The 65,227-nt window shown below is 41.3% G+C and overlaps 2 protein-coding genes across 2 annotated transcripts; both read right to left on the reverse strand.

The window, feature by feature from the left end:
• Positions 1-66: 66 nt before the first annotated feature.
• On the reverse strand, positions 67-3,469 carry LOC311231645 (tetraspanin-1-like; the record flags this gene model as incomplete). The annotated part of the gene is made up of 7 exons (XM_084318273.1): positions 67-132; positions 897-989; positions 1,378-1,518; positions 1,793-1,900; positions 2,070-2,144; positions 2,542-2,757; positions 3,413-3,469. The coding sequence occupies 7 exons, from the start codon at positions 3,467-3,469 to the stop codon at positions 67-69; spliced, it is 756 nt and encodes a 251-aa protein (XP_084174399.1).
• Positions 3,470-16,589: 13,120 nt separating this feature from the next.
• rab3da (RAB3D, member RAS oncogene family, a) lies at positions 16,590-51,319 on the reverse strand. Its single transcript, XM_084319416.1, has 5 exons — positions 51,181-51,319; positions 47,744-47,986; positions 21,699-21,817; positions 18,712-18,836; positions 16,590-18,521 (listed from the first exon to the last, which is right to left on the reverse strand). Exons 2-5 carry the CDS (start codon positions 47,984-47,986, stop codon positions 18,331-18,333), a joined length of 678 nt encoding a protein of 225 aa, XP_084175542.1. The 5' UTR covers positions 51,181-51,319; the 3' UTR covers positions 16,590-18,330.
• Between the last annotated feature and the right edge of the window lie 13,908 nt (positions 51,320-65,227).

Raw genomic sequence — 65,227 nt, forward strand, 5'->3', positions numbered from 1 at the left:
CACAATCTGTTAGGCACTTTATTGTGATGTTTACTTGTCTCTTGTTAAACATAACACCATGACACTTCACGCATGGCGCCTTTTGTTACCGATCCGCTTGTAGAGGGTCATCGAAACCACCATGGCTGCAACCTGTAAGGGAAATGTGTCATGTAAACATTATGGTGGATTCTACACAACACTTTTCACTACAGACTACATGGTGCAACATTAAAGCAACAAGTTGAGTTGTCTGTTCTCATTTATCTACTAAGGAATTGTGCATTAAAGGGAAATTCCACCACAAATTTTGAGGAACTACAATGGGCAAGTAATTATAATTTCCTTATAGTATATACCTTGATTGTCTCTCTCCATCAGCTCTTTCTCACCATGTAACGGATAACCAGAAGTTAAAAAAGAAAAAGAAAAAAAAACTCAGCCCCTCCCCTTCTTATGTGTGTTTTGGTAGGAATGACAACCTTTGATTGTTGTTGTCTGACTCCTGCTCTTTTTCACCTCAGTGTAGTCCTTTGTAAAGCCGGAAGCTGGAGCATGCACAGTAGTTTAGCACTATAGCTCTGACCTGAACATAATGTAGGCTGAAAAATACTGTGTTTATGAAACTATGACTCTGGAACCAAAATGTATCACCGGCCTTTCTCTGTTGGTCTCCATGTGACAAGAGTTATGTTTTAACTCTATGAGGTGTGAGGTATTATTTTTTTTTGTTTCCTCAGAATTTTATTTTGTAATTCAAGATCTCTACAGGTTTCAATGACCAGCAGTCATAGTTACACCGTTATTAAAATGCTGAGTTCTCAAAATTGTAATCATACACCTCAAAATGGAATAAGAGTCCCAGGGTGATACTATTTATTCAGTTTGAACAGTCAGACTGTCATCTGTCTGCTTACCTCAATCGCAGCGATACCCAGTGCAGCCGCTCCAATGAGCAGAGCATTGTCCTCTATCAGCTGAAGCAGCTTGTAAGAACAGCCTTCAATGTTCTGGAAGAGAAACCGCAGGATTAGGCTCATTATTGATAAACTATATGAAAAGTCATGGCTCTGTTGTTAAGATGCATACTGTATAGTCAACTTGTTCAAGGAAATCCCACCACAAAGCAACATTAAACTCATTCATCAGATTGAGGCACAACTGATTAGTGTCAATGTGATTTTCACACACACACACACACACACACACACACACACACACACACACACACACACACACACACACACACACACACACACACACACACACACACACACACACACACACACACACACACACACACACACACACACACACACACACACACACACACACACACACACACACACACACACACACACACACACACACACACACACAACTCTAAGATGGTCTTACTGATGATTCTGCGTCCTCACGATTGCAGGTTGAAACGATGATGGTTGAGTTGCAACAAGGGGTTGGGAAACTACCACTGTTGTCAATAAAGAATTTGGAGTTTTCAAAGTCAGTGTAGTTCATGAATCCGCAGCACTGGAACTGGAAGGGAAACGCAAAAATACAAAGTGTTACCACTTACCAGCATCCTTTGGTAAGAATTAAGAAAATTAAGAATTAATAAGACATGTGTAGGGCCTGTAACATCAGGCATTGTCCCTGTAAATATTTAAAGCGGCCCAGGTCTTTCTGAAAGCTTTACCTCCAAACCCCCTGAGTTCATTGGGTGCAAACAATCTCAGGTATTTATGAGGTCATACAGAAGAGTGTAGCTATGGTATACAAGCTTCACTGTCTGGGACATGCAGTACAGTACCTCCTCCATGGTAGCGTTCCACAGTGAGGTCACACTTTCACTCTCCCCAAAGTCCTTTCTTATGCTCTTTCTAACTTGACTTTCCATGCCTTGAAGAAATTCTGCAGCCTGAGAAGGACAAGGCAGAAGTTAGTGCTACAATAATAGTCTCTGTTGTTGTAATTACATTTTCAGTGGAGTCTCTTTCTATCTTTTCAAGTTAGGTCAATTAGAACACTGACAGTTACAGTTACGGACACAGAAAATATATTTGTTTTTGTTTTAGAGAACAACATACCAATGGCTCGAATACAAGTATCACCACCGCCACAGTAACCTCTGCGATGAAGATGATCAGTATGATGATGAAGAACTGGAGGAGATAAGGTAAGCACACAGTAGACCAAATCGTTGCATGGGTAATATAGTGAGCTATAACTTGGTGGACGTCAAAAACTACAAAACGTTAATGTATCAAGAACATGCCCTTATTCACAGTGATCACCCCAAATAAATACGGAAGTGTACTTAGCTGACTGGTATGATAAAAGCTAAAAAGATATATATAGAAAGACTATTGAATCAAAGCTAAATTTGCATGCCGTTGTATAATAAATAATAATAATAATTAAAATGTCTGGGGACCCTGTTTACATACCAAAGGGCCCTATACAGGGTCCTCCTGACCCCAAGACTTGTGTCGAATCTGCTCAACGCTCTGCATCTCAAAGCTTGATAAACTTTGAACTTGAGTTTTGAACATGACTCACCGTAAGCAGCATGCATCTGCTCTCCTTCACTGCCCCGCAGCAGCCCAGGAAGCCCATGATCAGGAGCACAGCGCCCACACCAATCAGCAGGTAGGCCACGTTGGCCAGCTGGGCTAGTCCTGCTGGGGCGTCCTCAATGCTGTCCAGCACTCCCAGCAAAGAGCCACTATCCACCTTCACCCACACACCCACTCCCAGGATAACTGCACCTGCCACCTGGATCATACAAACATAGGGTATAGGGAAAGGAACAGAAGAGAGAGAGAGAGAGAGAGAGAGAGAGAGAGAGAGAGAGAGAGAGAGAGAGAGAGAGAGAGAGAATACATCAGAGTTAGTTTATGTTTATTAGTGATGTTAGAAATACTTGTTATTGGGTGAGAATTACCTCTTATCAGTAGAATGGTGCCACATTATGACCTTGAGATTAATTTAAGAGGTAATTTAACACAAGCAGGCAGACAAACACGTGCACAGAGTCCAAGGACGGCTTGCGCTCCAGCCTCTTTACCTTGTAACACACAAAGTTCCCTCCGCTGTGTTCATTATTGTCATTTTCTATTCACTAAAAACAGGGCAGGCCGGGTATACATTTTACATAACATTTAGACATTTTAGCTGACGCTTTTATCCAAAGCAACTTTTGATGAAAAACAGCAGTTTATATGTCTCTGGATGTGGAGAAAGTATAGCTGTACTGAATACTGTATTTGATACTGTACTGACTGTACTGCATACTGTATTTAATACTGTACTGACTGTAGCTAATACTGTACTGACTGTAGCTAACTGCATACACTACATATGGTGGATTCTTGATAATTCTACAAAAAGATTGACAGATGAGAGTCCTTGATAAAACACATTTACTTACAAAAATGCAGCCATTGAAGATGAACATCATCATTTTGAGCAAGCCAGAACAACACATGTTGGCTGTTTGTGGTGGTTTCACTCTGTAAGAATAATAAAATAAATAAATATAAATACATACATGTAATGAAAATAATAATTTTCTAAGTAATATTTTGTCACTGAACTTGGTGTTCAACTGGTATGAACATGGATATGGCTTTAATGTTTATGTTTTGTCGTTTTGGAAAATAATTCTGTAAAATGCTTGTACAACTTGTGATCAAAGGAGATGCATTTGGTATAGATAGTGACTGTCAACCATCCCGTTTTTCCCGGGATTGTACTGTATTTCAACCTTCCTTCCCGCCGTCATCCCGTGCGGGGCGAAATATCCCGTTTTTTCAAATCCCAATAGTCTCATTACATTAAGCAATACGGGCACAGGTAAAATGGCATTTGTAAATTAATAACAAATAAACCAAAGTGATTGAGGAAGAGGAATGAGATGCAAAAGTAGGAAACAGTAACACAAGTTAACCTTATGATGTTCATTAATTTGGATATTTGGTAAGATAATTAACTACCTCCCTGAATTGAATTGTGTGTCTTCCTTAAAACCCTGTAAGGCCCTCAGTTGCAAGATGACAACATCACTTTTAGCTAGTTAAAAATGTGTTTAATACATTTACATAGTCAATGGGGACTGTTGTTCAGCCTCACAATGCTATTGGATAGTAAATCAGTTTATAGGTCCCACCCTCTAGCCTCCAAAGTCACACAACTGCCAACTATTCCTGCAAGCAACACCTCTTTGTTTTATTGGACTGGATTTGTCAGATGCAAGTAAGTAAAATGCCTTAAATATTTTTTTTGGGATTATTACAATGTCTAGAACATGTATATATTTTGTTATTGTGGAATACAGTCATCACATTTGATTTTGAGCTTGTCTTTGTTGCAATTCAACAACCTTGGGAGAGTGTGAGTCAAAATTACATGTGCACCTTACACATTACATTGGGGGACATTGCACTTATCATATAATAATAATAATAATAATAATAATAATAATAATAATAATAATAATAATAATAATAATAATAATAATAATAATAATAATAATAATAATAATAATAATAATAATAATAATAATAATAATAATAATAATAATAATAATAATAATAATAATAATAATAATAATAATAATAATAATTTTTATTTGGAGGCGCCTTTCAAAACACCCAAGGTCACCTTAGGCTATGTGTCCACTAAAAGCCTTTTTTTCAAGGCGGACCGCTTTGAAAAAAGAAAAAAAAGCTCAGAACGTTTTTCTGAGTCTCGCGCCAGCCGCGGCTCCGCCCCTTCCTCGATGAGTTACATTGATGAGCGCGCTCCTTTCCAAAAGTTGAACTAGCTTCAACTTTATGAGCTGGGAGCGCTCCGACCAAAAACGCTGCCGCCGAGAGCTCATAAAACGCGAGGCGCGGCGCTGGGAAGAGGAGCGCGCCTGTCTTTTCTCCAGCATATAAATGATACAGGGGTGTAAAAAGTACCCAGAAATTATACTTAAGTGAAAGTATGGGTACCGTCTCAAAATCGTACTCAAGTAAAAGTCAAGAGTATCTGGCTAAAAACGCACTTGAGTAAAAGTCAAAAAGTTTCTACTTTTAAATGTACTTAAGTACTAAAAAGTAAAAGTAAAAACTTTTTTTCTGATTGTCTATTCTTCTGATAGCAGGTGTTTAATCAAAGAACCCCACTTTCTAGTCTTGCACAAGGACCAATCAGCATGGGTATGGGCGGGTTAATTTTCGATTGATTGGCTGTTTTTAAATAAAGTGCGGCCGCAGGATTAATGACGTTAACGTTAGTTCGACCAGAGAAACAAATATACTAATTAAAATAGTTGGACCTGCGAGATTTGTACTTTGTAGGTCTGCATTTTAAATGTAAGGAGTAAAAAGTATGTTTTTTTTTCTCTGAAATGTAATTGAGTAAAAATACAAGTATACAGACCTAATAATACTTGAGTAAAGTACAAATCCCCCAAAACAGTACTTAAGTATTGTAACGAAGTACAATTACTCAAGTACTTTACACTCCTGGAAATGAATGACAGAAAGGAGCTGACAACTCATAAAACGTCCCTGGTGGACACAAGCCCTTACAGGGCATAAAAACAAGACAGTCAAAATTACAGACAATGGTCTTGGCAAAAGTGTCAGTGGAGTTAAAAACAAAACAAACATTGTTTAAGTATGAAATATAAAACAGTGGCACACAGAGTACAGTTATAGTGAGTATACCCAGTGTGCAAGGCAGTTAAAAGTCAAGGTTAAAAAATAAATAAAACAACAAGAAGTATAAGGAACAGTGAAGTTAAAATAACAGACAAACAAACAGCAGGGCGTATAGGACAGTGACGGAGGGTAGTAGTGAATATGCGAGTTTGAATAGATGGGTTTTCAATTGTGATCGGAATGATGAGAGTGAGTCAGACTGTCGGATAAGTGGGGGCAGGGAGTTCCAGAGTCTGGGAGCCGAGCAGCTGAACGCTCGGGCACCCATGGTGCTGAGGCGTGAGCTGGGGATGGATAAGAGTCCAGTAGAGGATGAGCGGAGGGTGCAGGAGGGGGCGTAATCCTGGAGGAGGTCAGTGATGTAGATGGGGGCTAGATTGTGGAGGGCTTTGAAACGATCCGGTAGTGCACAGGGAGCCAGTGTAGTTGAATGAGGACGGGGGTGATGTGGTCAGATGAGTTTGTGCGGGTGATGATCCTGGCAGCAGAGTTTTGGATGATTTGGAGTCTTTTGATGAGTTTGGTGGGAAGGCCGGTGAGTAATCGATCCGGGATGTGACAAATGAGTGGACCAGGGTTTCCGTATTTGATTGGGACAGGGATGGGCGGAGTCTGGAGATATTACGGAGGTGAAAGAAGGCAGACCGGTGGTGTATTTGATGTGTGGTGCAAAGGAGAGGGAACCGTCCAGGATGACACAGAGGCTTTTAACTTGGGGGGAGAAGGGTACAGGGAAGTCGTTGATGGTGATGTTTGGAACTGGGGTGTTTTGTGATTTGGTGAGGGTGGATTTGGAGCCGATGAGCTCCATGTGTTGTTGTGTGATATGTTCACATATGGGAACAAAGAAATATTAATAGAAATAAAATGTCTTTGATAATTCAATATAGCCAAGTTCTAATGTGTTTTCTCTGTTAAGATCTTGAGTTAAGGCCAGAATTTAATAAATTAAGACTGTACATTATTTCTGGTAGCATTATTTGAAACTCTATCTATAGCAAACGGTATCTATATCGTATGAGTTTAAAAAGAAATACATTTAACATGCTCTGGTTCTGGCAGAAACATGTTTTGAATGTTCAGGAATGTTGGTGAATAGTGAATGCATGTATTCCTTTTAGTATGATAATTTGTGTAAAGAGATGTAAATGTGTAAATTGGATGTGGATTCTTGTTGCATTGGGGCACCTGGGTGTGGGTGAATGGGGCATGCATTATTTTGTGGTGTAAATAGGTGTACATGTATAATGTGTAAATAGCATTTGGATGCTTGCTGCAAAGCCAGACATTGTGTGGCTGGAATATACATCAGTTTCCTACTAGTACTAGTAGTATAGTTATTTCTACTGCTGCAATATAATAAGCATGTGTATTATTTATATCTATCTATCTATCTATCTATCTATCTATCTATCTATCTATCTATCTATTTCTACAGCAAGGAGAGGTCCTCAATACAGTGTGCAGGATGTGATTGCTGCCATCCAAAATGGAGAGTGATTTTGAGATGGAATCAGACACTGATGCAAGTGATGAAGAAGCAGATGAAGATGCCTGTGGAAAAGTGGACAAAGAAAACCAATAACCCACTGACTGCCCAGCCGATGATTATGTGGACATCGAGCCACAACCAAAGAAACACACCGTGCCCCATGACGGGATCGCTGGCTGAAAAAAAGATTTCATCAGTCCCAATACTGATTTCTCTGGTCTGGATATTACACCACTGGAGTACTTCCAGAAATTTGTGTCAGAAGACATGATTCAGGCTCTGACACAAAACACCTGGGAACGGCCAGGCAGGTACGCCTACCCAACTGTAACCTTGAAGACGACAAGAGCTTGAAGAAAAAGGGGAGAGAAAGCTTTGATAACAGAGTGGAGGGGAAACACAACATCTGTGCTGTCCCACTGCTGTCACACTGCTGTCATCCTTTTCTGGACCAGAACCTGTGCAGAAGATTCAACGCTGGGACAAAGCCAACAAAACCTACATTGAGGTTGAGAGGCCTTACATTGTTGGTGCCTACAACCAATACATGGGAGGTGTGGATTTGTTGGACTGGTTTACAGCCAAATACAAGTTCCCCATGAAATCCCGCCGCTGGTACATGTACATCTTCTGGCACACCACCATCCTCGCTGTGATCAATGCCTGGCTCCTCTACAAGCGGGACTGCAAAGCTCTCAAGATATCTAGGTAAGAGATACTGAACAGGAGACTGTTTCAGGCACAGCTAACATCCTCTCTCATCCTGGTGAGAAAGCATTTCTGCTACCGGTATTTACCTTTTGCAATATGTTTAAATATTTCACTGTTTGTAATATTTTTTACTTGTATCTTAATGTATTTCTGACATTTATCCCAATTGATTCTGTTCTAATCAGGTGAACACAACTCTCCAACCAACCAAACCAACGAGAGGACGACCACCTTCAGGCAATGGGAGCCCAATAACAAGGAGCCCTTTGACTGCTCAGAAGAGACCATCCTCGGGTGATGGGAGTCCACCAAATGCGGGCCCATCCGAGAGACCACCCCCCACTGGATGTACACAAGGACCTAATGGCACATTTCCCAGTGAAGACAACGAGAGGACGCTGGAGACACTGCAGTAAATGATACACCAACACGCAGTGCAGCAAGTGTGATGTTCGTCTTTGCTTTTCAGAGGACAAGAACTGTTTTTGGGACTATCATTGGAAATGAACAGAACAAGAATAAAAAGAATGAGGCTAGTAGGCTAGAACATGGCTGGACACGGAGTAAGACAAAATTCTGTTTTGTAAATACAATCTTATCCTGTTTTTTTATAATTATTACTTTTTAATTTTTTATAAATGTCTATTCATAAAAATATATGACTGATGTGTGATTATTATTCATGTAATATACTGTTATGGGGCTAAGTAAGCAATCAACCCTGCAAAATAACCTTTAGTTGTTCTGTATATTTGTTCAGACAATGTGAGTACAAATACAGACATTCTGCTGTCAGCTAGGACCAATGTTGCCATGTTACAACATTTCCCTAAAGACTTACGAAAATGTAAATGTTTTGAAAACCCTTTCATTTCTGCATCAGAGGCCTCCTACAACAACATATGTAAGGTAAAATAAAAGTGCTAATGTTTTTCTATATTTGGGCTCTACAGGGTTTTAACTTCCTCATTTTACGTATGACTCCGGGTAATACAAAGGAGAAAAACTGCAGAAATTGTACTAGAGGACTTTTGCCTGTGGCTACACTGCAAGTACAATCAACTTGAATATGTCACATTAACAGTGATACCCTAAAATATCACGATAACCCCAATAGGGTGAACAACATTGGGTTGAAGGTTGTTTGTCCAGTAGTATAACTTTCAGAGCACTTTGATCAATGCTTTGAATTAGTGGTAGACAGATCTACGGTATATTGATAAGAAAATGTATAAAAGGTACAGCTTAACAAAAAGATAAATGTTACAGAGCAATATGGGGCAACTTACTCATTGGATCAAACCCGAAGTTACAAGTCTTGGTGTTATAATAGACTCAGACCAAAGCTTTAAATCACACATCAACAAGGTGACAAAAACATCATTTTTCCACCTTAGAAACATAGCTAAGGTACGGCCATTTATAAATCAACTGAACTGAAAAACGGATCCATGCCTTTATCTCAAGCCGACTTGACTACTGTAATGCACTCCTCACTGGCCTCCCAAAAGAAAACACAGAAAGACTCCAACTCATTCAAAACTCGGCAGCTAGGCTACTAACTAGAACCAAGAGGAAAGACCACATCAGTCCAGTATTAGCTAACCTACACTGGCTTCCGGTAACATTTGGAATTGATTTCAAGGTACTCCTCCTTATATATAAAGCACTAAATGGAACAGGACCAAGCTACATTGCAAATTCTCTAGTCAACTATGTGCCTCCTAGAACATTGCGATCATCTACTACTACTGGTCTATTGAAGGTTCCAAGCCACTGTATAAGGAAAATCGGGGATGCAGCCTTTGCAAACTATGCACCAAAGTTATGGAACACACTACCTATGGACATTAGGGAAGCTGGATCTCTTAATATTTTAAAAAATAAGCTAAAAACATACCTCTTCACCATATCCTTCTAATACACTCCGCTGTTGATTGTACTGTAGCATTATTTTACTCTGTCCATTCTATTGCATAATTTTACTATCTATTCTATTCTACTATTTTATTGCACTGTATTATTTTACTCTGTCTATTACTTTTTATTACAGGTTCAAAACGGTCAGGTATTAAACTGTGTGGTATCAAACACTATCCTGATGAATTGAAAATGGGGGACCCTGATGTAAACAAGACGAAAGTCTTTCTCTGGTCTGCATCCCCTTAACAATTGTGTGTATTGAGCTGTACTGTATTGTACCCATTCTGCAATCTGTTAATAAAGTTTTCAATCAATCAATCAAGACGGTCAGGCTTTAAAACTGTGTAGGACCCAGGCCTAGAACTGCACCCTGAGAGAGGGAACTGCGCTATTCTACTATTTTATTGCACTGCACTATTGCACTCTTTTACTCTGTCTATTTTATCTTACTCTTTTTATTATTGTCTATTTAAAACTGAATCAATTAACAAAACATAAACAAGGTGGCCTGTTGGAATCCTAATGTGAAAAACTGTGATTTTATATGTCTGCACTTTATGTGCTCATTTTATGCCTGTCTTTTTTCTGTTGTGAAGCACTTTGAGCTGCAGTTTCTGTATGATAGGTGCTATACAAATAACGTTTATTATTATTACAGCGTGTCCTACTTACACACTACATTTTTGATTGATTGTGTCAAATCTTCCTTTGATTGGGCTAGGGCTGTCCCGACTAAGGATTTGGATGGTCGACTATGATTGGCCAAAATATGCCGTTAGTAGACTATTGGTCGACCGAATCTTTTTTAATTTTTTTAAACAAAGTACAATATATATAAAAAAAAAAGTTTAATAAAAAGAAATTGGGCTGTGGAGGGTGCTTAATGTCTGAAGGAGTCGACTGAAGGCTTCTTGTCCTCTGCAAAAGCATGCAATTGGTCCACTGATGGATACATCTTGATATTTGTCTAGTCTAGTGTGTTCATTAGATGGGTGAAATCCTCTTTCAGTGCCTCTGTGCCTGTTTTCGTAGGCAGTTCGCCTCTGGTATGCGTGCCATTAGCGTTAGCCACGCTTCTAGGCCTCTTTTCTTTTGGAAAGAATGATACCTTTTTATTTATTTTTTTATATTATATATATATATTATTTTTTTGTATTCGACTAAGAGGTTGGCTAGTCGACTACGGCTCCTTTCGACCGATTAGTATAATAATAAAGGACCCTCACCACCCCAACAACAGCCTGTTCGAGCTGCTGTGGCCAGGCAAGCGCCTCCGTATATATACGCAGCAAGAACAGAGAGACTAAGGCTCAGCTTCTTCCCTCAGGCCATCAGAACAATGAACACAGATCTCTCCACACACAAGCACACATGAACACACACATACACACACAACACAACATTCTGCACTCGCTCACACACAAACGCACCATAGGTCACTTTAAACACACAAGAAAAGGACACTTTAAAGGAAGGGGAAAAGGACACTTTAAGAAAAGAACTTTGTTGCATAGTATAGTTAGTAACAGCAAGTATAGCATAGGGACATAGAAGTAAAACTGCACATTGTATAGGAGTGTACATAGGATCCAGTGCCTTTAAGTGATTTATTAACATGTCTATTTATCATGTCTATTCTAGTTATCTTATTATTATTATTACTACTATTGTTTTATTGCACAATCGTAGCGGGCATGGCCAACCGCATTTCACTGTATGCCCTGCCTGGTATGTATGTGATGAATAAACTCTTGAATCTAAAATGTCTTTATTTGACATATACATTTTTGTATATACCAGGAATTTGTATATACTGCTACGCCGATGACACACAAATTTACATCAGCACACAATCCTCCCACAACCCACCCCTCAGTCACATAGAGTCCTGCCTATCTGAACTATAATCCTTGCTGACCCACAACCTCCTCAAACTAAACAGCGAAAAGACAGAACTATTTCTCATCGGCACCAAAACCACCCTCAGCAGATCCGGACCCATCACACTCACTATAAACGCTCAACCATCACCCCCTCCCCCCAGGATGATGCCGCAACCTCGGCGTCATCCTGGATCCCACCCTCTCATTTAACCCCCACGTCCCCTCAGTCATCAAAACGTCCTACTTTCACATCCACAACATCGCCAAAATCAGACACTGCACCCCCCCCCCCCCCTGAATCCCTCATCCACACCTTAATTTCTTCCCCCCTAGACTACTGCAACTCCCTCCTCACTGGCATCACCTCCCGCTCCCTCCATAGACTTCAGATGGTCCAGAACTCCGCTGCTCGCCTGCTCACCAACACCCGGTCCTGTGACCACATCACTCCACTCTCTCCACTGGCTCCCGATTAAGCAATGTATACAGTTCAAACTATTACTCCTCGCCTTCAAAGCCCTCCATAGTCTGGCCCCCCCTACCTGACTGACCTCCTTCTCCCTTACCTGATCCCTCCGGTCCTCTTCCACTGCTTCGTCCCGTCATCCAAATTAAAAGGTTTTGGTGATTGGGCCTTCTCACGTGCTCCACCCTGACTCTGGAACACCCTTCCTCAGACCATCAGAGACTCTCCCTCACTCTCCACCTTCAAATCCCACTGTAGCATTTAACCTCCCCTACCCATAACCACCCTCCTCCAACCCATCACCCTCTTTTCCCCTCCCCTACCTTCTCTCCTGCCCCCCCTCGGTTTCCCTTACTTACTTCCCGACTGCCTCCCCTCCCCTACTGGCTCCCGTACTTGTTGTCTGTTACCCATGGCTCTATGTTCTTGTGTGTTCATATTGTTCCCCATTTCCCTGTGGTTCTATGTTTCTTTGTTGTTCTTTTGCCTATTGTCAGCAACTTTGGGTCATTGAGAAGCGCTATATAAAATAAATGAATTATTATTATTATTCATATTTAACCTATCCTAACTATTAATTAAGAAGCAGTGGGCATCCATAGCCTGGCAAACAGGCACCAATTACAGTTCAAATGCCAGTGCCAAGTATGTACCTAGGTATTTTATAGTGTGGAAACCACAAGAAACCCACACAAACACAGGGAGAACAAGTAAACTCCACACAGAAAGGCCCCCCCAGTCAGGTTCTAACCCAGGACCCTCTTGCTGTCAGGTAACAGTGCTGACCACTGTATCATCTTGCTGGAATGTCATAAGAATTATATCTTTTATGGGAGGAACGGGACCCAAATAAGAGAGTGAAACAGTCCAACAGTTTAAACGCTAAAACAAGCGTGTATTTATTTTTACAAACAGAGACAAATTCAACAATACGAAAATAAAAGGGGGAGCCAACAGGCTGAGGTACCTGCTCAAAAGCAGCCCTCACAACAATATCTTTATGATGTCTTACTGGAAAAGCCTCCTTATCTCCTAAGATCTTCCTGTTAGTTACTGTTCAGGTAGCACATGAGCACCATAAACCACACACAGCTTTATTGCCTTTGATTTGATGTCTTCCTGGGTCACTGTGACAGGGAGAGTCAGGAGATTGTGTGTTCCTTATTACTGTTTTTGGCATCATTGTTAAAAAATTTCACCTGGTCCCTAAAAAGCCATCAAATTCTCCCATGACACAATAAAAAACCACATGGTGTTGGGAAATGTAGCCTGTTGTGACTTGTATTTGACAAAATTAAGATAGCCAAAACAGCATTTTACACTCAATATCTTTGAACTAAAGATGGCACAGGCTACTGCGTCGTGTAATAAAGCCATAATGAGACAATAAAAGCAGAAATGCTGATTCCAGTGAAAGATGAGGATCTCATCTAGCCATCATTGGTAAACTGCCCTCTTACTGTACTCCACTCTCCAAATATCCACCAATGCCTATATCTTAAGATTGCAGTCCTGCATTCTTCTTAAAGTCCCCAATGTCTGTTTATTTATTTAGCGTCCTGGTCTTGGAACAACCTTCAGTAAAAGTTCCAGCTTGATCACTTTGTTCCTTTAAATCAGTTCAAACAAATCATTGGCCAATCTTATGCAAGATGTTTGCTTCCGTTTTCGATCCCGACTGTGATTTGTGATATAGCGATACAACATTTTGATATATATGTGATATGACATTTTTACTGAAAGCTATTTATTTTTACCACTTTGTATTTCTACTGTATTGTGTTTCATTGTTTAACCACTGCTGCCATGTTTGACCAGGTCTCCATTGGAAAAGGACTATTCTGGTCAAATAAAAGCTAAATAAAATAAATAAAATAATCTGTAACATCAGTTCTTGTAAACACTAGGGAGCCATCATCCTTTAAAAATAACTTGTAATAAAGAAATGCCTTAATCTATACACAAAACCATTAATACAAATGAAGTACTAACAACATTGCAACCCCCCTAAACATGCCTTAATTTCAGCCAGGGGGTAAACACCTTAATCAGTCAGGGTCAATTAAGAAGCTTGATTTAAATTAAGGGGTTGTAATTGTTTTAAAGGTAGAATTCATGGTCTTGCCGCTTATTTTAGATTAGATTAGATTAAAGTGCAGTACAAAGAAAATAAATTTGGCATCCAACCAGAGTGTGTAAAATGTCAAATGTAACAGTAATGTGCAACAGCAATATACAATGTACAGGTGATTGGATAGATACATATGTGGTGAGAATAAATATAGTATATACAGCATTATTGTACATGCTATCATATAGAGTATATGGGTAGACTATAGTACGAGGTGGGTAGTTAATTATTATTACTATGATTACAGTGTAGGGCAGTTGTAGACAGTGAAAACAGTAGGTTCACTTAGTTCAGAGTCGTACAGTATGGGTAACAGAGCCTGCTTGAGTGGAGGTTCCTGAAGCACCTCTCGGAGGGGAGGGCAACATTATGTTGACTCATTCCATGCACAATTCTACTTAATTTAATTTTGTATTGACCTTAACACTTATTCAATGAATATGATTATTTGAAGGGGTTATTAAGGTGTAAAATGAAGGGAAGGGTCCATAGTGAAAGGAGAAGTGAATCAGCTATTGGGAAGCACTGGACCAGGCTTTTGTAATCTACTTAGTGACTTATTAGTCCAAAATTACTCCCCTTCCAACTAGTGGAATGTATAGTGAAATTAGTATAATTATGAGAACAGCACTGGTCATGGTCCAATACAATTATTAACATACAGTATACAAATGATCCATTGTTGCCTGCATTTTTGGGGGCAATACAAATAACACACACAGCCCATGCTTCAGAAAATATACTGTAGGCCTATCCGCGTTTGTACAGAATAACAGTATTTGTTCCATCTTTGTTAGTGTTTTTAATGTGATGTCAGAGTATTGTCAAGGTTACAGCGGTGTGACTACTGACATAAAGTAGATTATCATTATTGGTACTTTTGAATGGTTCAGAGGCTCATACCTGTGCAGAAGTGGTGTGTCCGTGCAGGTCTGGTCAGTGAGGAATCTCTGCCCAACAAGGCTCTCACATGGTCTTTTATCCTCACTGTCACAAGTTACACACACAGAGAAGGAGGGAGTTGATGACCAACACGTCACTGATTGGCTTTTCCTGTAAGCAGAAGCACTTCCTGGGGGGGCAAAGTCCCACAGAAAAGGGACAATTCATGACCACTCTACAGACGGTTTCACTGGAATTGTGTTGCTAGGTACCAAATGTATTTCCCGTCAACTGTAAATTGCATTAAACAAACATTGCAACAGGAAATAAACTTGGGTCCTTTATTGTTGTCACTTTGAAACAGTCGATACAGTGAGGACAAAATAAAGCATCAAACAGTGAAACTACACTTTTTGAGAATATAGCAGATCAAATATCACAGTAACCCTTCTGCTACTGTAGTTCTTGATGAGCATGGGGGAAAGTAACCCCCCTCTTATACATTTTATAAGACTAGAGGGAAACACTGATGTCATCGAAGAACAACCAGGAAGTAACATGTTGCAACATGCTGAGCACATTGAGGACCGCCATAAACACAACCCTCAAATCTATATTTATATTTTTACGAGTGGAAAAAAGCCACTGAGAGTTAAAAATATACAGCTTATATTATGTCTGACTGTCATTTATAATAAAACACCAGCTACTTCAGTGCCCTAATGATAAGGATAAGCGCTCACTGAAGAAACCCAATTCCATTGAAAGAAAGTCTAACATGCCTATAGATACTTGGAACTACACACTATGAATGTATTACACGGCTCATAACGGCTTCAACAAAACCAATACATAGCTTAAAACTAGGGATGTTCGATATTGGCTCTTTTTTTTTTTTACCGATATCAGATATACCGATATAGTCCAACTCTTAATTTCCGATACAGATATCAACCGATACCGATATATGCAGGGGTGTCCCCCCCCCCCCCCCCCCCCCAAAAAAACCGAAATAATTTCAGGTAACTAACATTATATATCTCTTGTTGTGGAATTAACAACATTATGCATACTTTTGACAATAAAAGGCTTTTGCTTTTTGGTCAGGCTGCTTTTGTATATAAGAATTTGTTCTTACTTGCCTGGGTAAATAAAGGTTAAATAAAATGTAAACAGATACCGATAATTTCCGATATTACATTTGAATGGCAATATCGGTAGGCCGATAATATCGGACATCTCTACTTAAAACCTATATATATATGAAATGTAGTGCATATATATATTCTACATGATGTCAGTATTTGGGGGAAATACTTTTTTCTTTTCTTGTTAAGACAGTTTTAAGTAACCCTGAATGAAGAATTTAATGAATATACACAAATTAATGAAAAATACTGACCATGACTCCATATTATAATTTATTCTTGTCGATTAATTTCAGAGGATACAATAAAAGAGAAAAAAGGCTAACAAAATAGGTAATTACCAGCAAAACAAATAACAAAAAACAAAACAACAAAACCCAGAATAGTTAGTGCAGGTCAGGACTAAGCCTCAAGAGAAACTTTGGTAGTCTGGCTGGACACACACAGGGAAAATCATATAACTGCTGAGATACTTAACGCATAATAGTATACATGATGGTATGCATATAGTATACATGACAGTAAACATAATAGTATACATGACCGTACACATAACAGTATACATGACAGTACACATAACATTATACATGACCGTACACATAACAGTATACATGACCGTACACATAACAGTATACATGACTGTACACATAATAGTATAATGACAGTATGCATATACAGTAGTATACATGACAGTACACATAACAGTATCTATGACATGGAACAAACCCCCCCGAGTGCACTGGTATTCTTAATACTTCAACTTTATATAGATATAAAAAAATTATTAAAATAAAAGATCAGCCCATAGACCATCATCAGGGCTTTTGACACAACGGATATAAAGGTCAGTTGTTGACTTAAACGTTGCCTTCTTTTACACATAAAAGTGAAGTAGCAAGAATACCAATGTGCTGCTACGGTGATAATGTGCTGCTGAGGTGATTCTATACAGGTCTTGGCCTGTGGCTTGTCACTTCGTGGACTGGGAAGTGGGAACAAACAAATGTGTGCAAACTTTTCAAAAGCATTAAGTACAATTTGACATGACAGTACATTCATGTATACTGAGCAAACCTGTGGTCTTTCTCGGAGCCGACAGGACATGAGGCAATCTTAAAACACAGCACACTGTACATGCACCTCAAACGATCAGATGGGAGTAAAAAATTAAATTACAGTGATGTAGGTTCAAATGGGAGCCACAAGGGGGCGACAGCATGATACAACTGAATCACAATGATTCCCACAGTGGTGTTTTCACCTCACTTGCAACACTGAATGCATGCCATTCACCGATTCCAAACTGGAACCAAAAAAGCAGAGTAGTCGGGCAAGAGGCACAGTTGCTTTGGAATCTCAAATATAACAGTCATATCAGAGTTACTGTACATGAGTCAGAGTTACTGTACATGGGAGCACTGAAGACGGCATTGACAGCCTCATACTGAGTAGAGACAACAGATCATTAACATTTACATTTTGATCATACAGTATTGGCACTCAAAACATAGTAGAGACAACAGATCATACAGTATTGGCACTCATACCGAGTAGAGACAACAGATCATACAGTATTGGCACTCATGCCGAGTAGAGACAACAGATCATACAGTATTGGCACTCAAACTTAGTAGAGACAGACACCCTACGATTAAAGAGAAAATGCAGCGAGCCAAGGATCCAGCATAGGCATCGACATAACAATAAAAGTAAACCTTATATCATACAGTAGAGTACATTCACAATGCTAGATCTTTGGCAATTAATTTGATCTGTGTGTGTGCGTGTGTGTTTTATGAATGTGCTGCGCTATTTGTATAATTACTTCAACCAGTAATGGCTAGTTGATGAGATGCCTTTGCTTCACTAGTAAGACATCAAGTATGCATGCATGTACCTATTGTGTGTGTGTGTGTGCGTGCGTGCGTGCGTGCGTGCGTGCGTGCGTGCGTGCGTGTGTGTGTGTGTAACCAGTCTTCGGTGTGTCTAAGGCGTTGGTTATCAGCAGGCACAGCCACCCTGGGTGCTGCTGGGGGGCGCGTCCTTCAGGCTAGCTCCCTTTTGATTGGCTGAGGCGTTGGCATCTCCATTGACACTCTCGTTCATCGTGTCACAGATGACATCTACCAGCTTGTCAAACACCTGCTTCACGTTGATGTTGTCTTTGGCACTGGCCTCGAAGAACTGGAAGCCTAGAGAGAGAGGGGTGGAGAGAGAGAGAGGGAGGTGGAAAGTGAAGGCAGAGTGGGAGAGGGAGGCAGGAAGAGGACAGGTAAAATAGATAATAGATGTAGATACTTGACATACTGTAATTATGTTCTAAGTGTGTGTGTGTATTTATTAATGTCTTGTATTTGTGTGTGTGTGTGTGTGTGTGCTTACCTAGCTCTGAGGACAGTCTCTGGGCATCCTCAGTAGGAACCTGTCTGTCCTCCTCGAGGTCCAGCTTGTTGCCCACCAGCATCACCTGAGCATTGTCCCATGAGTACGTCTTGATCTGGGTCGCCCTGTGGAAGGATTGGAATACAAATATTTTTCTTTTGCCCTACTCATTTGCTCCCATCCCCCAATTTAGTTGCTATGCCTATTCCCTTCCTGGTTGTTGCGCTGCCCTACCGTCGGTTTGGGAAGGGTGTATAGATAGACTACCACATGCCTCCTTCGATACATGGCCAGCCACTTCTTTTCACCTGACAGCTAGGAGTTTCACTGGGAGGTTCACGCCATCTCCCCCAGATCCCCTCCCAGTATGAGTCACTGTTGCAATGATCAGTACTCATACTTCATCGGCGAACACCACCAATTGTGTTCATAGGGACGTCTGACCAAGTCGGAGGTACCGCTGCCGGGAATTTAGCCTGGGTCTCTGCGGTGGCGAGTGCTTAGACCTCTACACTACCCAACCACTACCAGGATTGGAATAATTACCACATTACTGTGTGGAATCATGTGGGAGGGTAGCGTCTATTCTTTTACCAACGGATTTCCAGTTCCACGTTCGCGTACTGCGATCTGATTGGCCACTGACGTTTCTGGTGCGATCTGATTGGCCACTGACGTTTCTGGTCATGTGACATGTGCGCCCAATCGCGTGACGCGGCCATTTCCGCCTCGAACAGCAGCAAACTACCTAACGCCTAGTTTATCACTGGTTAAGCTTAGGCGACTCTTTCGTTGGTTAAGGTTAGAGTTTGGAATCAGGGCTGGTGTTCTATCGCCCTGCTCTAAGACAAACTCTAACCTTAACCAACTTCGAAAGAGTGCCTAAGCTTAACCGATGAAAGAAACAGGCGTCACACAATTGGCGCGACCAAAAACTTCAGTGGCCAATCAGAACGCGAACGCGGAACTGGAAATCCGTTGGTAAAAGTATTCAGGCGGGAGGGTAACAGGAGCAGTCGGGCATGTTACTGCAATCATATAACTATTTGTATTTTAATTGAAGCCCGACAGTCCCGTCCCCCCCCCCCATTGCCCTATTTTTTGTTGAGAGAATGGTAAATGGCTGCATTTATATAGCGCTTTTATCCAAAGCACTTTACAATTTATTCCTCAGATTTTACCCATTCACTCACACATTCACACACCGATGGCGGAGGCAACCATGCAAGGTGCACTTTGGGAGCAATTAGGGGTTAAGTATCTTGCTCAAGGACACTTTGACACGCTGCCCGGGAGGAGCGGGAATTGAACCTCCGGATTACCAGACGACTGCTCTACCTAGCTACTGTCGCCCCCAGAGAGAAAGGTGAATGTTGTGAATGTTTGGTCTGGTGAGATGACGGGAGACATACGGCACATTATACTGTGTATGCGGACATTATACGTTTTTTGGAAAGGTGAATGTTACTGAAACTCCTCCTTACCATAATAATCCATGTTTTGTTAACAGAGATATGTTGCCATCTGCCGTGCTCTGTTGAAGCTCGATACTTTATTTGGGGCCAAGTCAGAACATGTTCTGTGATGTCAGCTAGCAGCAACATAAGTCTTCAGGGGTAGGGCCCGACAAGCCTAGTGCTTCTCCCTAGCCCTTTTCGGACAATTGGACAATGCTGCAATAGCAGCTGGTAAAACGTCATTGTTATGTGTCCAATATCCGAAATAAAAATGAACTGAACTGAAGGAAGCGGATACAGACCAATAACCTAGCTTAAAACTCTGGGAGAGGTGCTTTTGACTCTGGAGAAAACAGTAAGCGCATTTCCCGTAATGTTGATGTGTTCCAACCTTTTGTACAAGCACATTTGGCTTTGCAAATAGAATGCCTAATTAACCTGGATAGCCATGGAGAACACAAAACACAACTCGTCAAATTTACAAACAAGAAAGCCACAATTAGTTCAGCAAATTAAGCAACTTTGCTTGAGGACATCCAAAGGTAAGAGGTTGAATTGTAGGATGTGTTGAGCTTATGTATGTAGTGTCCCAGCCAGATATATTGAGAGTCAACAGGCAATTGACTAGGGACATTAGGGATGGGATGGGCCTATACAGGCTTCCTTCCTCCATCTGCTCTGATGAGTGGAGCAGAGCGGTGTGGTACGACGTTGCAAATCATATTTATCACAAAATAGAGATATATAAATTTGTATGCCATCCTTTAGCCAAAAATTATGATATAGTGGCTAGCAATAATGTTAACAACATGTGTCCATTAGCCTCCTGTAGGCAACAATTTACAACAGTTACAAGCAACTTTAAGACACATTTTCTACAGGACAACTTTTATCTAACTGATCACTGCCACTTCCAGACATTCCATTCAGCACTTACCCTTAAACCACAAAACCTCCACTCACCACCATTAGCACATAACCACAAAAGATAAGCACACACTACCCGTATTTCATCTTCCTCTTGAAAAATGTCCACCTCCAGTTGATACAAGACACAAAAGGTCTTGTATCAACCATCAGTCTGAACACGGCAAACTCTCCTTGATGCACTTTAGATTCGTTTTTATAACCAATATTGCACCACTAACTCACCACTGTGTGTCATATCAGAAACCACACTGGAACTAATTAACCACCAGAAGATGTAAGATGCATGTTCGTGTTTCTGATCCTGATTGAGACTTGTGACAGCATGACATTTTTACTGTAAGCCATATGGACTGCATTTATATAATGCTTTTATCCAAAGCGCTTTTCAATTCAATCAATTAAATTCAAGCAACCATGCAAGGTGCTGTATATTTGACCACTTTGTGTTTCTACCGTCTGTTTCATGTGTTCATTGTGTAACCACTGCTGCTATATTCAGCCAGGTCTCCATTGGAAAAGATATTTTGAATCTCAAATGGGACTTCCTGGTGAAATAAATAAAATAAAAATGACATAATTTCAACATGGCGTTCTACCCACCAGTCCTGGACGGCACAGAACGACTCCTGGCTGGTGATGTCATACATTAGCAGGAAGCCCATGGCACCTCGGTAGTAGGCAGTGGTGATTGTCCTGTAGCGCTCTTGCCCCGCTGTGTCCTGGAAACACAGATAGAAATGGTAATTATTGTGATATTACAAAACGGGTAGCTCAAGTCAAGCAATCTGATTGGTTCATAGCTGTGGTATAATGAGCATATAACCACAGCTATGATTCTATATCCTTTCCACACGTCAGTATCACTCCACGTCTGAGGTATTTCTTTTTTTGCCTAACGTTACTGTGGTGATGGGGATGGCTGGTTTAAGCAGCCACACCAGCCCTGGGTCAAGCTAATCAGACCTGGGATCAGCAACACCAGCCCTGGGTCAAGCTAATCAGACCTGGGATCAGCAACACCAGCCCTGGGTCAAGCTAATCAGACCTGGGATCAGCAACACCAGCCCTGGGTCAGTAAACTGGTCTGCCGTTTATACAGTACCATCTTTGACTGTGTGTCGGAGATCCCTGTAGAAATGCTACGTGTGTGGAGTGTGACTTACATTCATATTGCCATGGAATTGGTAACCGTTAAAAGCAATAGCTCACTTCAGGCTGTGGCATATGACGAACTACACCCCTTGAGATAAAATTACCATATACCAGGACCATACCATGGCCTGTCGTGAGCTCTTGCTTAATTACAATCTACCGTGACACGAAGCTCTTTGCTTATCTATTCCTAGTATCCTCATGATGTGTTTTTCCATACAATATGGTGCAACGCCACAGCTCATTGGCCATGGTTGTCATGATCAGTCACCTGCCATTTCATTATAATCACCCGTTTGAAATCCAAGATATCTGCGATCGAATACTATGAATTGTATGTAGTGGAAAAGATGCAATGCTATTGCCTGCTGTATGCTGGAAACATAACAACTCATGCTGGTAACATTTAAAAACAGCAGCATACAACAGTCAAGAAAATCTCTAAACCTATTTTGGGGGACAGTGAATGAGAGACCGACACGTTTTATTGTAAATTGTATGAGAAAGTTCTTGGTTATGACTGGTTTGTATTCAAACAGACATCTTTGTCGCAAACAGATGATTGTAATCAAGTAGCAGGTGATCATCATTAAATGGCAATTGTGGCCAATGAGCTGTGGCATTGCACCATATTGTATGAAACGTCATGAGAATACTATGAATACTCATTTCAAATCATAAACAGTAACTGTGTTATCATTATGTTTTGATTGGTCAGGAGTTAATTGATGCAGGTGTTCTTGATTAGTCAATCAACCAAGCCTGGATTTTAAATCAAGTGTGTGAGGGAAAGGCCTATACCTGCAAACGGATGTGTTTGTAACTTTCTTTCATGGACACTAAAGCTTCTTGTTGTGTTTTAAAGCCTTTTCAGTGCACAAGGTATGGCCAGCCCCGTCACAGGGACAAATTACATTTAATAGCATTTACACTGGGGCTGTCCCAAACGGATCACGAGGGCTGACCAATGTGACCATAGTAGGCCTACTATATAATCTATATTGTGCTCTATGGGTGTCATGGGCATTGTCCCGTGTACCCCCTGTGTTCTGTCTGTTACCATGGAGATGGCACAAAGCTCCCATAGTCATATAGCAGCTGTCTCTCAGGCATTCCTGCTGATAATTTAAAACACACACATTAACCAGTGTGTGCACACGCACATTACACACAAAACCATAAAACCCAGACAATATCGTCCCAGGGATGGTATAGGCTTAGACCTAAAAATCTGCCATTTTAGTTGGAATACAGTGTGCACAGGAAAGAGGGAAAAAAAAGAATAATTCAGATGGTTAACTCTGGACACTGCTGAGATGCAGAAAGGTGAATCATTAACTCAATCTCTCTGCGCAGAGGGAAATCGCTCTCTTCATGGCTATGATATTCACACATCCTGGAAGTACACCAGGATATACTGGCCAGCAGCACGGCGTAAAGCTAAGAGACACATTGACCTTCTGAATGATGTCTTATCTTTTCCTCCCCAAGCTCTTGTTGTCACATTGTGTAAAACTGGAAACATGTTCTATATTAAAGGTTGGGTATACTTTTTTATTTGTTTGATTCCGGTGCCAAAGCAGCTCCTAAACGGTGACAAATGCTAGACCTTTCTGCTTTTTTTGTTTCTTTTATAAATACCATGCAAACACCAAAGCACCCATTTAAACTCTTGTTCTATCAGAGCCGTTGTTACATCTAGGGCTGTCTTAAATACTTCGAAGCTTTGTTCGATGGCACAAGCTTCGAACATTTAAAAAAAAATCGAAGTTTAAAAAAAATTAAAATTAAAAATAAAAATTTACTTCGATTTTTTTTATGTTCGAAGCTTGTGCCATCGAAATAACGTGTATCCATTCAACTAGCTGCTGTACTGCTATGGTAGCTAGCCTAGCCGCAATGCTATGGCCGATCCCATTCACGTTAGCATGTAAGCTAACAACAAGAGCTTTAGGTTTAGTCTCTCGCTTTTTGAGAGACATAAACTCTCCACTCTTGGTGGTACATTGTGTTGATGACTCTGCACCCCCCCCTTAACAACTGTTTGTATTGAGCCGTATTGTATTGTACCCATTCTGCAATGTTAAATAACGTTTATCCATTCAACTAGCTGCTGTACTGCTATGGTAGCTAGCCTAGCCGCAATGCCATGGTCGATCCCATTCACGTTAGCATATAAGCTAACAACAACAAGAGCGTTAGGTTTAGTCTCTCGCTTTTCGATTTTCATTTTTATTTTTTACTTCGATTTGTGTGTGTGTGTGTGTGTGTGTGTGTGTGTGTGTGTGTGCATGGGGCCATTGGGTGGGGCCGGGGGACAAATACACTGGAGGAAAGTAACCCAGATCAGCACTGCCCAAATTATATCATCACTATTGCCTGTTTGAAGGATATCATCCTCAAACACATACACCTACATGCCTTGTAGAATTCCACACATAAGAAAGAAAGATACTGGGCTGAATAAACAAAATAGGAAATAAAATGTAGAAATGCATGCAATACATAAATAAATATGAATCTCCATATATGAAATAGAACATTTAGATAAGGTGCTACTGAGATGTTTTGGTGAGTTCTTTGTTTTTTTGTGGAAGTAGCCCTTCTTAAAAATGCATGAACATTCACTGATAATTGGTCTGTAGTGGAGTCTACAAGGTCTACATTGCCGGACCATGTAGAATCCGGACCTTGTAGACTGACATAATTCTGTGCATAGTTTAGTCTACACAGGCCATATTTCAAATAATCAAAATCTTACTTCATTCATCTTAAACATTCTTGATTTGGGGGATTGGTAGTTCCCATGAAATCTGAAGTTGTTCAAATGACAACAGCGATCCACCTTGAATTAAATCACACAGCCGAGTGAAACCTTGTTGGCTGCGTCACAGTCACGAAAGGGGCTACTTAATTAATTAATCCAATCCACTTTATTTATAGAGCACATTTAAAAACAACAAAGTTTACCAAAGTGCTGTACAAGTCCCACAACATAAGATAAAACATTTATTTTTTATTTTAATTTTTTTTAAATCGAAGCTTCGAATTAAAATCGAAGCTCGGCCCCGAAGCTTCGATTGCCAAAAAAAGCTTCGAAGGTCAGCCCTAGTTACATCCATAACTCTTGCTACAGTATGTTCCCTCCGTCCTGCCTCTGAAAATATATGGCTGCACTAGAGGTGCACGGGTGGATTTTTTCTTGGCCAATTTTCTTGGCCAATCAAAGCCCGACCTGCAGATTCCAATTTTCTTTAACATTTTTGTAACTCTTCTTTAACTCATTGGACGCCACTCACGAATAAAGTCGTGTTAACTCGCCGACGGTCGAGTGCCAAACCCAAGAAAAGTCTGGTTTTCTATCGTTATTTCTTTTATTCGATATTCGCATTCATAATCCATCGAGGGAGCCTGTGTTATCATTGGGAATGAGTCTGAGATCGCAAACGTCCAATACCGCCGCCTGCCGCCTTGCGGCCGGTATTGCACATCCTTTGAAACTCACTGTCTTGAGCTGTGCGTCGATCTAAAGTGTCCGGGCGGGGTTTTCCTTGTCGGGCAGGACAAGTGTTTATAACGCATGGATTGAGGAGCACTCCCGGTTCATGTTCTTTGGTGGATTATGTTGGCAACACGATCGACATCAATATTTGGAATGGCAATCAGATAATTGGAATATTATTTTTAGAGTACATCCTAGTCAAGTCTAACTACATCAAGACCCCTACGCTCTGCATCTTCTGGCCGCCTCAGACCTACTCCTATCCAAGCTCCGGGAGGGTCATCGAAGAGAAGTCGCCTATTCTCAGTCCTTGCCCCACAATGGTGGAATGAACTACCCACCCGAGTTAGGACAGCCGAAACCCGTCCAATCTTTATTTTTTTTGAACAAAAGTTTTTTATTTTCCCTTTTTTAACATAAAACTAGACACACAATACATTTAACAGTAGAAATCCACAATAAATCACAGGACTATGACCGACATAATAATAACAATAATGACTGTCCAGTACTTAAATCAAAATAAATGTAGATTAAAAGATATACACATAATAAATACAATACAATACAACACATATGCTCTTGCTTGCTCTTCCTCACTCTTTCCTTCCCCCCCCCCCCCCCCCCCCCTCAGGACCCCCTCTTGGACTATCCATCCATTATTCCGTTTAACGCCAGGGATTACAAGTTCATATACTATCCTTTATCTTCTCCACCACATCTAAGCAGATTGCTATGCTGGCTTCATTAACACTTTGTATGCCACTCACGGCTTTTCTCGGGTTTACGCCCCGACCGTTGAATGCCACGTCACGAGTATTCTCTTTTTTTTTTTTTTTTTTGCGATCTGAAATCATATTGCATCACGCGAGCCTACCGTTGGAGATCCAGGGACCGCCGGCGCTCAGATGTGAAAAAAGCGCCCCCTATCGTCTCCCAGATGGTAAATCACCCTTTTGGAATGGACTCACTGAAAGTGAATGGGAGAACAGATTTCTGACTCCACATTTTACTTCTCACTGATGCAGCCGGGGTCTACCAGAGTTCATTCTGGAGCCTCTGAGCCACGGCGAATATGGGTTATACTGTACACACGATGGATCAATACAATTATCGATTTTTTCGAATGGCGATCGGAAATTGGAATAAACCATTTGGATACCATCTGACCTCAGGTAAGGAATCTATGTTATCAGTGTTAGGATAATCAGACTCGTTTTCACGGATATATAAGCGTTTATGTGATATGTGATATGGCTGTTTTGACTGTAAAAGCCATGAGGAAATAAGAGCAGCGATTATCTTCGCACGGCACGAGCGTGCGTGCGCACACATATACTATCGATCATCTAGCGTTTATTTGAAAACGATTCATAAATAGGCCGACAAATGACAACGTTCTGGAATATTCCAGTAAAAGGAGATTATCATAGGCATGGGTTGTTTTTTCCCCGAAAACGGGTGATTTTCAAAATGCTATCAAACGTAAAAATGAAGCGATAAAAATACAATCTGCCTTGACAATGTTGACTGAAAAATGATTCTTTGATAAGCGACGGGCAGATTAGACACATAGCCATAATTTAAAACATAGATTAGGCGATATTAATGTTAACATTGGCAGTGGATGGTGGCATTCAAGGGGGTAAAAAGGAAAACACGGCTGGCGCTCAAAGTGTTAACACCTAAAATTCGTGCTGTAGATATCTCTAGATAAATCACATCGAGATAGGTAAGAACCCATACCTTCCGGCACATTTTATCCGGTTGAATCCAGCGTGATGCTATCAGCTTTTTGGCAGCCGTGAGACCGGACAAAATGTGTCTCTTTACATGTACAGAGGTTGATAACTGAGAAACATCATTCAACAACAATACAGAAGGCAGTACAGGTATGGTCAGAAATAAAAATTCTGATAATTGCGTGGTTACTTCTTCCCAGAATATCTTAACAGGAGGGCATTCCCAATACATATGCATAAATGTACCAATCAGCGTTTCCGTTAGAACATATTCGTGCCGGTCTGGATGTCCTGCAAGATTTCTATCCCCGGACATATTCGAGAAATGCCGGTCAGCCTGGTTTTCCTTTTTACCGGCTGAATGCCACCATCGGCGCCAATGTTAACGTTAATATCGCCTAATCTATGTTTTAAATTATGGCTATGTGTCTAATCTGCCCATCGCATTATCAAAGACTATTTTCCAGTCGGTGCTGTCAAGGCTGTTTATCGCGTCGTTGCCGTTTCAGAGCAGTTAGAAAAGCCCCCGTTTTCAGATAAAAAACAGCTCTTTCTGGAGCATTCTATGAAAATAGTCTTTTAGTGGAATATTCCACAACGTTGATATTCGTCGGCCTTTTTATGAATAGTTTTCAAATAAACGCTAGATGATCAATATTATACGTGCACGCAAGCACATTACGGCCGCGCGCGGATAATCGCCCTGTTGATTTCCTCTCGGACTTTTAGTGAAACCGAAACAAGAAGACATTTCACAAAACAGCTTATAACTTCATCAAACTTACTCTGATTATCCTAACACTGATAACATAGAGTCCTTACCTGACATCAGATGGTATCCAACTGGTATATTCCAATTCCTGATCACCATTCGAAAAAATCGATACGTGTATGGATCCAACGCGATACTGTAGAACCTCATGATCAGCGGGGATCTGAGGTTCCAGAATGAACTGTGTCACTGGTAACCCTGGCTGGATCAGTGAACTGGAAAATGTGGATATAATGTCGCACCTCAGCCAGGAGAATTAAACTTTCCACTCGGGCCTGAACGCTCGACATTTCTGTTTCTGTTTTCTTTCACCACGGCATCAGCGGTCTCTGTGGTGGGCAGACAGACAGGCTCAAAAAAAGAAAGAAAAAAAGATTCACATCCGAGCGGCGCCATCCGCGCTTTATCAGCGTGAAGCAACATGTAATGATTGTTTTGTTCATCGCATAGGCTATTTAATTTGAGCCTATTTTAATACAATTCAAATAATAAAATTGTGCTTAGAGAAATTATTTTCACCGGACATTATGACCGGAGATATTTAAATATTCGGACTTCAACATATTTTGCCGGTCAAAAACCGGTAATTACCGGCTAACGGAAACGCTGGTACCAATATCACAGTTTAAACACAAGGAGCATCGAGGGTCTTGTTTAAGCCCCATTAGGTGCAAACGTCTAGGAGTTAAGTAAATCCTATGAATAAAATTAAGATTAATCTGTTGATGATCCGGGTTGCGTGACGACAGCCGAACGTTTGCCCAGACTTCATCCCAATCAAAATCTACTTCCAAGTATGGTATATCCTTCCTCCAAATTAAGTCTAGGGGAAGGACATCATATGAGGACGTAAGTAAGTGACGATAAAAGTCAGAGACGAAGCCTCTCGATGTCTCCTTTTCATAAAAGAATTTGTGATATCTGTGGTGCTCAAGTGGCACCTTTAATGGGACTCCATGAGCCCTTAAAGCTGCTCTTAATTGTAGATAGAAATAATAAGTGGAGTTGGTGAGGTTAAATTTGTTAAGATATATCTTTATAGCTGCAAAAACGTCGTTGAAGACATCCGCCAATGTATGTATGCCCTTCTTTTCCCATTTGGTAAATCTGATAGGTTGTTGTGCAATAAGGAGTAAATTGTTATTAAATAGGGGAGAATGACTATGCCATTTATGTTGGTTAATAAAAAAATTCTGTGTATCATGCCATATCCGGATCACATGTGTAATAAGAGGGCCAAATTTCAAGTTGCATTGCTTAATTGATAAGTTGGTGTATACTATATCCAGTCTATGTGGTGCCACTATGTTCTCCTCTAATGGTCTCCAGGATACAGATGCTTGAGAATCAAACCAGGTGATCAGTGGTCTTAAAGAGAACGCTTTCAAATAGTAGTTGAAGTCTGGGAATGCTAAACCCCCATCGGCTTTATTTCTCTGTGCAGTGGATCTTTTTATTCGTGGAGGTTTGTTGTTCCAAATAGGGGGGGGGGGGTAACGGCAACATCGAGCTGAAGAAGTTAATTCTTGGTAAAACATCCATCTTAACTATTAATGCTCGGGTCTGTACTGAGTTTTTTAGTTTTGACCACCTGTCGAAGTCATTTGTGATCCTATCTAGGAATCCGGTATAATTATACTTCACCGTTTGGCATATAGTGGGGAATATTTCAACTCCAAGACATCTAAAGTGTTCTACCATTGGTATATTTTAGTGATGCACAATATATCGGCCGCCGATATAATATCGGCCGATATGGCCGTTTTTTTACACATCGGTATCGGTCCGATATCAAGATAGGGCCGATATTAAAAAAAAATATATATATATATCTTTTTTTTCTTCTTTTTACATGTTTTGGCCTTAAATAGTTTCAAAATATCAGTAATTTCTGAAAATAAGTTACAAAAGTAAAAAAAATTATGCGTTTTGGAAAATAGATCTTTATTTGATTATCATAAAAAAGTGTTTTCTATACAGAGATATCGACATCGGTAAATATCGGTATCGGCCAGAACAGCAATATTAATATCTGTTATCGGTATCGGCCACAATTTTCACATCGGTGCATCACTAGTATATTTACTGGGAGGGAGGTAGCCTTCGCAGTCACATTAAGTGGAAGGAAGGCCGATTTTGGCCAGTTTATCTTAAATCCTGATAGATTGCCAAAATCATCTATTACCTTGAGAAGATGAGGCAGTGAGGTGGTAGGGTTTTGCATGAACAATATTACATCGTCCGCATATAAACTAATATGATGCTGTGTGCCCTTCATTGATATCGGCTCTATGGACTGAGATTGTCTTATATACTGTGCCAAAGGCTCTAGGGATAGAGCAAATAGTCCGGGACTAAGAGGACAACCCTGTCTGGACGAGCGTGACACAGGGAAGTGTGGGGAGGTGAATTTACCTGTTATAATCATGGCTGACGGATCTGTGTATAGTACTTTGATCATATTAATGAATCCATCTCCTAACCCCATCCTTCCAAGTACTGCCCATAAATAAGACCATTCCAACCTATCAAAGGCCTTCATCGCATCCAAGGATAATACAGCTATAGGAGGCTCGGCATCCTTGCTGGCGTCTATCACATGCAGTAACCGTCTAATATTATCCGTGATCAGGCGGCCTCTTATGAAGCCTGTCTGATCAGGATGAACTAAAGATGTCATATGCTTTTGAAGTCTGATGGCTAGTACCTTAGCGTACAGCTTGAGATCGGTTCCGAGGAGGCTTAAGGGTCTATAACTACCGCATTCGGTGGGGTCTTTGTCTTTTTTAAAGAGGACAGATATGAGTGCCATATTAACTAGGGATGCACCGAAAATTCGGCTACCGAAAATTAGCGGCCGAAAATGGTTAAAACGGCTCTTTCGGCTTTCGGTCGAAAGGGTTTTAGCACCGAAAATATATGACCGAAAGTCAAATAACGTGTTGTTGTGATGACGTCATCAAAACGCGACTACAGACATACCGGTAGCATGCACAACATGTAACGTGAGCAGCTTGGCAGCTCTTCCTGCATTCTACAGCCTGTGATAACTAACTCCTTTTGGGAGTAGGGATGCCCCCCGAAACCCGGTTCTAAACTAAATTAGAAAAAAACGGAGTATTGATCAGCTCCGACGTTAACGGTACTGCTATCAGTCTAGGAGCGGATTAGCTACGGAGGTAACAGTATACCATCCATCTGCGACGCAACGGTGGCAGCAACAGTGGACACTGAGTAATGTTAACGTTATGACGAGTTCATACTACACTACACGTATGAACTCGACATAACGTTAACGTTACTCCGTTTAAATTAAGTGTTTAATTAGCAGCAATCTGTTGTTGAAAATGTATCGTTAAACCGGAAATGGAAATGCAAGGACAGGAAGTCGTCATCAATCGTTGTAGTCTTTTAGTCTTAACAGTCTGGAATTAATGTATGCATTCAAAAGTGCTGAATAAATGTTTTATGGGCCCATAATAGTGATTATTAATATTATTTAAGTTAAGTTTAGCCATAATCATGTCTTTTGCCATAATCAGGTAGCTAAAAAAAAATATATATATATATATATATATATATATATATATATATATATATATATATATATTTATATTAATCATTTTCGGCCTTTCGGCATTCGGTTTTCAGCCAATTGTTTCCTATTTTCGGTATCGGTTTCGGCCAAGAATTTCCCATTCGGTGCATCCCTAATATTAACGTCCCTGGAGAAGTTCCCCTCTTTGATTGAGTATAAAATCATATCAAGTAATAGGGGTCCAATTACATCCCAACATGAGAAATACAGTTCTGGTGGGATACCATCCCATCCAGGGGCCTTACCACTTTGCAATTCAGATATAGCCTCCCTAAGTTCCTCTAGTGTAATAGGTGCATCTAACTGTTTAGCGTCTTCCTTTGAAAGTTTAGGTAGGTTAATTTGATCAAGAAATGTATCCAGTTTATGATGATCGAAAACCACTTCTGATTTGTACAGGTTGGAGTAAAACGCACTGAAAGTCTCGTTGATTTTTTTGGGGTCTGTAACAAGTCCCTGTTGGTCCTTAATAGCAGGGATATCAGCAAATTGTTCATTGGATCGTATCTTCATAGCTAGTAGGTGACTCGGTTTAGAGCCATGAAAGTAATAATGTTGTCTTGTACTGCGTATTTGAAATTCAGATTGTTGTCTTAAAATGGAGTTAATCTCTTTTTTTAACACTTTAATTTGAGACTCCAATTGACCCGAGTAGTTGCGTTGTAAAGAGGAGAACAACGACGAGTGAAGCGTTTCCAGCTCTACCAATTTGGAATGACGTTTCTTACGGAGGTTGGAGGCAAAGACAGTAGTGTTTCCCTTAATAAAACTCTTTACCGATATCCATAACATTCTGGGGTCTTGTACCGAACCCGCATTAATCTGCAGGAATTCATTTAGTTTATTTTTGAATTGTAGATTGAATTCAGTGTTTTTCAACAGTGTCGAATTAAGGCGAGACACTGCAGGTGAATAGTCAAATATACTTTTTTTGTTGATTTTGAGATTGTTATATTTTGCTTCCTAAACATGTCTTCTATGAAACTAGTGACAATAAAACGTCAATAACACACATTTAGTTGTTTATTTTACATCATTTTGCCTTATTGCATCCATAAATGTGCACATATTTAATGGGGAAGTGCCTCATTTGCATATATAAACATACATTTCAGAAAACTTGCAATATATTTTTTCTTAGTTTATATGTACATAACAAAAATTGGGAAAGTTTCATAGTGATATCTATTCAAATACTTTTTGCCTATTAGGGGGTACTACACTGTACTACACTGTTTGTAGCCTGTGTGTAGTTCTGTTCAGTTCAATAACATCATTATTATTATTATTGAGTTATCAGGCATGTGTTTAGGTTGTCTATTACTAATGGTTTGATTAGGTATTGTGTTTGTAAATATCTGTTTAAAAAAAAAAGTATGGCATTTTACAATACAGAACTTTGAAGGCGTTTTCCCAAAAATGAGTTTTAAGAGTTTTTCCTCATACTCTGAGCCAGAAATCTCCACTTCAGTAGCACTCACATACACCAAACCTTCCAGTTCTATTCATATCTATGTTCTGAAGGTATTTACAGAAGGGTTTGTTGATATCACATTCATACCCTGATTTATATCACATTTTATTCCTAAAAACATGGCGAAATATGGAATTTTACCATAAAAATGGACTGAATGGAGTATTTTCTGATTTATGGAGTGATAAAAAGAGATATCCAAAATCCCCTCTGTAATAACCTTTGGCTCTAATATGTCAACAAAATGAAACTATAATTTTGAAAATGGCTTTATCCAATGTTCACATTTCTGTCCTGGAATTATATGCAAATTTGTGCATATTTAAGTAGATCATGCCTCATTTGCATATTTAAACATACAATTTCAGAAAACTTGTAATACAAAAAAGTCTTGTCTTAATATAAGTAATCAACTGGGGAAGTTTCATTGTGATATCTATTAGTTAATTTTTTTACCCTATTCACCTGCAGTGTCTCCCCTTAAAACGCCATCTTGGGGCTCTGGATGTCATTCTACTAAATGAGCCCTTTAGGAGTAAATAGTTGTGATCTGATAGTGCACTGGGTCCCACTTCCACGTCAAAGCTATCAAATAGTCTAGGGCAGGGGTCAGCAACCTTTTTGACATGGAGTGCCTGTTTGAAATATAGTTGTAACTAGTGTGCCTCAACAATATTCCATGCATCGTAATTTCTTTTTCTCATAATCAGGTCTTTTTAATGATAATTTTTACATTATTACATCATTATTGTTATTGTTATTATTAACAATATTATTATGATGGTTGTATCAACCCTAAATCTGAGTTGGGGGGGGGGGGATGCAATGCAGACAAACAGCTGCATACAGTGTGACCATTTCACTCACATTTGCCCATTCATTTTTGGACACATCACACACCATCGGTGTGTGTACTGTACGTGTGCTGTCATAGCTCTACCTACAGGCCTAAATGGAGAACACCAGGAGAACACCAGGATGTGAATGGAGGGTGAATGTGAGATATATCATGTAAATAAGTTTTGATTGATCGCAAGACTACACTGTAAAAAAATAAATAATAAGTTACCAGAACTTAAAAATATTGAGTTCAGTTACTGTGCATTAAGGTTTTCAGTTTTCAATCCATAATAAGTTAACAGAAAAATAAGTACACAACCACATTATTTCAACCTAATAAAACTATGTTTATTGTCATTGTTTTAAGAACACAAGTTGACTTGGTAATACTCACATTTTGAGTAAAAAAATGGCTTTTAACATGTGCAATGTTCAATGAAATAGAAAAATAAATAATCAAATTTGTTGATTAACACTTTGGTTGCCTAAGGTTAAATTCATGATATACCATAGATTGCCAGCGCTATTTGTCTATGGAGAAAGTCCCCTTCTTTGCAGGGCTATAACTTTTTAAATTCTATTGCTACATTGCCATTATTAGGGCCCATTCAAAGTCCTATATGTATTGTTCATTGTGTAGCAACGTTAAACTTTTTCATTCACATATTCATAGTAAAGTATGGTCTAATGTATAAGTATGTTTTCATCTCTTTCTGCAGCTTTCTCCAGAACGTGATATAGCCCCAAATGCATTATATTGATGATGAAATACAGTTTGATGGCAATCAGCGCGATATAAAAAATTCCAACTAGACATACTTCTAGAAGTTACTACACATCATCTGATGTTGACCGGATGGGCGAGGGGGCGTTTATAATTCCGTGGGCAGCGTTATACCAATCATCTAATGTGGGTCAAATGTTGATAATAGCAGTTATATCGAAGACGGTAACGTTACACGCTGAAACTCACCCCAGTCTCCGCGCGCCGTTGGGCGATCATCGTCGAGTAGAAATTGTATCATTATGGGATATATTTTTACCCGGTCCATCTCCAGCTTGTATAATGGTATATACGTCCAAATCATGTTGTTTATCGAGTTATTGCCAATCGATCACCGTGTAGCGTGACGAGCCAGAGTCCCATGAACTATAGCGAGCGCCCGGAAGTACTACGGTCGTCATGACAACCTCTATTCAACATCCTGTTTGGCGATTGCGCCGATCGGCCACCAGATGGCGCTCCTGAACCGCCAGAGAGCTCAGTGGGTCCTGCTGGTGGATCTCAGGCCAGCGGAGGGGACATATGAATCCGATCGCAGATTTTTGAAATATTGATATAAGGACGCTGTACAGCGTCCCCCGGCAACTTGAGCATGGCCAGCAATGACGTGAAAAGACGTTTCATGGCAGTCAAAGTGTTAATCCCACTGGTCACAATGGTGACCGTAATAATGTTTGTGTTATAAGGCTCTGCAAATGTTACTGAATGATGTAGCAATGTATTTCCAGCTAAATTGAAATAATACAAATAAAGGGTCTCAATTAAATATGTGGTAGTAAAAAGAACCTGTGGGAGGATTTCAACAAGATAAATGCGACAACAGTGCAAAATATTTCACTATAGTAGTTCAAAGCAAAAAGAAAAAAAGAAAAAAAAATTATATTTTTTTTTATTTTTTTTATGCTGCCCCCTGTGCCTATGAAAATGCCCCTGCGTGCCTATGCAGGCACGCGTGCCTAGGGTTGCCTACCCCTGGTCTACTCTAGGGGATGCAAAAACATAATCTATTCTAGAAAATGTCTTGTGTCTTGCTGAGAAGAAAGAGTACTCTCGGGCCGTTGGGTTGAGTAATCGCCACAGATCATTTACACCTGTATCCTTGGCCAAGCCTGTAATGCTTTAGAGGCCTGTTTCTGGTCATTGGATGTGGTGAGACTAGATTTATCAATCGAGGGATCCCAGATGGCATTAAAATCCGCACCAGTTCTAAATGAATACCCAGGGAGATCTAACATTGCTCTAGTGAGTGAAGTGTAGAAGTTAGCGTCGTAAAGATTAGGGGCATAAGCCGCTACCAAAGCGATTTTCCTGTTACAGTAGTCTATTTTAGCAATAGTTACTCGGCCATCTGCATCAGACCATACGTCCAACAATTTAATATTCAACTTTCGTTTCACGACTATAGCTACACCATGAGATCTAGTTCCAAAAGATGAGTAGCTTATGTTTTGATATATTTTATCCGCAAGCTTTACATCCAGCCAATAGAAGGTGCGCTTAAAAGAGCCACATCAACCTGTTGTCTTTTCATCCAAGTAAGCACGCTTTTGCGTTTATTTTGTATATTTAGACCCCCAGTATTCCAAATCAATATTTTCAAACTAGCCATAGTCTAAACAGGTTGCAGTATTCCTGTGTGTAATTCGTCTGGAGTAGCAATTCATAATAGATATATATCCAACTATTGAGGTCCTGTTGAGAGCCGCGCTTGAGCATGATAACAAACATAAAATACACATACATATAATCCCCTATTCCCATCCAATCTTTCACCATCGACTAAAGACGCACTTCTTCAACCATTATCTGAAAAAAATAAGAAAATAAAATAATAAAGACCTAACCCTAACTAACCTTACTGTCATGCACTTGTCCTAATAAACTAACCTACACTGTAACACGCAACACTTTGATGAACATTGTTACTCAGCTGATAGAGCAGCGTTTCCGTTAGAACATATTCGTGTCGGTCTGGGTGTCCTGCAAGATTTCTATCCCCGGACATATTCGAGAAATTCCGGTCAGAGTTTTAAACAGAAGTCTGTTATAATCACATTTTTATGAGCTAACGAATTCCGTTATATTGGACATTTGTATTAATTACATCAAGCGAAGAATGAGAAATTGATTTGCAGAATCAAATTACTATCTCTCGCCTCCCAAGTTAGTGCGATACGCTAATCCAGCATCAAGCTCCCGCCCCGCAGGCTTGCGCTGCAGCAGCTGTCACACGCACCCCCAAATGAATCTCGAGTCGACATCGCTTCACCTCGTTGTATCAGACACGTCACACATATCACAATGTTCAACTTCACAAACAGCAAACTGTAGTTGATCATCACATTGCCTCGTTTGCTAGCTCGTCGCCACATGCAGAGAGGACGAGCCACATGCTCGTAACGCATTTGTTGATTTCATTATAGCCTACATTTAGTTATAATCAATAATATGCATTACTATGTGACACGGCAGTCAACCAACAGTTGCATATGATTAAAAAATGTCAACACTCACTCACCCCGTCTCTCGTTGTGCCTATCCGTTTTGTACCTGCGAGAACAGCGGGGTCGTCTGGTTGGTTCGACTTTGATATCCCCATTGGAACAGGTGGACGTCTGCGAGGCTCGCAATGGTAGCAGCAGACTGGGGATGCTCTTTGTGGTTCAATCAATAAAGTGTACTTTGTGTACGTTCAATCAATGTTATCTCTCGTACATCATAGAGGCTAGACTACTAGACTATAATGTCGCACCTCAGCCAGGAGAATTAAACTTTCTACTCGGGCCTGAACGCTCGACATTTCTGTTTCTTTTCCACGGGAGCCACCACGGCATCAACGGTCTCTGTGACTTCAGAAGACTCATCTTCGTTGTCATTATTATTAGACCTGCTTGTGCTTGGTTTCATGAAATATTTGTTAAGCTTAGCTTGTTTGGCCATCTCTCTCTCTCGCTCGTATACCCGTTTGTCGTTATGGTGGCCAGACAGGCTCAAAAAAAGAAAGAAAAAAAGATTCACATCTGAGCGGCGTCATCCGCGGTTTATCAGAGTGAAGCAACAATGAAACAAATGTAATGATTGTTTCGTTCATCGCATAGGCTATTTAATTTTAGCCTATTTTAATACAATTCAAATTATAAAATTGTGCTTAGAGGAATTATTTTCACCGGACATTATGACCGGAGAGATTTAAATATTCGGACTTCAACATATTTTGCCGGTCAAATACCGGTAATTACCGGCTAACGGAAACGCTGTGATAGAGTTGTACCCTTCCTGATGACTTGTCGTACAGAACTTGTAAGTTGCTTTGGATAAAAGCGTCAGCTAAAATTTAAATGACTAAATGTAAAGGTAAGGGCTATATGGTATCAATCTTGCGTTGATCCAAGAATCCCTTTACTGCGATCCGAGCGTATGTGTGTAATGTGTGTAACGTATTCCGTTGGTGACGATCAAAGCATAGAAAAACTACCCCCCCCCCCCACCCTTTCATGCATTCATGATGAAACATAATACCGATAATATAGTGTTGATTTCAGATTGATTGTTGATACAGGCGAGAAACAGCACGGTTTTGAGTGAAATGCACGTATTGCTGCATAGCGTAGTTTTCTGGGATTAGACAGGATTACTCTAAAACTATACTCATATTCACCACGGTATAAAACGGGAATGTATGGATGAAAAAAATATTTCTTTTTCACAAATTGAACGATAGATACTCAATGTCAAATGGGCAATAGTATTATATCCATAGCTATGATATATAATATAGTTTGAGCCCTGCAAACAGCGCCATGTATTCCTATTAGTGTTGTCACGATACTGGAATTTCGACTTCGATACGATACCTTGAAAAGTATCGATACTTTCGATACTTTCAATACCAAAAAAAAAATTATATTTTTTTTTTATTATAATATATATTTTTTTTTTTTTTTAACAAATTTTGCTTTTGTTGCTGGTTGATTCTCCTCAGCTTCTCTCTGGTACTATACGAGAAGATAAATACACTTTTAAAACCCTTTGTTTATCTTTAGATCAGAGAGAGAGAGAGAGAGAGAGAGAGAGAGAAAGAGAGAGTGGCTGCTGGAGATTTTAGGTCTACTGAGCGCACCTTTCTAGTTATGACCAGAGAGCGAGCGAGCCAGCGAGAGAGAGAGAGATTTCTCCGGAGCTATGCTCGGAGCATTTATTAACGTTACATTTTCAACAACATTGCGTTAATAAATGCTCCGAGCATAGCTCCGGAGAAATCTCTCTTTCTCTCTCTCTCTCTCTCTCTCTCTTCCTCCTCCCCCTCACAGCCGGGCAGTTTGTAAACAACGCTATTATTAGCTAACGTTAGCTGTCGTTCCTCCGTTAGCTTAATGCTAGCTAGCTGGCCACCTATTACTTCATGGAAACGGAGTAACGTCAAGCCGAGCCCACTACACCAGTACACGCATGAACTCGACACAACTACCCCGTTTCCAACGAGGAGGCTGCAGCAGCTTGTGTCTGTTGCTCTGAGCGAGGAGGAGGAGGAGGCAGAAGGGCAAGGCTCTGGCCGCGTCTGTCTGTCAACAACTTGCGGGAGCAAGCCAGCTGGTACCGATACTGCAGAAAGTATCGGTACTTCGGGAAATGAGTATTGAAGCCGTTTTAAATATTCAGTATCGATATGTATCGATACTTCGATATTTTTGACAACACTAATTCCTATACTTTAAAGCGTGGCCTTCTTACCACACCGTACACAGCGCCCTCTGGCGCTGATTGAGTTAAATGATCTCAATTGCAGATTTTGACCATTAATATAGCAACAAACAACTATTTGCTATGTAAAGATGGTGGAGTAATGATGTCCTGAGCAGAGAATGAAGGCACACTCCCTCTGCTGTGTGTTGTAATCCTAGCTTCTCTGTTCTTTGATTTGGTAACTTGACTGTGCTGACTGGGTGGCGTGAATATTAAAGGCAACCAATTTGTGTCTAACCACGCCCAACTTGCGTCTAGCCACGCCCCCGCGGCAGCAGCGGAGCGGCAGCATTATGTAGCAGTAATCCGCCCTTTTTTACTATCCAGAACTAGCTCAATTGGCAGCGCTGCATTGCTGTGGATCCTACGGCCCGTTGCTGGCAAGTTCGATTCCTTTCAATTTTTATTTTTTATTTTTTTTAACGTGCATTCGCATTCTTTCGCCGTTAAGTTTAGGCATAACTTTAAGCATTGTTTCGGAGTTGGTTAAGGTTAGGCTAAGGTTAGGTTAAGGTTTCGGAGTTGCTTAAGGTTAGAAGGGTTAAGTTTAGGCGCTGTTAAGGAGCTGGTTAAGGTTAGAGTTTGTCTTAGAGAATGGCAATAGACAGCCTATTTCCGCACTGCAGCGCGAGGCAATAGACAGCCTATTTCCGCGCTGCAGCTCTCTCGCGCTGCCGTGGTCACATGGGCGTATTGGCCAATCAGAGAAACGCTAAACACAAGTTGGTTGCCTAAAATATTCACACGACTGGGCGTGCTTTTTAGTACATGCAGTCCTTCCCTGTGACACTGTTGGCCCTCCCTCTTCCAATTTCCCAACGTAGAATGCACCTGATTGGATAAACACACTGGTAGTTGATTGGTCTGCCTTTCGCAGCTCTGGTTTTCAAAAAAGAAAATGGTAAATTGCTCGATCGTCAATTTTCTCTTTTTCAACCAAAAATTTGCTTCCAACAACATTTTAAGCGGGAAAAATGATTTCTGGATCTTGATTCATATTTAATCTGCAATGCCTAGTTTTGACAGTTCGATCAGAATTTCTTGAGCCAGACGCCTCCATGTGTGGGAAGCAGGAATACATGAAGGCTCACTTGTTAGTAAACTCTATTTTTGCACCTACAGTAAATGGTCACTAAAATAATGTTTGACACCGCGTGAATATTTTAGGCAACCAACTTGTGTTTAGCGTTTCTCTGATTGGCCACTACGCCCATGTGGCCGCGGCAGCGCGAGAGAGCTGCAGCGCGGAAATAGGCTGTCTATTGCCTCGCGCTGCAGCGCGGAAATAGGCTGTCTATTGCCATTCTCTAAGACAAACTCTAACCTTAACCAGCGCCTAAACTTAACCCTTCTAACCTTAACCAACTCCGAAACAATGCCTAACCTTAACCTTAACCAACTCCGAAACAATGCCTAACCTTAACCTTAACCATAACCAACTCCGAAAGAATATTGCCATTCTCTAAGACAAACTCTAACCTTAACCAGCTCCTTAACAGCGCCTAAACTTAACCCTTCTAACCTTAACCAACTCAGAAACAATGCCTAACATTAACCTTAACCAACTCCGAAACAATGCTTAAAGTTAACATGCCTAAACTTAACCGGCGAAAGAATGCACGTCACCAACAGACGGCAGGATCCACAGCAAGGCAGCGCTACCAGTTGAGCTAGTTGTCGATGTTAAAAAAGGGGGGATTACTGCTACATAATGCTGCCGCGACAGAGCTCCGCTCTGCTGCTGCGTCGCCGCGGGGCCATGGCTAGACGCAAGTTGGGCGTGGCTAGACCAGGGTTTCCGTTAGAAAAAATTGTTGCCGGTCTCCGTGACCTGCAAGATTTCAATCTACCGGACAAATGAGATTAATTCCGGTCATAGTTTATTGAGCTTTAAAACAATTGATAGGCAGGCTATATAAAGAATGTCATCCTCAAGGCATGTAGATTTATAATATTATTATTTAAAACTAGGCTACTTTTGCGTATACAGTCATTAATATATTCCAAATAAAATAAGTCCCTCGATACTCTGTGCTGCTGCTGACTTGAAATAAAATAGACCGCGTATGTGGGCAGTCGGTCCGACACTAAACAGCAGTCTGTTATAATCACATTTTTATGAGCTAACGAATTGCGTTATATTGGACATTTGTATTAATTATATCAAGCGAAGAACTGAGAAAGCAGAGAGACGGCAACATTATCGTGGTTTGCGTGACGACTCTCTCCACCTCGCAACGACTTATTTGCAAAGAGTATGGCGCTGCAGAGCAGCTCATTTAGCTGTTATTGGCTCTTTTCTGGGAACCGCACAGCAGCGCCCCCCACCCAACATTGGCTGAAAATGGCTGAATTGGAGTACTGCTGGAATACTGCATTGTGCTGTTGTTGCTCTGGCTCTGCAGCTTCACAAAAGTTCGCACACCCAGCAGTAAGCTCTCGCTGACAACGTCGTTGTCATTATTAGAAGCAACGAGGAAACAAATGTAATGATCGTTTCGTTCATCGCATAGGCTATTTAATTTTAGCCTATTTTAATACAATTCAAATAATCAAATTGTGCTTAGACTCAGGGAATTATTTTCACCGGACATTAAGACCGGAGAGATTACATATGTCGGACTTCAACAGATTTTGCCGGTCAAATACCGGTAATTACCGGCTAACGGAAACGCTGGGCTAGACACAAGTTGGTTGCCTTTAATATTTAGGCTACCGGGACTGCTCGGCCGGTCACCAGTTTGATTGAACATTTTATTAACAGATTGCAGAATGGGTACAATACAGTACGGCTCAATACAGAGAAAGACTTTCGTCTCGTTTACACCAGGGTCCCTCATTTTCAATTAATCATATACAGTCCTTGCCAAACAAACCCCCTGGTCTCCATCGGCCGGCTGGCCGATCAACTAGTGCACCTCTAGGCTGTACCACAGGACCACATGGACCCTCTTGATTTTGGTGCCACACATGATTCTGTCTGGGTAGTATCGACCATGTTGGAACCGGTACCACTCTGTGCTCGCTTCTCGATACCCAACCGAAAGTCTTCATTAACTCAGAAATGCTAGCATTGTAGTGTAGGCTAATTAGTGTCCAATTGGTACAATTAGTTGATATCCCTTTACTCAGCAAGACTTAGACCTGCATCAGAATTTTTTTTTATTTTTAATGTTATCATTTTTAATATACGTCATGATTTTAAATAAAATGCATCCCAGGGTAACGAAACTCATATCTAAATATGAATGATGATGTCAACTGTCCAGGTGGCATTATGAGGATTTTGCAGGACGCTACTGTGAACACTAGCACACTGAAGAGGTGACACTATATAGTGCGACCGACTACTACTCTGTGGGCTAGTCCTCCCCTTCGCCTGACAGACAGTATGAATCTAGGTGTCAGTCTGCACTGTAAGCATATTCAACCTCAGCAGCACTGCTCCATGCATCTTTCATGAGGCCAGCCGATCTGGGGATGTCGTTAAACATCCAACTGTCATTAACTCCACAGTATGAGAGATGACTTTACTGCACACACATGACAGCTAGTGGACTGCAAATCCGTAAACTGTGTGGTGGGATGGGGCGCGGGGGGGGGGGGGGGGAGGGTACTGTATATGTGGCATAATGGCAGTGGCTTTCAATAACCGCATTGACGCTGCATTTAGCCCAGAGCCTCCGAAGACCTTTTTAACCCTCTGCCAAAGTCTTGTACTGCATCTAAAAAAAAGTTGGACCTTGTTCTAGCCTCCAGTGATTACATTGTGTGTTCCTGGCACAAACCTCACTGGCTGGAATTGCATTTGTTGGCACACTGGGGATTTTGATCAGAAACCATTTGGAGCTATTGGGAACTACCGGGACCTCACTGATTTTAACGGTACAAATGGTTCTGCTTCTGCCCTTGACTAGTGGGCCTCTCGGTCCTGGGCCAAGCTCTACCAGGGTTCATCAATGTGGGAGACATTGCAAGACCAGTCCTGGGCTGAACAGGGCCTAACATTCCACAACGGAATAATACAAATAATAATAATAATAATAATAATAATAATAATAATAATAATAATAATAATAATAATAATAATAATAATAATAATAATAATAATAATAATAATAATAATTTACTAGTACAAGTACTACTCAAAGCACTTTACAATTGACAATATTCACATGGTGGCCATTTTGCTCTTACGTCATGCTCAGGTTGGGATTGCTTTCCACCAACCTGAGCATGACATAAGAACAAAATGGCCACCATGTGAATATATTTTTTCAGTTTGGATGGCACCCAGTGGGAATCAAACCCCCTAACTCTGGCAGTATTAGCGCATCAAGCGCCCTATCCATTGAGCTATACAGAACAATAATGAGGCTATATATTTGAATGCAGCTTCTTTCTGAAGCACTTGCATGTAGCTTTTTCATTGTTTTCTACGGAATGGCGTGTTTAGCATGCGCTGCCTGCTCCATGCGACGCTTCTTGCTGCTTTTTGCGTGCATCAAAGTAGAATGCTATCCTACTTTTGCATGGGGCACATAGGAAAACTGCGTGCAATAGTGCTTTATAGACGGGCAGAGAGAGGCAAGCTTGGCAGAGAGAGTGATAGGCTGCAATCGAGAAGCCTCATCTGGTCGCAGCCCAAGATGTGGAACCCTGTTTTAATCCTCTGGTTAGCTAGCCCTGCTCTGGATGCAGCTTTTCACCACACTTTGGAGGATTAACAGTAACATTTAGCCCTGGGATAACTAGTGCCGTGTCTCTGGGATAAATTAGCACTGGGCCTGTTGTTAGCCAATAAGGGCTAGTATAGTTAGATGATCAGTGTAAAAATAGCAGAGTTTGATAAAGCTGCCATGACGTCATGCAACGCACACAGTCACTCCGCGGTCAGAGGCAGCCGGCTGTAATGTGAATGCCTGGCTAACACACCATTGCCCTAGCGTCTCAATGGTTTGAACATGGACCACAAGGGGGGAAACATAAATTGTGTATCGAGTGACTAAAGAATATGCTGATTGTAAGGACTGCCACATCACTGGGATGTAGCTAGCTAGCTGTGCTAACGTTAGTTGGTTTCCAAAGACAGGATGGTAATGGCTAGAAGGCATTCACATTACAGTCAGCTCTCTCCGAGGCTCTTCTTACACTACACTTACACATTGTACTAATTTGCCATACATTTTCAGGTACATTATGATCTGTGTTCTCAGATAAAGTTATGTCTAAAATGTTAACTAGATCGTTAGTGAGGCCCTTAGTTCTTGGTTTCTGCGATGAACAAACATCCTTCTCAGTCAGCGCAACATCTGAGACCAGAGAGGCCGGAGAGACTTGTAGAAAGCTGGTGTTATCTGTTCCACTTCCTCCGTTTCCTACAGATAGGAACCATAACCATAATAACCATAGAGCTATTGTGCCATAGAATACACACTGAACACTGGAGGCCAAGGGAGTATGCCTGAGGCCTGGTAAGCCTAAGTCTCTCTTAACTGGAGGGGAATACACGAGGCCTGGTAAGCCTAAAGTCTCTTAACTGGAGGGGAATACATGAGGCCTGGTAAGCCTAAAGTCTCTTAACTAGAGGGGAATACATGAGGCCTGGTAAGGCTAAAGTCTCTTAACTGGAGGGGAATACATGAGGCCTGGTAAGCCTAAAGTCTCTTAACACTTTGAGTGCCACTCGCGGCTAATCTCGTGTTTACGATAGTTACGTTGAAAGCCACTCACGAGATTTCTCTGATTTCTTTTTCTTTTTTAGCGATCTGAAATCATATTGCATCACGCGAGCCTACCCTAGCCTACCCAAGGGCCGTCGGCGATCAGATGTGAAAAAAGCACCCCCTATCGTCTCCCAGATGACATCAGGGATTTTGGAATGGACTCAATGAAAATGGATGGGGGAAAAAAATATTCCAGTCCACATTTTCCAGTCCACTGATGCAGCCGGGGTTACCAGAGTTCATTCTGGAGACTCTGAGCCGCGGCAAGCATGATTAGATCTATACACTTATCGATTTTTCCGAATGGTGATCAGGAATTGGAATATACCAGTTGGATACCATCTGATGTCAGGTAAGGAATCTATGTTATCAGTGTTAGGATAATCACTCGTTTTGATGAAGATATAAGCTTTTTTCTGATATGTGCTCCAGCGGTTTCACTGTAAAATCCATGAGGAAATGAAAACGGCTATTATCAGCGCGCGCCTCGAATGTGCGTGCGTGCACGTATACTATTGAGCATCTAGCGTTTATTTGAAAACGATTGATAAATAGGCCGACAAATATCAACGTTCTGGAATATTCCAGTAAAAGGCGATTATCACAGAATGGGCTGTTTTTTACCTCAAAACGGGTGCTTTTCAAAATGCTCTCAAACGGAAATAAAGCGATAAAAAACCAATCTGCCTTGACAGCACTGACTGGAAAATTAATCTTTGATAAGCGACGGGCAGATTAGACACATAGCCATAATTTAAAACATAGATTAGGCGATATTAACGTTAACATTGGCGCCGATGGTGGCATTCAAGCACTAAGTCGTGCGCCCCCTGGTGGCACTGAAAGTGTTAACTGGAGGGGAATACATGAGGCCTGGTAAGGCTAAAGTCTCTTAACTAGAGGGGAATACATGAGGCCTGGTAAGGCTAAAGTCTCTTAACTAGAGGGGAATACATGAGGCCTGGTAAGCCTAAAGTCTCTTAACTGGAGGGGAATACATGAGGCCTGGTAAGCCTAAGTCTCTTAACTGAATTGATTGATTGATTGATTGATTGATTGATTGAAAACTTTATTAACAGATTGCAGAATGGGTACAATACAGTACAGCTCAATACACACAATTGTTAAGGGGATGCAGACCAGAGAAAGACTTTCGTCTTGTTTACATCAGGGTCCCCCATTTTCAATTCATCAGGACATATATGACATACATGACATACAGATAGTCAGTACTGCTACATCTATACATTTATGACATACCAGATTTGCAAATACAGTACTGTTTGTGATACAGAAGGAGTCAGGAAAAGGGAGTATATACATTTGACGTAGAAACTGTACATTGGAGGAGGTTGGGTGTGGGGGGTTGGGTACACTGGGATATTGACAACCATACTGGGTAATCTACATTGGAGGTGGTTGGGGGGGGGGGGGCACACTGTATAAACAAGCAAAACTGTACATTGAGGGGGGGGGGGAGACACTGTACAAACAAACAAAATTGTACATTGGACTATTGACAAAACCATACTAGGTAAATGACTGTACATTGGCAAAACTGTACATTGAGGGGGGGGGGGGGGGAGACACTGTACAAACAAACTGGAGGGGAATACATGAGGCCTGGTAAGCCTAAGTCTCTCTTAACTGGAGGGGAATACATGAGGCCTGGTAAGCCTAAGTCTCTCTTAACTGGAGGGGAATACATGAGGCCTGGTAAGCCTAAAGTATCTTAACTGGAGGGGAATACATGAGGCCTGGTAAGGCTAAAGTCTCTTAACTGGAGGGGAATACATGAGGCCTGGTAAGCCTAAGTCTCTCTTAACTGGAGGGGAATACATGAGGCCTGGTAAGCCTAAAGTCTCTTAACTGGAGGGGAATACATGAGGCCTGGTAAGCCTAAGTCTCTCTTAACTAGAGGGGAATACATGAGGCCTGGTAAGGCTAAGTCTCTCTTAACTGGAGGGGAATACATGAGGCCTGGTAAGCCTATGTCTCTTAATGGAGGGAAATGCCTTTTTGTTTGGCAGGTTGTTTTTCCCCACATGGTAGATCAAACTACAAAATAAACTATAGATAAGTTGAAACATTAAGTGTGTATATAGAAACACATGACACTTTTGATACAGTACACATGTGAAAATGTCTATACACCAAAATGTACAGAAGATCACTTTTGCCCCATGTTCCTTCTCCATCTCTGATCTCTGTTCACTTTGCATGTGTAAGTAAATGAGTGAGTGAGTGAGTGAGTGAGTGAGTGAGTGAGTGAGTGAGTGAGTGAGTGAGTGTGTTTGTTTTCCTCCCCTCACCCAGATTTGTAGTTTGACCCTCTTTTCGTTCCTGTAGACGGTCTTGACTTTGAAGTCGATGCCCACTGTACTGACGAAGGCGGAGGTGAAGGAGTCGTCAGCGTAGCGGAACAGGAAGGAGGTTTTGCCCACACTACTGTTACCAATGATCAGCAGTTTGAACATGTAGTCAAAGTTCTGGTCGGCTGCATCCTTCTGGGCCTGCGTCTGCTGGCCCGACCCAGCGTCACTAACTAACGCCATCTGTGGAAACCAGTGATTGAAGACTAGGGCTGTCATTTGTCCCCAAGAATACAATTTGAATATGAATAGGCTGAAATGGGGCAGTTTCAAAATAATTTTCCATTAACGCAAACATTTACATAATATGTACATTTTGAAACTGCCCCACACAATTAGACGTAAAATGCTTACAATTAACAAGGTCATAACAAATAGAAAACTATCATTAGGCTGTGCTCTGTAAAACCCCATTTATTTTTTCCAAAATCATGAAAAAGGGACAAGAACCATTGATGCGTTGTCATTTCACCTCAATCAATAACGTTTATTTATTTATTTACATTCAAATGGGAGCTTGGTATTCAAATTCATATATATTTCTTCAAATTATAATGAGAATATTGAAATTAATTCTGATTCCTAATGTGAACTGCTGCTATGAGATGAAAATGTCTCTAAAAATATAACTTAAGTCTTAAGACATATTTTTTTTAAATAATGCAATGGGTTTTGAATAGGGTCATGCAACTTACTAAGCACAATTAAGGGAATGTATCAGTTGAATAAGAGAAAACTAATTATTTTCATCCTAACTAAATAAAATGTGGATACAAAACAAGCTATCTTTTGTATTATGATGTAAGTTTATTTTATAATATAATATTTAAAGAAATATGCAAGTATGCACGCTAGTTAGAACACTTTTTCTCAATGGATTCAAATTAAATCAGTTAATTTCACTATTTTCAATAGTTTGTCATTTATAGAGTGGTTCTTCAAAATGTTGTTTCTATCATGAGTTATTTAAATAAATAAAAAGCGATGTATGTATGGTTTCCACTGGTGTGCCCCGCATTAAAAAGGATTGTGTATAGTTTCAATAGACCACCTAAATGACAAATGCACTTGAAACGGACCGTGACTGAGGGAGTTTAATGACAAAACGTCTGTGACTGAGTGAGTTTAATGACAAAACGTCCCTGACAAAACGTCTGTGACTGAGTGAGTGAGTTTAATGACAAAACGTCTGTGACTGAGTTAAGTGACAAAACGTCTGTGACTGAGCGAGTGAGTAGATTAGTGACCACAATTTGCCATGCATACATGTAGCCATGCAGCGGCAGTCCTTTGCACCTTGTGAAAACAGGGTGAATGAAGGTAGAAATGTACAGAATGAACATAAAGAAGCTTTTTGGAAATGGGGTCCTCCTCCGTTTCACTCCAGGAGAAAAGAGAGAATTTCTTAGTTATTCACACAGATGATCTGGGACTGGCAGGGACATTTTATGTCAGACCAAAAAGAAATATTTTAGAGGAAACTGTGACATGAATAATGACAGTAATTTCAAACCAAACCGATGGACAGTAAAGATGTAGCCGGGTGAAAGGGGGATATGGTATAACACACACAAAATAATTGAAAGGGGTGTATTATGTTCAGAGGTTCTTCATATTCCTTTAGGATTATGGGTCGGTGCATGGCAGCGTTGTGGTGATAACAGCCTTTAAGTACAGATGTGATAACAGCCTTTAACAGTACACTGTGCTCCCTGCGTTCCCTCTCACCCCTCTCTTCACTCATCTCTGCGCTAATAATCAAGGATAGTGAGTGTTCTCTCCCTCCCCCTTATATTTCTCCCTCCGTCAGCCCTCCCCACCATACATTCTGTTCCCCTCCCTGTATTGTTAATGCATCTCTCTCTCTCTCTCTATCTTCTCACTCATTTCTCTCACTCCATCTGTAACACACCCATCTGTAACACACACACACACGGATCTAGGTCTGTCTGTCTCTCCTCATTGGCCCCCTGCACCAGGCGGTTGAGCTTCTCCTCCCTGGAGACTAGTAGAGCAGCACTAAACCATCCAGGACTGTCTGGCATGGTACAGACATAGCACAACACTCTCTCACCCAGGTCACCCTCATGTATCCATCTGTTCATCTTTCTCTCCGTCCATCCATCCAACACACACACACACACACACACACTGAGTGAAAACACAGACACAGATCAAACTTGAACACACATGTGCATGTGACAAACACATACACACAAATGGTCATACACACCACATAGGGCCTACACCCACCAGTTTTGGGAAACTTTTTTGAAAAGCACAGTCATGCATGTACCCCCCCATGACCACACAACGCCATGTAGACTGCATGATTGACCACACAATGGCATGCATTTAAAAGCACTCACACACAATATAGTCTAGGTTTAAGTCTTTCAAGATTGTGTGCTTATGTGAGGGTAGTTTCTTGTTGCTACACCAACAGACTGTTATGAAATACCCCTCCACTGCGCATTACACCAGCTGCCATTAGGAAATATGGCTCATTGCTCAGAAAATAAAGAATGTAGCGATAGCCCTCTATTGTACGTTTTAAGACCAATAATCTCTTAATAAGGCTCTAGCACAGTGAACACTTGATGGTTTATATCCTAATCTGATTAAATTCTCCACATATTTCCCTCACATTTGTTTATAGAGCAGCTAACCCTTACGTTAACGTCACTGCATACGTCACGCCTAACGCTTGCCTTGTTAGAGAACACTTGCTGAAATATTGACAATATTTAGTGGTGGATATCCTAATGTGTTTCAATTAATCATTAAATAACTCCCTAAATGCGCACTAAACAAGGCACTGACACACGCGCGGACCCTTGTGCGTCATCGTCGTTTTCCAACGTTTAACGTAATATAAACATCTTACACGAGGAAATAGATATTTAACACTCGTTATCAAAACATGAACTGAAGTTGATGAAGTCGGAATTATCCGTCGATCTTGATCCCTGGATTCGAATATATATAAGTGCACTTCTAACTAAGTTAAGGAATTGTTATAGCCTACACAAAAGATTGTTGTGAGGCTACGTCTGTATGAAGACAATTCGAGTCATATCACTTGTTGGGAGTGTTGTTGGGCAAGACTAGGCTGCTAGTAACATGAATCCAATGATCGATATACAACTGAGTGATTACCAACTAGGCTACCATCTCGCCAGACTACCAACAACACGGAAAGATGAGATTGCTAGTCAAAACGCATGGACGACTGGTCATTAGGCTATTATAAGTTACACTGCGCAGTGTGCTGCTGCCATATGGCATCGACAATGCCATTCCATTCCTTCACCCACCGAAAACGTTTCTATATTACCAGCAGTATTCTCGGAATTCTTGAAGAAAGGGTTTTTTACCTCGAATACTCGTGTCCTTCAAGCGTTCACTCTCCTCCTCCTATTCTCCCGGTCCCGGAGCACCTATGCTTGTGCTGCTATGGCCCGGGCGCTCCTCCTCTAGTGCGCTCAGCTGCTCCCGGATCTCAAGCAGATCTAGGCGATACAAAGAGTTGCGGAACTTTGCCAAGAAGAAATCTGTCAACATCAGGGCCACCGGCCAGCTTCCACATTCAACAATTACAATTCATTGTGCAGAGCCGACAGTGATATGGCCAAAGACCCACACAGCGCAAGTGATTACTCATAAATACCTCTTACGCATCTGTCCATCATGCCTCATAGACTAGTCGTCATGACCCAACAGGTTGGCAGCCTGTGTGGGCACAGTCATCATGCGTCAGGCCAGCAAATTATGAAAAAATATGACTTCCGGTGTCTGAAACAGTTGTTAAAGTTAGAGGTTATATATGATTGCTAGTAACTGTCTCACTATGCATAACTGTTTCCACTAGAGGGCGCTATAGGCGGAGCCACTAATGCTACCGCCAGGTAGAGGGTATTTAAGGAGATGTCTCCTCCCCCTCTATCTCTTCCCACCTACCTCTCACAGAGAGGAGAACTCATGTGCTGCTGTGTGCCAATGCAAATAATAAACCACGCCGATTAAAGGCTAAAGGGAGAAACCATGTCTCATGAACATATTATTGTCGCCCCATAGCCAGACTTTGTCAACAGGTTATGGGCCCAGATCACGCAGGCGCGAAATAATAAGGGTAGCAAGTTTAGCTGAAGTATAGGCTAGTTTAGCGCCGGGAGCACCGCGTGGCTAAAGGCTATACCAACAGAGCTAAAGCTACGCCTACCATCAAAAAGGAGGATGACGACCAAAGGAAGGAGCAAATGGCCCTCATTCAATGGAAAGGCAGAGGACCATGAGCTATGGGAAGAGCGCATGTTATGCTGCATGCACGGTGTGGGACTGAAGACGACGATCTTGACAGCCCCCACGGGAGACCTGACGGCGGAAGCACAAGCCCTGGACGACAAGCATAATGCAGATGCATACTGTGAGTTAGCACCACTGCTCGACGACACAAGCTTGGGGCTGATATTCCGCGACACTAAAGACAGAGAAAGCCTGGAAGTGTTGAGAGAACATTATATCGGGCAAGTAAGACCCCGAGTCGTGGCCCTCTACATAACACTAACAGCACTGAAGAAGGGGCACACCGAGACTGTGACCGAATATGTCATCAGAGCTGAGCAGATCATTACGGCATTGAAGAGTGCAGGAGAAGCACCAAGCGATGGGCTAATGATGGCGATGGTGATGAGGGGACTACCGGAGCTGTACAAACCGTTCACACTCCTGGTAGCACACGGTTCAGCAGACATGACGCTGGGAAAGTTCAAGGCCAAGTTTACGAAATTTCGAGGCCTCAGAAGATATCCACCCAGCCGCCACGGAGGCGGGAGAGAGGGTGCTGAAGGCCCGAGCGACGCCAAGGGAGAAGACCAGGCCCACGACGGAGCTGGCGTGTTGGCGATGTGGAGAAAAAGACCATCGGAAAGGTAACTGCACAAAGACTGTCTGGTGTAGCTTCTGCAAATCCACGGGGCACACAGATAGAGTGTGCATGAAGAAACGTGACCGGAGCGTGTGGTATGCGCATGGACAAGATGGCGGCAGTGGACAAGATGGCGGTGACGGTGGGCGTGAGACGAATCGAGACGACGCCCGGAGAGTAGCGGGACAAGAAGACTTCATCTTCGGGGCGCAGACAGCGTACGTCACCAGGCCAACGCAGCTGCATCAGGCCCAAAGGAAGGGACTGATCGCGGACACAGGTGCGTCGTCCCACGTCATCAACGACAGGAGTCGGTTCAAGAACTTTGACAACACTTTCCACCCGGAGAGACACAGCATGGCGCTGGCGGACGGGAAGCGCACCTACGGGTTGGCGCAAGAGAGAGGAGACGCACAGGTATGCCTCATAGACAGTGAGGGGCGCCGGTGTACAGTGACGTTAAAGAACACTCTACGTACCCTCGTTCCCACAAGAACTATTCTCTGTAATAGCTGCTACTGCGAACGGTGCCAAAGTATTCTTCAATGAAGGTAAACATTTTCTTGTAGAGCCTGACGGTACGCGATTTAACATAAAGGTGTACAAGAGAATGTATTATCTGCAAACAGAGTGTAATGACAACGACAAGTGTAATGATAATAATGATATGTGTAACGTGACTGTCAGGCATGAGATTATGGGTGATTGTAATTACGAGGATTTACTGAAACTGCAAGCAGTGACAGAAGGCATGGACATTGAAGGTGAAAAGCGTAGACCTGACAAGAGAATGTGTAGTGTGCATAAAGGGGAAGTTTACTCAATCGAGAAACAGAAATCCCACAGAAAAAGTAAAGGTACCACTTGCGCTAGTTAACACACATCTAGCCGGTCCAGTAAGCAACGAGTCCATAGGAGGCTTTAGATATGTACAGTCGTTTACAGATGTGTGTACAGGGGCAGTGTTTGTTTACTTTCTCAAAGCAAAGAGTGACACACTCCAGGCCACGGAGAAATTCCTGGCAGACGTAGCCCCTTATGGTAACATAAGATGCTTGAGGTCCGACAACAGAACCAAGTTCACAAATAGAGAGTTCCAATCACTGTTGAGAAGGAACAAGATAAGACACGAGACGTCATGTCCATATTCCCCACACCAGAACGGAGTGGCAGAGAGGGAATGGCTCACTCTTTTCGAAATGGCTAGGTGTAAGCTAGTAGACAGTAACTTACCTAAGAGTCTATGGCATTATGCGGTGCAAGAAGCCGCTTACACCAGAAACAGGTGCTTTAATAAGTACACAGGCACCACCCCGTATACAGCACTGACAGGAAAGAAGTGTAATCTAGCTAGGATGCACCAATTCGGATCAGTGTGTTATGCTTACCTGCAGGACAGAGGAAAGCTCGAGTCCACATGTGAAAAAGGACTCTTTGTAGGGCACGACAAAGGACGCCCTGCTTTCCTAGTTTATTATCCCGGTAAAGGGAGAGTGCAGAAACACAGGCTAGTCAAGTTTGTCACAAAGACAACATGTGAGAACGAGACACAGACAGAGGAGCCAGAGCTGGACTCCAGAGTAAGGTGTGAAGAAACAGAGACACCTCAGCCTAGTGTACTTAGCACGGTCGTGCAGACAGACAGTCAGCAACCCCCAGAGCAGGGGAGGAAACTAACTTTTTGGCTTACCAGCCAACTGGCGAGTATCTGATTTTTTTTACCAGCCAAACAGATTTTTTACCAGACAAAAAAAATCGCTAATTGTGATAATTACTTCTTTGTATGTCAAGCCGCGTCAATGTTGTGTATGCATCTGGGTAGGCACACTGTGCCTTTAAGACAGCACGGTGGTCTTACGACAGTGCTGTGAAGTACCGTCAAGTGTTGTGGTAACGTCAGTTGGGTTGGTGTGCTGTTGTGCACAGTGCACTGGTTGAGCTAGCCCCTTTCGTGACTGCGATGTGCAAGCCAGGGGCTTTTGAGCATGAAATAAAATGTCTAACCTTACGTCGTAGTCCGGTGCTTTTTTGGAAACATTATAGTCATAACAGATACACCTAGCTGGCTGCTTTGAGCACACGGGGCTAACGTTTGCTAGCAAGCAGCTATAGCTAAAACGCTAACTAGAAGCTAACCACTGTATACAGTTCCAGTAGACTAACATTACACCTCTGTGATTTAAATGTGTCCTTAGTAACTTATACTCTAGGGTTGTACTAGGGTTGGATGCAGTTCCCCGTTGGTCAGTCTGTCTGTTTTCCATCTTCTGCTGTGTTTAACGTTATCTGTTTGCGAGTGCTCCTGATGGCTAGCCTAGTACCGCGGGACTTTTATTATTATATGTCCGTGGGTTGGCCAGTACTGCGCAAACGTTTATTAAACATTATATGTCCGCGGGTGGTCTTGTGCAGTGCTCTCATGGCACTGTCAACTAAAGCGAACACTCAGAAGACGCGCACCGTTTGCCAGTGCAGTGATTGCAGAATGTTTTATTTTTTTGTATACTCGCCAGCAGGGGAGGAAACTAACTTTTTGGCTTACCAGCCAACTGGCGGGTATCTGATTTTTTTTACCAGCCAAACGTAAAAAATACTAGCATTTGGCCAGTAAAGTGGCCTAATTTCCTCCCCTGCCCCAGAGGACGATGACGAGGAGCACCCGAGGGTGACGTCACGTGCCCCAAGCAGTGGGAGGTATCCCTCAAGGGAACACAAACCACCAAAGTATCTGACAGACCATGCCCGGAGAGAAATTGACGAGGATGACAGTACACTTACCACCATTGATTACTGCTACAGAGTAGTCAGTGGGGTACCTCAGACCTTTAAAGAGGCCATAGTGTCCCCTGAATCAAGTAAATGGGAGAGAGCAATGGATGAGGAGATGAGGTCCCTAGAGGACAACCACACCTTTACTCTAACCAAGTTACCAGAGGGCAGACAGACAGTGGGAGGGAAATGGGTGTACTCAATCAAGGAGGGTATTGAAGGCCACGACAAGTACAAAGCGAGATTTGTAGCTAAATGTTACAGTCAGAGGGAGGGGATAGACTACGGTGAAACATTCTCCCCCACAGCCAATCTGACCAGTGTAAGGGTAGTGATGCAGAAAGCAGCGGAGGACAATTTGATTTTACATCAGATCGATGTGAAGACAGCCTATCTGCACGCACCCATAGATAGGGAGATATATATGGAACAACCTGAAGGTTACGAAAATAAAGGAGAGAAGCTAGTGTGTAAGCTAGAAAAATCCATTTTTACGGCCTGAAACAGTCTGGGCGAAATTGGAACGAGATGCTTCATACATGTCTCATTGAAGATCACTTCCTACAGAACCCAGTAGACCCCTGTGTTTACTCAAGGGAGTCAAAATAGTCAGGAAAAGTGATCATCGTCATTTGGGTGGATGATTTGATCATCGCAGCAGACAACACTAGAAACCTAGAACAGGTGAAAGGTATGCTCTCCACCAGATTAAAAATGAAAGACCTTGGAAGGCTAAAACATTTTCTAGGCATGGACTTTGAACAGTCTGCCAATTGTGTAAAAATATCCCAGAAGAGATATGTGGAAAAGATCCTGAAACGTTTTGACATGCAAGAATGTAGATCAAGGGAAACACCATGTGATCAAAAACTAGACTACCAGGAGGATGCTCAGAGATTGACAGATGTAAAAATTTACAGAGAAGCTGTAGGCAGCCTCATTTATTTGACAACATGTACTCGCCCTGACCTATGTTTTGTAGTGAGTAAATTGTCACAGCATTTTGCTGACCCCACAGAGGAGCACTGGATTACAGCAAAACAGCTTTGTTTCAGAAAGAGCAGCGAAGGCTTAGGGCTTAAAGCCTACAGTGATGCAGACTGGGCAGCTGACACCACAGATAGAAGAAGTACCACAGGATATTGTGGGAGTTTGAACACAAACAGCTCACTGGTTTCATGGAAAACAAAGAAGCAGCCCACAGTGGCACTATCAACTTGTGAAGCTGAATACATGGCTCTAGCTATGACAATACAGGAATGTATTTATCTAGAACAACTGCTCGAAGGGATGGATACCTATGTATATAAGAAAACTGTTGTTTACGAGGACAACCAGGGAACCATTGCAATTGCTAGAAACCCTGTGTGCCGAATGAGATGTAAACATGTCGATATAAAATATAATTTCATCAGATCGGTCATCAGAGAAGAGAGAATGACACTGATTTATTGTCCAACAGATGACATGGTAGCAGACGCTATGACGAAACCTGCTTCCAAACTGAAATTGAAAAGATTTGCAGAGGTCATGTTTGGTGTGTAAATATTGCCTGTTATGTAGTATTGACTGCCATATTCTTTTTGATGCTCTGAACTGTATTATTTTCTTTGAAAATTGTTTTTGAAGAAGTTGTACAGTGTACTAGACAACCCTAAGTGGGAGTGTTAAAGTTAGAGGTTATATGTAAGGGATAATGTATAGCTACGAGGTCATTGTCGCAAAATAATTGACCGACAGAGTTTAAAATACCGAGCCGCCTCAGTGAAGGTCAATTATTTTGCGACAATGATCGAGTATAGCTATACATTATCCCGCTTATTACATGGCTAACTTACTAACAATATACCTAATTCATTTTACATCGACTCGCAACACTGGTTCTGGCTCCGCTCGTTGCTCCGCCCTGTCATCGCTGGCAGCTTCCCCGGCAGCAGAACACCGGCAGTGTCTGATTGCACTGATGTCAGTGGGCTTGATTGCGAACAGCTGCGCACAGCGGTCATTATTGTTCCACAGCGGTCATTATTGTCTGATAACGGACCTCTGATGCGCGCTATTGACCAATCACAAGCAAGTATTTCGGCGAATGTGAAAACGCCATGTAATAAATTATTGCTAGTAACTGTCTAACTATGCAGAACTGTTTCCACTAGAGGGCGCTATAGGCGGAGCCGCTAATACTACCGCCAGGTAGAGGGTATTTAAGGAGATGTCTCCTCCCCCTCTATCTCTTCCCACCTACCTCTCACGGAGAGGAGAACTCATGTGCTGCTGTGTGCCAATGCAAATAATAAACCACGCCGATTAAAGGCTGAAGGGAGAAACCATGTCTCATGAACATATTATTGTCGCCCCATAGCCAGACTCTGTCAACAACAGTCTACATTTTTCAAAATTAGTATTCATAACAAACACAGAGCAAGGTTTTCCTACTAACACTAATCTTGCCACCCTCTCTGTTTGAAGCTCCACCACACAAATATACAATAATGTATCTGTAATGCATAATGTAAGAACATGATGTATCCCTTTTCTTTGTATGTGCATTATGATAGTAGGCTAGTGCAGTATGTTAGCGACGGATAACTTCAACATTTTGTTTGGCTTTTGTGAACATGCAAATGATGGGATATTGAAGAGTCAGCATTCCACTGTTAAATGAAGCAGCATAAATCATTTTGCAGCAGAGAAATGGTGCGGCACGGGCAGTGAGATGCAGCAGGCATGCCAGCCAGCAGTAAGTGAATGAAAATGTTTTTATTCATACTTTTTTAAACACTGTCACTGCGACAGCATTATATTCCATCATACAAAGGGGTTACACTTTTTCTCACCATAAAGATATTAAATTATGAATTATGAATAGTATCATTTCACTATTTAATGAAAACAAATATATTTAATAAGCTTGTGGCTATGAATGATGCCATGAATGAGGCAACAATCTGCAAACCAAAAATATCAAAATCTATTGTGATATGTAACAAGATGCAAGAAAAAAATTCTTCATAAAACTACAGAAATATTTCACAGCCTGCTGCAGCTACCTCTTGTTTCAATGTGAGTTTCTCCCACTGAGACGACTTGAGCCACGTCTTCTTAAACTGAACAAACAAACAAAAGCCAATGCTGTATATTTTGCATATGTCACAAACAAATGTAACAGTACTGCATATCTGTATGTCATAAATGATATGATTAGATTCGATTTTTATATCAGTATATTGTGTGTCATAAATGTCATTATGAATTGAAAATGGGGGAACCTGATGTAAACAAGACAAGTCTTTCTCTGGTCTGCATCCCCTTAACAATTGTGTATTGAGCTGTACTGTACTGTATCCATTCTGCAATCTGTTAATTAAAGTTCTCAATCAATCAATCAATGCAGTCCATGGGAAACAAAACAAACCCGTGGACACCTTGGACAAGATGTCCGTAACCCACATCTGCATTCAAATAGCCTTCGTTCCCCACAAAGACGTCAACAATATCGTCTATGAATGTCATCTTGACGTAGGGCTGGGTGATATGGCAAAAATATATCACAATATGTATTTTTATATTCCTATATAAGTAATAATGTGATATGGCATCCTTATGTCTTTATCTTGTAATTTAATTATCATGGTGTTATTTCATCCAAAATGGCCTTTTTAAATAGGGGAGAGTGGGGTGAGTAGTGCCAAGGGGCATGTAGTTCCACCCCTGTTATCTAGAAAACCATAGAAGAAGTTGGTCATGTGACAACATATTTTTGAAGAGGCATCCATTTCACTCAACCTGCAGAGAAGGGAGACACCTGGCTTGAGAGGTAAGCACATTTAAGTTCAAAAAACAGTTTTTTGCCCTCCAAAGTAAAATTTGTATGATCAAGGTTTTTTGATTGCTGTGTTTGAACAATTATAGACAACTTTGAAAACAGTTCACACATGTTTTAGTGCTTTAGTAAGCTACACCATGAGTCTATACAGTTAGCATGATGCTAGCTCAAAACAGCTGGGGGATGCATTTTTTTCAAAATGGTAGGCTTGGGGTGATTTGTGCCAAAGGGCCTGGGTTAAGTTGTGCCAGATATTCTCTTTGTTAAGTTGCCCCAACTTATTTTATTAACTATATATATTACTTTATTGTATTTTATTGTTATTGTACATTGCATTCTTGCATTTGATCACTAAAACTATGTGATATTCTTAATTTTAGACCAAAATCCATCATGCCACGCAGATATACAAACAGAAGACAGACAGGGTTTCAACTCTTAAGGTGGAAAGAGCAGTGAAAGAGGTGCAACAGGGGAAGACTATACGTCAGGTTGGAAAGGAGATGAAGATCTGCAGGATGCTTTTACCGCTTTTGAGATTAAAATGATCTGTTTTACGTAAAATTATCAATGGCACAATTTACCCCAGTGTATTCTCTCTAATGTCACACCTTACCCCGCACCGGGGGCAAGTTGTGCCACAAAACCACTTTTTTTTTCTAAAGCTATATTTCTGAAACAGTTTATTTAAGATCCAAAGTGATTGTCCCCAGGGATGCACAACATCCTAAACTATATGTACATATTTTAGTTGGGGGCATTACTGTAATCCCCTTGCTTTAAAGGCACTTTAAGTAAAAAGTGGCACTACTCACCCCACTCTCCCCTACTATTGAAAAACTATTTTGATGAACTGAACAAATATACAGTAGTATGTTTATATTTTCTATGATATGTCGTGTATGACGGTATTGTAAAAATCCATACCTTTGCATGGATCACTGCCGGTATACCTTCATATTCACTATACTGTACCTCACAGCCCTCATCTTGCATACAAAATGAAAACTACATTTGCATTGCAAACACCAACAAAGGATGACAACATGTAAACATATGGGCGACATCAAACCTCTAAATATATTTATTCTATTTACAAGACATTTGCATTGCAAATAGTGAGGATTACAAGACAAGAAAAGACCCATCTACCTGTGCATTATTTCAAAAGCTATAGAAATGAACTGATGAAATTGTCATGGTTGAGTGGTGGGAACAGAACGCAATTGCAGACAGGTGGAGGAGGTTTTAGTCCAAGGGGTATTTAATTACAAAGAAACAAGGAACAAACGTAAGAAGCATTCCAGTCAATTTGGTTATTAGCGATACTTTATACATCCAATTCAACGCTATAGCTGCATTTTCTTACCAACTAATTTGGTTGCGGATGTCCCGATTTGGTACACATTTTGGCCCTCTTGGGCAGAGTTGTTTTGGAGGCTGTGACATACAGATGTAGAGGCAGCTGTGTAGCAGTGTGAGCAAAATGGCTGCTGTGTTATTACGGTCAACGATACAAATTAAGGGCACTTCAGATGGCTAACATGAGTAAATAATCCAGCTAAAATGGAATACCTAATTTGGTTCCCTGGCAACAGCCATAACAAAACAACCAGCCATCTCAATGTGAAATGAATAGGAGTCATAACCACAACATGTAATCAAATTTCAATCTTTATCATCATTTAGACATTAATGTGGTTAATTTCCCTTGTTCCAAGTAGCCAACTCTCCAGCCAAATACTCATTCATTGGGGCTGCCAATCTAAAACCACTTTCTGGGTGTTTATATTAAGCAATAACATTCAGTACAAGAGGGAGAGCTATATCATGGTTGCTGGCACCGGTGTGATGCAGTTGTAGGAACAAGGGCGTATAGTTCTGTAGATCAGCACACTGGTGCCTTTAACCCATTATATAACATGACTGAGTAATTTATTGCTTAACATAATGCTAAGTTACATAAAGGCTAAGCAACATTAATGCTAAGTTACATAAAGGCTAAGTTCCACCAACAATTAGCTCCCTGTTGCTATGCAATGTATGATCCTATACTGTGGTTATTAGCACTCATGGAATGTTTTTCTCATCCAAATCACAATGTGTTGTTACAATTTCTTGTCCTCAGTCATAGAATTGAATTCCAAATTTTTTTCCAAAAGGGACCATTTATTATTCTACAGTGGCTGCATTCAAAAGCTCTTGGAACGTCAGCTCGTTCCATTATAGCAAACGGTCAATAATTCAGCCCACTTAGAAGTTAAACTCTTTGGAGTTATTTATTATTATTAGTGATACTAATATTAGTAATGCCAATAATACCAATAACAATTGTATGTCAATTCTACTGTCCTCCCAGGTGAATTATGGGCTTGTTGTCTAGCCTGGCTTGTTGTCTAGCCTGGCTTGTCGTCTAGCCAGGCTTCTTGTCTAGCCTGGCTTGCTGTATAGCCTGGCTTCTTGTCTAGTCTGGCTTGTCTAGCCTGGCTTCTTGTTAAAACTTTCTATGCCTACAACACTAGTATTTTATTGGAGATCTTTGGTTTGACAAGTCTTTTTGCTCTTGACCATGGTGGTTCAGGCAAACTTGGAGCAGTTAATGATAGTGCCCCAATGGCTTTGCCTGCCGTTTGATTGGTTCATGTGTTTTGCCACCAACTATGTCATCAATACCAAATGTGCACCATTTGAGATTTCTAAATGTTTTGTATGCGTTTAACAAAGTCAGTCTAGATTTGAATTGTGCCCACTATCCTGCTTATGTCTAGTACTTGAAATGTAACGTTATATCTCAACTCGCTGACTATGACCCTGTTCCAGTGTTGGCGTGATGAATTTTATAATTTTTGTGTCAAGAATTTGTACCAGTACACAGCTCCGGATAATGGTTTCTGCAGCATTCTGTAGGCATACAAAGACATTTTAGTGACCCCCCATGTCATTTTAATTGGCATCTCGTCTCATATCAGAGCCTTGCTTCTCTGGTTTCTTGCTTTGGGAGAGAGTTGTTCATATACACTAATAATGACTTAACGGTGTAATGTCCTAGGAATAATATGTGAACTCTTGTTTTTAAATTTCTTTTTTTTTAAATCCACTTTTTCTCCCATTTTCTATATTTTCTCCCATCCCAATTTCGTATCATCCAATTCAACCCTCCCGTCACGAACGCTGTTTCTTGCCTCCCACAAGCCGGCTGCAATGTGGACTAAGTCATACATAGCACAAGTCCCCTCCGGTACTTGAGGTAACAGCAGTCGCATCTTTTCACCTGCGCAGCTCGATCTCTCAGTGGCGAGGAGTAACGCGTGGGAGGCTCACGCTGCCCCCGACACTTCCTGATTCTACTGCGCAGGCGCACCAACCGACCTGTAGGAATCGCTGTCCACAACGCCCGATCCCCACCCATCAGTTTCCCACCCTCTAATACTGCCAATTGTATTAGTACGGACGACCAGCCAAACTGAAAACAATGTGGAGAGCTGGATTCGAACACGCGAACCCAGCGTCTCCACATTGGTGGCGAGTGACTTGCCCACTACACCACCTAGCCGCCCATTTGTTTTTAAATTTTTTTTAAATTTTAAATAAGTTAAAATAATGTTAAAATAAGATAATCATTCAAATAACAATACTAATAGACCAACACAAATCAAGTGCTTTGATCAGAAATGGCCCCTACAGCTCTTAACACATTGAGTGCCACGCCCCTTCCGGGAAGTGACCTGGCCTTGCCGTCCATGAACCCCATGTAAACGTAGTTGTAGTTTGTAGAGCTAAACCTATATTTTATATTATAGCTATGGGTCTAATAACGCTGTCGATTGTCAGTGAGTTGCTTCCAGTCAATGTGCAAAAAACTGATTATTTTTTTCATCCGTACATTTCCGTTTTATACCGTTTTGAATATGAATATAGTTTGGGTGCTTCTGAGTAATTCCAGGAAAAAGACGCGAAAACAGCGTTTGTGTAATTCAATAAACACGTTGTAATTTTTCACCTGATTATCGAATCTTCCTGAAATCAACGCTAGATTATCATTATTATCCTTCCTCGTGCATACATGAAATGTATGCCACACACATAAAACACAGATAGCTTCAATCACGATCACGGTAGAAAGAAATATCAGATCAACGCAAGCTTTTATATATAGAGTCCTTACCTGGGATCTGATGTAATGCAAAAAAAAGAATCCAATTATCTGATTGCCATTCCAGTTATCCACAGCGATCCCGTCTCCGACGTTGTTGGGCATTGCACATGAACGGGCGGGCGGGGTCAGTTGTCCAAACCATCCCTACAAGCGCGTGTTTTGCCGGAGTGTTTAGGACCCGCCCCCACGCCGCAGCTCGGTAGAGAAAAGAAACTACCCCGTTTCTAATGGAGTGCAATAATGGCCGAATGCGTTCGAGGGCGGTATAAGACCGTCTGCCAGCTCAGACACACTCAGAACAGTATGCACAAGGTGCCCGCTGAATTATGAATGGCAATAGCGATTAAAAGAAATACAGTGAGAAAAACGTAGTTCTACGTTTCCGGCACTCAACCGTCGGGCGACAGAAACGTAGTTCTACGTGAACGGCACCCAATGTGTTAAGCAGTGGTCCGATAGCTCTTAAGATGTGGTCTGATAGCTCTTAACCCTTTCAGTGCCACGGACGACATATCTCGTTTTATCAGCCCCCCCATTGAGTGCCCATGACGACAAATATCGTTTTATTTTTTTATTAGCAATCTGAATTCATATTTTATCAACCGAGTCTCCCGTTGGTACACCAGCCCCTACAGGAGCTCAGATTGGAAAAAAGCACCCCCAATCGTCTATCCCTGTGTAACTGCAGGTCAGTCGCTTAGACTGACCTGGGATCTGTAGATCTGTAGAGGTGGAGCCAACTGGCTCCTTGTGCTGGCGAGCAGTCTGCTCAAGAGGGATCTAATCGCGGGACGGAAATCAGCCTGGAATATATATTTACAGCAGCCAATAATCAATCAATAAGCGTGATCGATATTTGGAATGGCGATCAGGAATTGGAATAATCTTTTTGGAGAACATCTGATCTAAGGTAAGGAGTCTATGTTACCAGTCTTGGGGTAATCGGAGCTGTATTCGCTGAGATAACAGCGTGTCCCCTATGTGTGATGTGGCTGTTTGGCTGTGATCGCTGATGAGGAAATAAGAGAATAGATTTTTCAGCTCGCGTCTATAGCGTGCATACGTACACATACTATCGATAATCTAGCGTTTATTTGAAAACTATTCATAAATAGGGCGAAAAATGACAACGTATTTGTGTATTCTAGAATATTCCAGTAAATGTCTTTTATCATGAAATCTTTATATTTTCCTTGAAAACGAGGGCTTTTCAAAATGCTATAAAACTAAAATGAACCGATAAAAAAACAATCCGTTTCGACAATGTTGACTGCAAACGAGTCATTGATAAGCGACGGGCAGATTAGACACATAGCCATAATTTAAAACATAGATTAGGCGTTTTTAACGCTAACATTGAAGTGGATAGTGGCATTCAACGGGGTAAATCAACGTTAATCAAAGGCACTGAAAGTGTTAAGCTGTGGTCTGATAGCTCTTAAGCTGTGGTCTGATCGTTTTGAGTGCCAGCAGGGGGTGCCAGAAATAGCGCTTGAGTGCCAGCGCTGTAGTCAATGGGAGGGCGAGCACATTTGCGAACGCATAAACTATATCTTAAATTATGCCTATGTGTCTAATACGCCCGTCCCTTATCAATGACTTGTTTGCAGTCAACATTGTCGAAACGGATTGTTTTTTAATCGTTACATTTCCGTTTTTTACCATTTTGAAAAACGCTTGTTTTTTTAAACTTCCACACACAAAAAAAGAGATTCTGCAGGAATCACGCTTTACTGGAATACACAA

This window comes from Notolepis coatsorum, assembly GCF_963971535.1.
Source record: "Notolepis coatsorum genome assembly, chromosome: 7".
In the NCBI taxonomy this organism is placed as follows: Eukaryota; Metazoa; Chordata; class Actinopteri; order Aulopiformes; family Paralepididae; genus Notolepis; species Notolepis coatsorum.

Excerpts from the sequence above, each read along its gene's own strand:
- rab3da (XM_084319416.1), bottom strand. The coding sequence starts at position 47,986 with ATGGCGTTAGTTAGTGACGCTGGGTCGGGCCAGCAGACGCAGGCCCAG. Across the intron at positions 21,818-47,743 it reads GGGTCAAACTACAAATCTGG|GACACAGCGGGGCAAGAGCG; the intron begins GTGAGGGGAGGA and ends CTGTGTTTCCAG. Across the intron at positions 18,837-21,698 it reads TTCTGTGCCGTCCAGGACTG|GGCGACCCAGATCAAGACGT; the intron begins GTGGGTAGAACG and ends ATCCTTCCACAG.